The sequence below is a fragment of the Prosopis cineraria genome, unplaced genomic scaffold (genome assembly GCF_029017545.1).
Source record: "Prosopis cineraria cultivar Desert tree isolate PC_DT_omini unplaced genomic scaffold, ASM2901754v1 PC1, whole genome shotgun sequence".
Lineage (NCBI taxonomy): Eukaryota > Viridiplantae > Streptophyta > Magnoliopsida > Fabales > Fabaceae > Prosopis > Prosopis cineraria.
The window spans coordinates 55,740,466-55,809,096 of record NW_026555332.1 but is presented as its reverse complement, the minus strand read 5'-3'; the positions used below and the strand labels follow the sequence as shown (position 1 = coordinate 55,809,096).

At 35.3% G+C, this 68,631-nt stretch overlaps 6 protein-coding genes and 2 pseudogenes across 7 annotated transcripts; 5 read left to right on the top strand and 3 right to left on the bottom strand.

Moving 5' to 3' along the window:
• Positions 1–7,498: 7,498 nt before the first annotated feature.
• Positions 7,499–9,506, bottom strand: LOC129303264 (exopolygalacturonase clone GBGE184-like). The gene is made up of 3 exons (XM_054942464.1): positions 9,023–9,506; positions 8,589–8,909; positions 7,499–8,479 (listed from the first exon to the last, which is right to left on the bottom strand). The coding sequence occupies exons 1-3, from the start codon at positions 9,467–9,469 to the stop codon at positions 7,730–7,732; spliced, it is 1,518 nt and encodes a 505-aa protein (XP_054798439.1). The 5' UTR covers positions 9,470–9,506; the 3' UTR covers positions 7,499–7,729.
• Positions 9,507–26,592: 17,086 nt separating this feature from the next.
• LOC129314448 (sucrose synthase 2) lies at positions 26,593–32,641 on the top strand. The gene is made up of 15 exons (XM_054957887.1): positions 26,593–26,818; positions 27,349–27,481; positions 28,079–28,230; positions 28,345–28,537; positions 28,791–28,909; positions 29,026–29,242; positions 29,364–29,459; positions 29,553–29,726; positions 29,885–30,001; positions 30,112–30,278; positions 30,856–31,080; positions 31,212–31,533; positions 31,609–31,853; positions 31,928–32,066; positions 32,351–32,641. The coding sequence occupies exons 1-15, from the start codon at positions 26,721–26,723 to the stop codon at positions 32,387–32,389; spliced, it is 2,436 nt and encodes an 811-aa protein (XP_054813862.1). The 5' UTR covers positions 26,593–26,720; the 3' UTR covers positions 32,390–32,641.
• Positions 32,642–33,581: 940 nt separating this feature from the next.
• Positions 33,582–36,318, bottom strand: LOC129320500 (endoglucanase 17-like). Its single transcript, XM_054965996.1, has 8 exons — positions 35,978–36,318; positions 35,655–35,861; positions 35,366–35,566; positions 35,182–35,274; positions 34,918–35,079; positions 34,724–34,835; positions 34,412–34,575; positions 33,582–34,329 (listed from the first exon to the last, which is right to left on the bottom strand). The coding sequence occupies exons 1-8, from the start codon at positions 36,239–36,241 to the stop codon at positions 33,997–33,999; spliced, it is 1,536 nt and encodes a 511-aa protein (XP_054821971.1). The 5' UTR covers positions 36,242–36,318; the 3' UTR covers positions 33,582–33,996.
• Positions 36,319–40,852: 4,534 nt separating this feature from the next.
• Positions 40,853–46,724, bottom strand: LOC129321301 (pectinesterase-like). Its single transcript, XM_054967063.1, has 3 exons — positions 45,603–46,724; positions 45,351–45,511; positions 40,853–41,740 (listed from the first exon to the last, which is right to left on the bottom strand). Exons 1-3 carry the CDS (start codon positions 46,415–46,417, stop codon positions 41,046–41,048), a joined length of 1,671 nt encoding a protein of 556 aa, XP_054823038.1. The 5' UTR covers positions 46,418–46,724; the 3' UTR covers positions 40,853–41,045.
• Positions 46,725–47,552: 828 nt separating this feature from the next.
• LOC129296629 (U6 spliceosomal RNA) lies at positions 47,553–47,662 on the top strand (annotated as a pseudogene).
• Positions 47,663–49,297: 1,635 nt separating this feature from the next.
• Positions 49,298–51,040, top strand: LOC129302729 (probable pectinesterase/pectinesterase inhibitor 20; annotated as a pseudogene).
• A 6,154-nt stretch (positions 51,041–57,194) lies between these two features.
• On the top strand, positions 57,195–59,814 carry LOC129302092 (probable pectinesterase/pectinesterase inhibitor 20). Of its 2 annotated transcripts, XR_008591192.1 has the most exons (3): positions 57,195–58,706; positions 58,792–59,555; positions 59,638–59,814. XR_008591192.1 is itself a non-coding variant. In XM_054940799.1 (2 exons), exons 1-2 carry the CDS (start codon positions 57,698–57,700, stop codon positions 59,487–59,489), a joined length of 1,707 nt encoding a protein of 568 aa, XP_054796774.1. In that variant the 5' UTR covers positions 57,195–57,697; the 3' UTR covers positions 59,490–59,814. The 2 variants fall into 2 exon arrangements, 1 of the variants encoding a protein (XP_054796774.1); XM_054940799.1 differs by having other exon boundaries at positions 58,792–59,814.
• A 5,279-nt stretch (positions 59,815–65,093) lies between these two features.
• Positions 65,094–67,168, top strand: LOC129322405 (probable pectinesterase/pectinesterase inhibitor 7). The gene is made up of 2 exons (XM_054968737.1): positions 65,094–66,129; positions 66,231–67,168. Exons 1-2 carry the CDS (start codon positions 65,127–65,129, stop codon positions 66,923–66,925), a joined length of 1,698 nt encoding a protein of 565 aa, XP_054824712.1. The 5' UTR covers positions 65,094–65,126; the 3' UTR covers positions 66,926–67,168.
• Positions 67,169–68,631: the final 1,463 nt, after the last annotated feature.

Here is a 68,631-nt window from a genome sequence, read left to right as displayed (position 1 = left end):
CATGGCCATGTATTTAATGTTAATATATCTTTCAACAAAGATGCAAATATTATTTCAACATGTTGTAAAAACTCCCTTTTACTAGATTCAATTTACATTATTTGTTTCATTCAAAGTATATAATTTGGCTGAGACAATATTTCAATGACCAGTAGCATAAATCTATAATAGATGGGTTTGTTTAGATATCAACACACAAAATTAATTATATAAAAAATTGATTGATATGATTGATTTTTATTTTTTAATATAATTGATTATATCATGTGTTATAATTGATTAATAAATTTGACTTTAAGCAAAATTTAAAAGTAGAATTAAAAAGTGGAATTGAAAATTAGATAAAATCATGGGCTTGCAGAAATATATCCAAACATCGCATTATATATTAAAATCAATTATAAACTCAACATCTTGATTTTAACAAAATCATGATTTTGAACTTCTAATTAATTTTGATATTGGTTTTGTCATATAATGTGAGTATTTAGATTTTTTAGAAAGTTGGATTTTGGCATTTAAAATTGATTATATTTTGTATCCAAACATGGAGGACACACTAGTATAACATTAGACATTTACATGACACTTTTTACATCAGTTGGTAGGTGAATGATATAACAAGTAAGGGCAGGTAGCATTTTTATAATTATTGTCAACTTTTTGCATTAGTTGTCCTCGAAACTGATATATGTTACCCAATGTAGAAAGCATTATATAAAAAAATAAAAAAAAAATACCTTTCTTACATTGATTGTATGTGACACTCGATGTAAAATATGTTTTAAAACCACCTGTTCTTCCTTTAGCACAAACCTCGGGTGCCACTTTATCCTCTCCCCCGCCTCCCTCGCCTTCTTCCTCACCATGCCTCCTCCCCTTCCTTATCATCGTTGCACCTTTTCCCCCCTCCCTCCTCGCCGCACCTCCTCCCCCCTTCCTTCCTTCTTACTTGTCTTGTCCACAGTTCTTCTCTCCAATCAATAAATCTTGGTACTGTGTTGAAATAACTTTCACTCACAAATACAAATAAATCCATAATCAATGGTAATTAAGGAATTAACCCATAAAGAGATTACCAAGTTTGAAATTTTAGAAAAAATGGGATCTCAAATTTTTATAATTTAAAATAACTCAAAAACATATATTTGACCTTTTATCAGAGTAAAATTATGTTACGGAAGCATGGAATATTTCAGAGAAGTAAAAGGAGTTGAAAATAGTTGAAAAATCTCATAATATTGAAAACAAAACAACGCACCACATCTTACGTACTCTGCACCACAACTCACAACTCTTTGTCCAATGCACCACGGCATGTTACACACATATGACATCAATTGATAGCAGAATTCAGGCAACTTTTGATGCATTCCATTTCTCCGTCCGACGTTCAAATGAGATGATTTAAGTATCTACGAAAAGCTCATTTCATAAACTAGCTAATAGCATAATTTTTACTTTCAAATTAAGTCACATTAGTAAGTTGAACAGCCAAACCAATTTTTATTACTTTTCTCAACTTTTACAATAAAAAGGGTATCAAAAACCAGTAATTTAAAAACTGGACCAGACTGGATGGTCGAACCGATCGAACCATCAAGCTAAGGTTCGGTCAACCAAAAAAACCATTTGGGGAGTTAGGTCGCTTTGAACCAGCAGTTGAACCAGAAATTGAAATCAAGCCAGGGATCGGTTCCGATTTTCAAAAATCAGACTATTCAAAAAATGCCTCTTCTTTTATTTCTGTGTCAAATTTTTTTTTTGACAATGACCAAATTTTTTAATCATTTGATGTTATATTGTATTATGTATTAAGTCATGATAAATTTAAAATATTTAATTTTATTTTTTAAGTTAAGTAGCAATTTTATATTTATTTTTTATATTTAAATTATATATATATATATTTTAATTTAATTATTACATCACCGGTTTGACCATTGGTCTAACCCAATTGAACCATGCAAACTATGAATCGCTAACCTTTATGATTCAATATTTAGTCTGATTCTTAAAACATTATCCAAAACCTTATACAAGTGCCAAAAGCCTTTTTCTAACACTTAAATCATATTCGTTAAATCTATAACTACCTGTATAACACACCACGCATACAAATTCACCACTATATTGAAGTTTCACTCTCCAACACCTTTAATATCAAAAATAGAAGGGAGAAGTTTTAGCATTGCTTTTCAAAATAACATTCATTGACATAATCAAATAAATATTCATGAATTTGTATTAATATTTTGGCCCTGTTAACATATACAACTTATTATAAGCAACAACTCAAGGCCCAAAATACAAGCCGGATATTGTAGATAGCTTTATAGTGCAAATGTAAATAAAATGCATCCTAAATTGGTAATATTAGTCTACTACACAAAATAAATAAATAAAAACATGGAGACATCACATTAGCCATATTCCTAAGCCTTCGAAGCTTTCTTCTTTTCTATACTATAGCTAGAGTCAGTAAAATTTTAAAGAAGAGAAGTGAGTCTAGCTACTTAGTAATCAAGGTAAGTCTACTCTATACAGTATATATCAATTGAAACAAACACAGAAGTTTGGAATAGATTTTCTCAAAACACACATTAACATATGAATCACAATTTCTCGTTTCTCAATTAGCTCATTTCAATTTTAATAATAAAGATATAGCCATAAGACACTCAAACATGCGACTATGACACGTTATATTAACACAACTTGCCATAACTTAATCATGTAACACGTCATATAAACACATATATGCATGATCATACCATTCTTATACTCTTCTTTTTTTTTTGACTGAAACTATGGGTTATAACATTGAATAAGGCTTTGTTTGTGTGATTAGATTACCTAAGCTCATCAATTGTAAGGTGTGACCTGGTTAAATATCATATTACTCACTCTTGAATAAGGGTTTCTCCCACTCTCGAATCTCTAGAGTGTCATCTGTCCTAAGCTACTCTTTTTGATAAACTGGTGGAGATAGCTAAGTTCTAGTCCATCGACAAATTATGGGATGAGGCTATACCCTTGTGTATTGGAAGGCAACCAAAAATATCATATGGATTTTTAACTACTCCTCTCCTTAAACGAACTCTCGCCAACTAATCATACATTGTATGATGCCAACTCTTTCACATAAATTTTCATTTTCAACATCAACATGTTAAGTTCACGATCATGTACTACCCAAGTGAGCATCAATCAGTGTTTTACCACATTATACTTTCTCAAACTCTAATTCACTCATTCCTTGTCCCACATGTGACCATCACATCACAAGTCATCACAATTCTCAATCCAAAATGTGAATATAATTATAGTTTTGAAAATCCATTTGAATTTAACTCGTCAATTTAAGTCACAACACAAAATCATGTATGTTCACGATTTGTTCAGTCAACAAAGTCTAGAGCATGTTTTCATGTTTAACGTGATAATCATACATGTAATTAACACATTTTCATAAATAAACTCAATTAATAAATAACTACTCAAAATATGGTTCTCTCAATTATCTTAAATCTTTGAGAGGTTAAAGATTTTTTTATCAATATTAAGCTTTCAAGCTAGCTTTCCAAGCTAAATATGATATCCAAATGCTTATCCACAATTAATCAATTCCAAACTTCATCAACAATGTCAATCTCACATGTTCAACTCTCACAGTTACACTTCCACAACACCCAATACCCTTACTTTTTACCATTAGGCTTACCTATTATATTTATTAATTATATTTAACTCTCAATATCATTAATGAGTCATTTAACCTCCATTGATGACATTGCAACTCCTCTAACAACATCATTAATACCATTTTTGGATATTTATGGTGCTTATCAAGTAACAACCTTTAAAATCATTAATACTTGGATTAAATACTCTATACAACTTACATTAATTCAATTTGAGTTAATAGTTTTGAACCCATAACTTATATAGATCGAAAACCATCTCTTATTATCAAACTTTAACAAAAAAACTTTAAGAAAATGGAAGAGAGAGGGAGATTAGGACTTGAGAAACTTACATTAGGTGGCTTGAAACTTTAAACTCACTCAAATTAGTCCCAATATCGTGCCCTAGCAAAGTCCTCTTCGTTCTCTTTATCTCTCCCCCCATCCCTCTTTCTCTTCTCTGTTTTTCACATCAGAATCATGACTTAAAATTGCATGGCATAGAGAGGTCCTTCTATCCTTTTATCATCTGTGATTGTGGCGGACGTGTTGCATGTCGCGACATGTGACACAGAGACATTTCCTTCATGTTTTCTCCTTCTTTCGATACCCGAGTAGCCCAATTTTACTTCAAACCCTTAATTGAGGCTAAAATTATGATTGATTACATATATGAGACCTCTAGAGCCATACACCACGTCAAAACACTCAATTTTCATAATTAAATTTGATTAATTTCTTAATAATTTAAAGATTAAAATTTGAAATATTATACATGTCGTCTTTCTTGTCAAAGAATCAAGATAACAGTGGTTGATTTTCAACTGTGACTTTTCTTACTACCTCTCTTCATACTCTCACAAACATTATCAAAATCAATAATTTTTTATAATTTATATTTTTATAATTTTTTAAAGTGTTGTTTATTAGAGGTTGTACATGAAGGCATTATGGAAAGTGGCAGTAGACTATCAAGGTTCATAGGATAACATATGCCATGACATCAGCCATGTTATTCTCTTGACAAACTTTTGTTTTAACTTTTATTGTCATCAGCCTCTTGATTTCAGCCATGTAAACTAATAGACGGCTATTAACGAATGATCAATTTATTAATGGTTGAAAACGAAAGAATTATTAATGGCTTCTTGAAGAGACTTTGCAGCATCAATCAAGCTCGTCGCAGATTTAATTAAGATTAGTTCATCACCAAAAAAAAAAGGCTATCAAAAATTAAGTTATACATAGTTTCGTGCTTTAAAACGCATCGAATGCATGGCAAAAGGAGATATCCGCATATAGTGATGGTATTAATTTCTGAGGAAGTCTCTGTTGCCAGCTCAGTCAAAAACAAGCCACGCATCAACTTGGCAACTTGTATGACCTTTGCTTAATTAAGTAGAGGACAACAACTATATAACATATTTATAAAGGTTCAAATATCAAACAAAGTCAGCAGATCTAGATTGTGGAAAATTGGATTAGCTAGAATGAGCAATGCAAATCAAGGGCGCAACTAAAGTCTAACTTATATAATATATATATATTTCAAAAGAGATTAAATTTTACTTGCACTCACATTCTGATTAAATCTTGTTTTAGCATCTGATTAAACAAATGATTCTAATAATTAGTCCATAAAGTAACAGGCTACTGTGGGGGTTGTTGACGTGCTCGTCCCGGTCAGGAAACCATGCACGAAGCACATCGTATGGGGAATTTAGTGGCCGAGATCTTTAATCCAAGTTGGGTTCTACAACTATAGATTAGCGTCTAACCACTTTCAAAGGATCATATAAAAAGAATTTCATTTTTTATTTTTAAAATTTATTCTAAAAATCCTTTACAAAAATTTGAAGGATAAAATCTCCAAAGTAAGCTAGACTTTGAGCAAATACTTATAATCTGATTTGTTTAAAAAATTTACAAAATGAATTAGACTCTTAGCAAGTACTTACAGTTTAACTTATTTAAGCTCTAGCATGATTTATTTAATAAAAATTTATAGAATAAGTTAGATTGTAAGTAAATACTTATGGTCTGATTTATTCAAATTCTGACTTTATTTATTTAATAAAAATTTATTTAAAAATTTTACAAATTTTTTAAGAATAAATTTTGAAAATAAAAGAATAAAATAAAATTATTTTTATATGAGATAATATAATAAAATATGAGATATTAAATATTTATTGAAGGGGTGAGATTTTAAAACGTTGAGGGAGGCTGAGGGGGGCGCTTTTGACAGGATCTGGATCCCACTTTCAACCAAGACTGGCTGCTTGCTTTTAGCCTATCATAGCCATAACACAGGACTTCTTGCCTTTTTTTCCCCCATCCCCATGACAGGACTTCTTGCCTTTGCCTGTGGCAATTTAGTTATATTATATTCATCAGCAGTGCATTTATTCCATTACAACAATGCCGTTAAAAAGGGCAAAAAGAGAGGGGAAAACGACAAGAAAATGTAATGCATGTCCGTCGAAGGCTTCATTGGAAGGGAGCTAAGCAGCTTAATTTTTGAAACATTATAGCCCCTTTTCATACTCTACATTTTTGACCAGTCCTTTCTTTCTTCACCAAAGCGACGTTTCGTTTCCAATTATGTGCGCTCAATTTTTTTAATGCTGCACACCGGAACAATATAACCATGGCTGTATAAAGAGAGCGGTGGGTATGCCACTCACTTAAATATTAGTATTTGTGATGCCACATTTTGATAATTTCCCCCCTGATGCCAAATTATTTATCGAGATGAATCCCAACATCACTCCCTCAATTCTAAGCCCATTATTATTTTTGTCTTTTTCTTCAATAAATAGTAGGATAAGACTATACGAAATCATATTTTCTGAGTACTATAAAAAGATCATTTTATTAACTAGATGTATTTTCACACGCACGCAACGCGCGTCGTAGATAATAATTTAAAACTTTCAATAAAATTGCGCGTTTTTTAACATCTAGACTAATTCTCGTTGAAGGGGGAGAGCCTCACCACCACCGCCTATCCATCAGTGCTCTAAAGTTTTATACTGCAGGACAGTTACATCGTAAAAAATAAAAAGATGATAGGTGTAAGATTTTTTAAAGAAATTATATTGATAATTTTTTACCATTAATAAAAGAAAATGAAGTCGAACATTTCACTTTTTGTATTGAAAAATTAATAATAGATGCTTTTATACATTATAGACATCTGACCATCTTTCGTTTCCATTCTTATACAGGTGTTATCAAACGAAACACAAACGAATTAGAATGGAATGTCTCTTCTTTTTCGCTCACAGCAAAAGCACGGAGTGAGCGACTATTATAGTTGATGGGCTCATGAGTATCTATTGGGTCCCAGTCTTTAGTAAGGCCCAATACTTAGATTAGTTCGGCTTAATCAGGTGCCTTTTGAGACCAGAAAAATAGCCCCCCCCCCAAAAAAAAAAACGTCAAAACAGCAAAAAACAGGTTGAAGGGAAGGGAAGCGGGGTTCACTTCACAGTTCACACACATGAAGCGTCTGTTTGCAAGAGAAAATGACTGTTCATTCATCTTCAGGAACTCATTTTTTTATTTTTCATGAAACTTAATCCTCAAACCAAATGGGGCCTGAAGTGGCAAGGCCTAGTATTTTCCTTTCATCCTTGTATTTCAGTTGCTCGTGCGTGTGTGTGCGTGCGTGTGTGTGTGTTGCATACGTCCACGTAATCAGAGTTCGAGTGTTTATGTTCGTCTTGTTCTGGTGCGTATTTCTGATGTTTGTAAGCAATGTATTTGCCTTTCCGTTTGCAAAAAAAAAAAAGGCCGTCTATACTGTATAACATAAAGAAGAGGTTTCATAAAAAATGGAGAAACTTATCGTTATTCACATGAGGCTCCATGGAGGATGGCCAGACCAAGACTAATATATCTTAGCCTACGCATCTATTTAGCAAAATAAATAAAAATTCTGCGTCCAGGACCGATCTAAATGTATCGGAAAATTAAATATAGAGATACATGGATGAAAGCCCTCAGCTGCGTACGCACGCCCCAAAAAAAAAAAAGACTCACGCGGCACAGGCCGGCGGGTTCAGGGTGCCCGTAAAGGTAGCTTTAGCATTGGCACACGTGGAAAAGAACGTTGTGTTGCGGCGCGTCGGGATGAAAGTCAGATCAACGTCCGCCACTTCGACACCTTCGCAAGGATTCTTGATGCTGCAATCCAAGGACACCGCGGCGTTACTGGGCGTGCTTCCCTTTATGTTCTTGAAATGGACGTCGCTGATCTTCCACAAGGAATTTGACTGGAACCTCACTTTGGCAGTGCCGTAGCTCTGATCGATCACCACCGGGTTGCTCACGTTTTCCATCACAAGGTCCTGATACAAGATCGACTTGGCCTCCCCCGGCTTGCTCCCCACCATGGTCTTGATTCTCGCACCGTTGGTCGTGCCTTTGAATGTGCAGTTCGTGACGGAAACCCCGTTCACGCTTTTATCGTCCGGCCTCTTCCCCAGGCTTCCCACGCTGATTCCGTGGCCTGGTCCGCAAGTGATGTTGAAGATGGTCACATTGTTCGACCCTTCTCCGATGGAGATGCAGTCGTCGCCCGTTCCGATAACGCTATGCGACACAGTCACCGAAGTGGTGGACCCAATGTGCATTCCGTCAGTATTCGGACTGTTCCCGGGGGCTGTAATCGTCAGATAGCTGGCCGAGAAATTACTGCTTTCGTGGAGATGGAAGTGGAATTGTTTGGGATTCACGGAACTAATGCCATTCACGATCACATTACTCACTGCATTGAATTTCAAGGACTGCGAGAGTGCAAGTGCGAGGTAATTATAACATCAACAGTTAGATAAAAATTGTCATGTAACCTTCACCAGATAATCTAATCAGGTTCGACTTTATTTAGTTTTGTACCGAAGGGAGGGAGGCGCACTGGGTGGATTTTCCGTGGCAATCGTTGAAGGGCCATAAAGCGGCACCCTGGCCATCGAAAGTTCCGTTGCCGGTAACCACGAGTCCGTCAACGCGTTCAAAGGTGAACCATTCGGGAGACACGTATTCCGATGGGTCTGTGGTGGCCACTATGTTCCCGAGCACTTCAACCGTTACGGGCTTTGGGCTAGTGCATGGGCCTGCGAACACTGTTGGGCCTGCTACGAATGCTCCAGCTGGAATCAATACCTTGGAGGGTGTGGTGCTGTTCTTGCATGCCGCGATCCACGCGTGCATGAATGCCTGCAAGCGCAAACAAGTTCAGGTGTCCTATTTACACTGTCCATTCCTTGCTTCCCATCAGAATTGCCCGCGCGCGCGATCACTAATGCACGAAATAATGCCGGTGTCCTTACCATGACATTGTCCGTCTTGTTATCGGCCTTTGCACCGAAGGTTGTGACGTCGAAAACTGTTAGACCAGAAGCGTCGGGAGCGGCACGAGCAAAAGCAGCACCTGCGGGAGCGGCAGGAGCAGCACCGGCGGTGGTGTTGACAGGTGCAGTCCCCGCAGGAGCATCACCGGCGGTAGTATTTGCAGGTGTAGCCCCCGCTGGAGGAATTGCAGGAGCAGCTCCGGCAGTGGTGATGGCAGGTGCGGCCCCGGCCGGGGGAATGGCAGGAGAGACAGAATTTGTTGGAGCTGCTTCGGCGATAGGAGAGGCAGGAGCAGCCCCGGCGGAGGGAGTGGCAGGAGCAGCAGCTTGAAGGAGGCTACGGGAAGGGCCAGGGCTGCGGGATGCAGCTGCAATGCTGCAAGAAAGAAGAGCAAGGAAGAAACGAAGAAAAGCCTTGGCCGCCATAGCCTTTATTAGTGATCTAGGCTCTGAACGGCTTTGAAAGCTTATTGTTGCTGAAATGATGAGAGAAAGGCATGAGATATATATACTGGTAGTTTGAAGGAAAGTCTTTAATTAGAATAGATTGATTGATGTAAGGTGGCTTGTGTTCCTAGCATATCAGCATGACTATGTTTGGGTGTTTGTTATTGTCTAAATCGGGATATTTGTGGTTCAATTTTTAGCCTGTCCTTTTCAAGGCTTCCGTTGTCTGAAGTTTCAATTACATGCATTGACCCCTCTCATTAATTGTAGTAGTTGACACCCAAAAAAAAAAAAAAACGAGAAACGAAACCCTCTATCGAAATAGGCTTTAACAAAATTATAGAACTGATACATTCATTTAAAAATTTGGCATCATTTCCTTGGCTGAGGTCATCACTTTGTCACATGCAATGGAGGCTTCTTTGAGGATGGTATAGAATCTAGAATCTCCTCCCATGCATGCTGAATTCTAGAAACTGTATACGTATCAGGCTACCTTATTGTTAAAATGAAAAGAATATATAAGAAATAAAGAAACAATTTAAATATGAATTTTTAATCCATCATATAGTGAAGTACTCATCAAGCAAAAAAATTAAGTGTAAATATGATATCGTCTCTTTATTATTATTTTTTTATAATTTTTTTGAATTGATTATCTAAATATATTATGGATAGTGCAGATGTAACGTTAAAAATATAAACGAAATTAATATTAAATTTGAATAACTCACATTAAATAAACTATCCAGATTACTTACCATGTTTAACAATTTTTTATTTTAATAAATATAAAATTAAAAAATTTAATCTTAACTGTGCATATTTAATAAGAGGAGGGTGAGAGGAGGGAAGGATGCAGAGGAGGAGGGAAGCTAACTACCAAATCCAATGCAAAAGATTGAGGAGCATTACTTAATTAATTAATGAATCAACAAATAATTAAGATTGGCTTGTTTCTGATGGGGAAGGGAAACCAATGCGGGTGCTGGCTCGATACACGATGTTTTTTTTTTTTTTTAACCAACACAATGTTTTTTGGTTAGAGAAACGCAAGTGCTTGTGGCTTTTTCGGGTCATTTTGTTTTCACAATTAGGGACAGCTTGATGAGATGATAACTAATGAAAAGAGAAAACACTGGCTTTTAGTGACATGGGCTGTCAGGCCTGGGATCATGGCAGTCAGATATGGGTCTGGCGAAGGTGAAAGGGCGATGGGACGCAATTTCTGAGTCAAGTTGGGCTTGTTGATGGGCCTTGTGGGAGATCTCAAGGCCCAATTCTACAACTTTCAATCTTTATCGTAGAAGGCAGTGATTCTTCTGGTGGCGGACCCCCATATACTATGATCGCCACTCAGTGTGCACTGTGTTAATATCCAATGCATCTACAAGACAATGAACCACGTAAGTCACCTTACAATTTCGTGCCGACTTTTCCAGTCTGGTGGCACGGGTTCTAAACGAGTAAATTGTGCCTTGTAATGCTTTGACGCGTCCAATGAACACCCGCGTCATTCTGATATAATCTAAGCAATCTGTCATTTAATTTTTTTTCCTGTGAAATAACACTAAAGTTTTCCACAATTCAATTATGCAGGTTTTCTCTGTTGTCATGAATACGGAAATGTCATCGGTTCTAGCGAGATTTTCATTTTTAAAAAAAGGTACATATCAGAAGATATTTCGGCAAAAAAAAAAAATAAAAACCGGAAGATGGAAATTTTTCGGCGTTGGAGGTGGAAATTGTTTATTCGGAAGGTGACAATTAATGTATCAGTGTCAGCTCTATCACTTTAGTTTTGTGTGAAGATGAAGCAATTGGAGTTAGAGAGAATAATTAATGAGTACAAAATTATTGGCCCACCAAATGTCTGGAGAGGGAGGAAAAAATTTGTGTGGAAACTATTCCACTGATAGCTCTTTTTACCTTAAATTTACATATGATTTTCTTTTTGTAGGTACAAGTAATAATAGGGACAACATCTAGACAAAAATCTAGAGATGGTGCGTCCCGAAAAAGATAAAAATTTTCCTTTAGCTCTTGGGAAGAAATAGAATACATACTGCAAAACTAAGAGAACAAAGGGGATTAACAATGTCAAGCTCATGTCCAATTGGTTGCAATGAAGAGACAGACATGCATGTAGTTTGTGATTGTAAAATCGCACGAGATGCTTGGAGACAGATCATCAAACCAGAATACTGGAGCACCTTCATGCAACTACAGGGCCTCAACTGGATCAAATGGAACTCCAAAAATGATCAGGGCAGCGAAACTTCTAAGAAGGTACCTTGGCATATGACATTCGCCTACTTATGTTGGGAACTCTGGATCACTAGATGCACAAACCTATTTGGAGAGGAGGAACATATTGTGAGAGTTGATGCAAATAAATGTATTTAGAAAGCTTTATCTAACACTAGAGTCGATAACTTAAGCCAAACCTGATAAGCCAGCTCAAATTCGCTCGAAAAAATAATAATTTTTTAATGTTTGAGTATATTTGGGTCAACCCAAATAGGATCGAGAAAATTCAAACCTAGTCTGATCAGGTTAAGGCTTGGCCCAAATATCCGAATAAAAAACTAACATTTTAAAAAAGATATAAAATATAATAAATATTAATTTATTCTTTAAGTTTTATGTTATTTTATACTAAAATATCATATATTTGAGTGCATTACTATACTTATTTCTAATAAAAATTTAAAATATTTATCTTTTAATATTTTTATTATTTCTAATTAATAAAATATCTCAAAATAATGTTTAAAATATATTTAAATATCAATTTTTATATTTTAAGACCCAATTGTTTTTAAAAAAATTGAGTTGTATATGTAACATCCTGATTTTTATATAATAAAAAAATTGTGAAATTTAGGTTTTGAGGAAAAAAAATGATAATAATAGGAATTTATATTATTTGAGGTTATTTAAAAATGATATTATGGTTAGGTATTTAATTATAAATTTAAAAATTTAAATTTAAAATCACATAAGCAATATTTAGTTAAGATATAATACATAAATAATTTTTTATTGTGTGTTAAAAAAAAGAGAAGGTAGAAGGAACAAAAAAAGGGGGGGTGGAAGGTTGTTGTTTCTAAGTCCCACATTGATTAGATGAGGGAAGAGAAGAGGTGCCTTCATGTATAAAAAGGAGGGGGTGTGTGCATTAGGAAGCATGAGAGGTTAAGATGCAATTTAGAGAAAATTGTAACTTTTGGCCCAAAAGTTTGAATAATTAAATTTGAACCTATAGTTTTTTTTAATATAATTTTGGGACCACAATCTCATTTTTATATTATTTTTCTCTCTTTCTCTCACGTTGCTCGGCGTTTTTCTCGCAAGGGGGGATTATTTTCTTTTTCTTCAGGTATGTTCTAACTTTCCTGTTTAGATTAATATTTAAAAATTTATTTAATTTTAAAATTAATTTTATAGTTATTTTTTAAATAATATTAGCTTTCTAGTGATATGATTATTTTATAGGATAGAGTAAATATTCTGATTAGAATTTTTTTTTCTATAGGATAGTTAATCTGATGATATGATGGATTAAAAATATAGGTTAAAACTCTTAGGGATATAATAAATATTATAGAATACTTTCTTGAGGTTGAAACTCATGTTTAAGAATTTTTGAGTTAAAATCTAGATCTATATGGTCGAATTTATGTGGAATCTGAGATGTAGGGATGAACCTCTAATTATTAAATATTTATTTAAGTATGAATAGGTATTTTTGAGGTTATAGAAAGGTGATTTGAGGCTTCAGGATAATTTTAAAATTTTTAATTTATTTTTGGATGAATTTTTAGAATATAGAAGGATGAAATTGTGATACTAGAAGTGATTTGAGGATAAAAAAAAGTTTATTAGGGTACGAGAATTTAAAAAAAAGAATTTAAAAAGTTAAATGAGGCATAAATCTTAAATTAGTGTTAATATGAATTATAGATCTAAGACTTTCTAACTCTTAAAATTAGAGTTATTTATTTTAATGTAAAATTAATATATAGTATTATGAAATAACTATGTAGATTGTGTTCACAAAGATAGTGGTGAAAGAGGAGTTGTGAAGGGGAACTTGTTATTCAAGACACAAGGTAACCATTATTAATGTGTTGTGATGAGTGTGTTTGTGAATGGTTATGTGTTGTTTTGTTGTTTGGAAAAATTATGAATTATTGAAAATAAATACTGTATATACTTGTTTAAAATTATTGCCAAGTGGGTTAAAAATTTATTTTTGTTTATCATGATGAGATATTATTGTTCGGATATATTTCTGTTTGGATATTTGAATGATGCATGACTTGTCAGGGTATTTTAATGTATGGTGTTAATGAAAATTTCTGTTTGGTTAATTATTACCACGTGGTAAGCCCTCATTGGACCCAATGAGTGGCGTGTCGCTTGGTCCAACTCACCTTTGGCCGGGTGATTTGGCGTCCGAGCATGGTGAAAGGAGGATATAAGGTGCAGTCATGCAATTAAATACTTGTTCGGTTTGTTTGAAAATATTGTTCGGTTAAATGTTTTGTGTGCCCACTTAGCAATCACATGATTAGTTACATCCGCATGCATCATTACATATTAATTTTTAGTTACTGGGACTTTTAAGTCTCATTCTCCGTGGTTAATATTTTTACAGGAGCGAGTCCGGCCGAGAAAGCACCAGAGGTGTAACTATGGTGTATGAGACACCATCTTTTATGTTGCCTCTTATTTTAGATTATACAATGTATCTTGTGCCAACTTAGGACATATTTTTTTGTGAAGCATGTAAACTCTAATCCTTTTTATTAAAAGTATTTATATGACCAAGAGGATTATGTCTGTCCCTCTTGATTTATGATCTGATTTGAATATCATGACATGAGGATCCTGTCTGTCCCTCATGGTTCTAATTGCTTTTTGAGATATTTTAAGACCTGTGATATATTGTCTTGGATGTATCATGATAGAAATTTTTCTACCATGATAAGGGTATGATAAGGATTCAATGAAAAAAAAATAATTTGTTGAATTAATAATTTGCAAAAAATCGGTTTGTAAATTTGAGGGTGTTACAGTATACATCATTTGCGTATCCAAAAATATATTTATATTTGTTTAAAAATAAGATAATTAATTTTAAGGTAAAAATAATTTTTAAAATAAAATTAAAAAACGTACAAATTTTTAATCCTACAACTAGATAAACATAACAAATAAAACAATATTCTTGAATAATTACTTAGTTATCAATGACACCAGACTTAGTTAAAAATTAAGAATAAATTATAATAAATACTTCTTGTATGTAAGGGTGAAACAATATAAAAAATTAAATAAAAAATAGTTTACTCATAATTAAATAATTTTTTATATAATATAATAATGAATATTTTTTATATTCTTAAAAAAAGTGTAGTTTACATAAAAGTTATTAAAACTTTGAACTAATTGCCAATTGAGCTAATAATTTTAAATTAGTGTTCTAATCATGATTGAATTGAGATGAACTTGATCATAAATAAAATAATATAATTTAATTAAAATATATAAAATATTTATATATAATCATGATAAGAGCAATATTTAAATAATCAAGATATTAATTTACAAGTAAATGAAACATTTATAAATAAATTATATATATAATACTATAAAATAATAACAGACATACTTAAGTATAAAGTTGATAAGTTATTATTTTTTATTTTATTTTTTAAAATAATATTTTATGCTTAATAAAATTATTTAAAAATTAAAATTGATTCAAAAAATTAAAAAATATATTTAAAAAATTTTAAGTATTCGAATCAGCCTAAAATGTGATCGGTAAGGGAAAATCTTTTGGGAAAGCAAAGAAGAAATTGAGGGAGGAGGTTTAGGACTATAAGGATCGTAAAACTGAAGAATTTTGTACTTTCTCGACTTGGCCTTTAGATCTCTGGGTACAACATCAGACTAGAATGCATGAGAATTCCCAAGCTCACACGTACTAAGCAAAGTGTGGCGACAAGGAAGTAATATGGAAATAACACCTCGTGTTTTTGTTCGTTCAAGAATGAGACCGATGGAATCAAAATGCCCACATCAGAATATTGTATGATTTTGAATGAGGCAAAACTCTATACCTATGAGCATCTTTGAAGACATCAAAAGCAGATCACATACAATTCCTGTGAGCCATGAGAATTTCAAGGATGCAAGTCAGGCATTTGAGGGCTTTATCAGGCAGACCAACTTCACCATATAAGAGACCGAGTGGGGAGAAGAGAAAGTAAGCACAAATAGATCTACATGGTAAGCTTTAATGGATGGTCGACAACTTCTTGTGGAGCATGAGTTGGAGCAAACTATCGGGCTTTCGCGAGGTGTGGACGTGATCTAAGCAAATCTGGAATAACGGTGATCTTGTGAAGCGAACACGGGGTGACAGCAACAATGATAAAGTTGTAGGACTCCGTCCTTTATTGATGGAGGTGCAGGATTCAGCCTCTTTAATTTCTTCTTTTGCCATCCCGAAAGATTTTCCCTTTCTAATCGCATTTCCAAGCCACCTCAGCTTCCTAGTTAGAGAGACTCATCCAACTAAGATTTATGTGGCTGCCACCTTGTAAAGATCCAAGTGGAAGCCACTTGGCATTTTTTAAAAAATCCACCCTTCTCCATCTAATCGGAGTCTAATATCTAGACAAACCAATGAAGACCTAAGCGAGGAAGAAGAACGACTAAAGCTTTAAGAAGAACTGTTAGAGGAACCAAACCCTCGGCTAAATGATTTCTTTTGGCCTAATGTTCAGCTCTGAACAAAGCAGTCTCTGTATTCCCCTAACAAACAACTTTCAAGAGACCCATAAAGTCTCTAGTTGATTAATGTTTATTAGACTTTCGAAAATCAAAGAAACAAATTTTAAAAATCTAGACTCTCATAAGCAAGGATCATATAAATAACAATAAATTTTTATCAACAACCAAAACAAAATAACAAAAAAAAAAATCAAAGCAAAATTTTCTTTTTCTAAGAACATGCAGACCATTCCATCAAACCAGAAAGCTTATGGATTTAGAGCAATTGTGAAGGAAAAAAGTCAAAGAAATGAATTAGGTGTAAAAGGCAAAAAGAGGAAAACAGAAAGGATAGGAGAGAGAGACTCAGATTTAATTAATACATATAATAAGAAGCAACTCAAAACTAAAGAAGATCTGCAAGAAACAACCCAAAAAGATGAACAGATCTAATCTCTTTCACATATCAGCTAATTACTTTGGCCTAGGTTATAAATCTACTGATCCTCTTGTTGATTATTGTGATTATTTTGGCCTGTGTTGCTCTCCTTTTCAAAAAGTTCTCCTACGTTGACATGACCTCTAGCAACACCACAGAAGCGTTATCAACGCCGTTAATGATGGAGCTTTTGAGTTTTCATTGCTTCCATCTTCTTCATTGATCAATAGGGTTTGTTCACATCAGAAATTATTGCTCTTTGCTAGGGTACATTTATCAAGGAGAGACGCTCGAATCACTTGCCGATATGGTTCATCGCAAAGAAGTAGAAGTATGAAGAAGAGAAAGGGAAGGGGAAAGGTTCTGGAACAAGAAAATGGATTTGTACAAAGAGAGGGAAGGGGAAAGCTTCATCACTAAAAGGAGAGAGGGCAAGGTTTTGCCACATGCTAGTCCACTCACCAAGTATCAATTGCCACATCTAATTCTCTTGATCAATAATACTATTTGAGTTGAAGTGTAAATATACCCTCGATGTTTTCAAAAAAATGCAATTTGTATCCTAATGTTTTAAAAGGCGAAATGTCAGCCCAACATTTTTAAAAGTGATACAATTTTACCTTAGACTAAGAAATTTAGATTTTGATTATTATTGACTGTCAATTGCCCTACTGTTCAACCACTTGGCATATACTTCTTCTTTTTTCCATGTCGCCCTGGCTATGGTTTATCATCATCTTCTTCATCTTTGTCCTTCATTCTTCATCCTTCATCCACATCACCTCCTTCATCACCCTAGATATCATTGTTCGTTCTTTATTAGCACTCTTTATGACAATCACAACATTACCATAATCTTCAAAAAGTAGGGGAAATTTTGCTTTCACTATAAGAAATGAAGAAGACATCGCAGGACTAGAAAATGCATACTCCTTCCAGAGGAGAAGCAACCAATCAAAATGAAAATAAATCACAAGGGACAATAATGGCTGAGATAGGAAAAACATCCAGCAAGCATAATAAATCACAAGGGATGTTCTTATCCATAAAAAAAACACCAAGAAACCTAGAAATCCTATATTAAAAACTTTTGTGCATGATCTAAGCTAAACAATAACCTTAACAAATTCAGAAATCTCATCTAAAAAATCTTTAAAAAAAACTTGTGTTTGATCGACAAAGAACATTGCTTGAATGAGAAATGACAATTCAATCCCCTTCTCTTTCAACTTGGCATTCAATGGGCCGATATCCTAAAGTTTGAGATTGTACTAGGATTCTCCTTGTCCACCTCTTCCACTTTAACTTTAAAACTTATTTTGTTAAAAATCCAGAAATCTCATCTAAAAAATCTAAAAAATCTTAAATCTTAAAAATCTCATATTTTTGAATGCTAATCCATGAATCATAATAGATCCTTGCCGGGATTTTTGATGAAATTTAATTTAATTAGCCACCAATTTATAGAGCAAACTAAAAATTTAAAGGAGGATGAGGAACAAGCTCACATATTCAAAAATTAATCTAGAATTCAAAATTTTAGTACAATGGAATTTGCTAGCATACTTCCTGTCCTATGCCCTCATCTTCATCACAATGGAATTTGAAGTTTAGTATGCTAAAGAAACTTTCTAGTTTTCCCTCTTTCCACTCTATTGTCGCTATCCAGCAAAAGGTGGATTCCTGGAATGTTCTTCTTGTCCCATGCCCTCTTCTTCATCATCGTCTTGATTCTCAGACTAGTGAAACTGCAACAGTGGAGGTGTATTGTCCTTCTCTAGCCTTATACATCAGATTCAAAGAGATTGAGGTCTGATGAAAGCATACAAGTGAGGATTGAGGGGAGATTAAGGAAGATGAAAAAGATAGCGTACATGGCAAATGGTCAAAATTTCCCTTGCATGCCTGGCATTAGCATGTAAGGCCCATGTGACTAAATTAACCTGCTTAGTCCTCTTGTTAGTCTAGCGGTGACAATGACCTATTTTTAAAAAAGTTAAGGTGACATTACAATTTTTAAAATGTTAAGATAGTAATTGGGCTTTTTTGAAAACGTCAGGGGCATATTTAAACTTTATCCCATACTATCTTAACAGTCAATGTTTTGTAGATTTAACAGTAAAGTAAAATTATTCCCTTTCTAAAAATTTTAGGGTAAAATTATTTGAAACAAAAGTTTAAGATACTTATACATCTTTTGAGAAAAAAATTCAGGACATTTTTGGTTTTTAACTTTTTCTGTTTTTTTTTTTGAAAGAAAAGGACGAGGGAGAATAATATTTATAGGGAAGGCTTGACACATATTACTCACGAGCAACTTTTTATCGGTTGGGGATTGTTCCTAATTTGCTCAGCCTAAAACCGCCCCTAGCTGCTTACATTGGCTTCAACTAGTTGTCTTGACGTGTCGTTCTTAGTTAAATTAGTTCACTGAGAAATTTAATGTTGGACCATGTCCAATTTATTGTCTGGATATTTTTTTAAAAAAAATCACACTCACAATGTCATCCAGAATTCCGTTAGGCAGCAGTAACTATCAACTGAGACTTGAAAGGGACAGTCTATCACGACGAGGACGCGAGGTTGCACTTGAAATTAAACTTCAAAATTGAAAATCGCTTCCACTTTTTCACCCACAAACACAACGCCGACCTAAACTCCGGAACCACGCTAATCATGAAAGCATTAGCTTCTTTAAACATAAATCGTTGCGCCACTTGCTATTTTTTAATCAAAATAAACCAACCAAACACGACAAATGAAGTGATGCACGCATGAGGACAAGGTTAAAAATAAACGAGAAGAAAGAACATGGGTCGCAAGTGATGTGGGGTACGAACGAATATGCTCTTTTCGAAATTGCATTATATTATGCATCATGTTAATTTGACCGGAACGCAACATATAGTTAAAATGTGGAGATTATTGATGCATCTTAGACTTAAACCCAAACAAAGTGAAAAAGAAGGGATCATGGACAAAAAACAAATAATTACGGAAGAGCGACGAGTAATGATAATGGGGCAACAATCTTGCAATTAATACTTGACAGTATTTTGAGTAGGATGATTGTTTTTGATAAAAAGACAGATGGAGAGCAGGGTGAGAAGAAGTGAATTGGAAGATGGTGGATTTTCATGGAAAGGTGGAAGGTGAGAAAACAGGGGTGGCACATAGGATGGATGGGGACGCAGAAAGCGGAGACACCCCCTGGAAAGAATACTATTAGCATTTGGCGAGCTTCGATTTATTTAACTGACAACAGAAATCAAAGAGATAAGGATGCAGAGGATTGGATATTTTTTTATTTAGAGTGTGGGCCCTGGGACAGGATATCGATTGAAAATGTGGTATTCTCAAAAGCATAACGCATTCCTATTGGTCATTATTAATCAACGACAACGACAGGGCGCAGTGGACGAGTGAAGTTCGGATAAGTTAACGTAATCACGTCCTCTGCATCGTTCTTTTCTTCCCCAACTTGTCCTCCCAATCATTCCTCAAGCACCGGCGGCGCCACTTGAGCCATGATTCTCCAGGACACTCCTTCATTACATGCTCCTCCAACCTAACATATAAATCATTTTTTTAAAATATAATTTAATTTATTTTATAAATTATTTATTAATAAAATTGTTTTATCTTAAATTAAAATTTTTAAATTATTCTTAAAAAATAAAAGAGAGAAAGATAGTAAAAATGATATTATATAATTAACTTATTTTTTATTTTTTATTTGAGAATTATATTTAAAATTTTATTTATTTTTATTTTTTATAATTTTATTGTATTGATAATAATAAAATTGATAAAAATAATTTAAAAATAAAATTAGAGGGAATATTCTTCATTTTAAGGGTGAATTACTTCATGACATCTCATTCACATATTCTCAGTTCATTAAATTGAACCGTGGTCATCATGATGCTACATGGGACATTTATTAAAGGGATATGCTTGAATTACGCACCAGATCCAAATCCGTCCTCAAGTCCGCCTTCCACTATTTTGATCTTAAGTGTCCGACACTTGAAAAGTCTAATTAAACAATTCTGACTCCTCACTACACCTAAAGTCCTAAACAGACTTCTCAAATTGAAGTGCTTTTGCATAATGACACCTTTATATAACAATATATCGTCAGCAGGTTGGTGGAAATAATTAATTCTCCCTACACCTTATTTATAAAATAAGTTACTTTCAATATATTTTATTAAAATAAAAAAATTAAATTTTATTAACTTTATTACAAGGTTTAATAAATTTTAACATTTCTTCTTAATAAATATTATTAAATTTTATTATTAATATTTTTATTTAAAATATTTAATAAAAGGTAAAAATATAAAAATGAACCTTAGGAATTGAAAAAGTGCCATATAAATTGAGTCAAATTTTTTATCTTCTCTCAACTCTATAAATAAGATAAAAAGAATAATTTGATAACCTAAAATTTAAATTCTGAGGTGTAAATAAAACCGAATTTTGAAATTCAATTTATCACTAGCATATGAAACTCAAACGTCTGCTTCCTTCTTCTTCCTCTTTTTGTTTTGATAAAAAAAAAAAAAAAAAAACAGGCAGCCCACAAAATACTATCCCAACTGAATAGCCTCTAGACCAATCCTGCTGGATTAAACGAGAGAGCTCAGGAGGTGCTTTGAAAAACCGGTAGAAACCAGGGGACGCTGAAATTGCGCACTTGGCAAGCAAATCCACCGCTTGATTTCATTCTCGGCTTCTCGAATAGCATGTTGGACCCTCACCTGGCAAGCAAATCTAACTAAACACTTCAGTCTGACCAATGCAAGCGTTCGTATGAATTTGTTGATGACAAATGCTAATGTCTGACTTAGTTCTGATGCGCTTTCATTGGCATCTTTGGATTCCCTATTATTTACCAATTTCATCCGCGGCAGCCGGTAGCGTCCCAACGTCAAAGCCGCGTTCATCTCTCATCTTGAATAAATAACAAATTTATCAATTAAAAACTATACTTTCTCTGTTCTTATTTATAACACAAATAGAGAATAATTTTCTTGGTCATATTTATAAATCACTCTATTAATTTTTTTACCACAAGTTTTTCATTCTATCTATAATTAAATATTGATGAGCGAAATTATATTATTAAAGGATATATATTTAATAAAAAAGAGTTGAAAATTTGTTAGATTTTTGAACAGGATTAATGAAATTTAAAATCTTACTTAATTTGATAAAATATATTGTAAGCAATTTATAAATAAGACATAACGGGTAATTACCAAAACCAAAGTTTATGTAATATTTTCTCCACTCTCAATTATAAGCAGAAAAGCACACAATTTTTTTTTTATCACAAAAGCTGCTGAAGTAAAAAAAAAAAAAAAGATAGAATCTCAACAGCTCGTTTTTAAAACTTGTGAAACATTCTTTTTGTTTGTATCAATATGTGTGAAGGTGGAGGGAGATTAAGGGGCTATTTGATTTTTATTTTTAAAAAATAAAAAATAAAACATCATTTAGGTAAATGCCTTAAATTTAATTTTTAAAATTTTTCTTACTTCTAAAAATAAAACATTTTGAGCTGCTTTTATTTTTTTTTTAAATTTAAAACTATTGTATATTAGTTGTAACCATTTTCAACTACTATAACAGGCTTTTACCATCACCAGTCAACGAATGCAACTATCAGCGTTTTTTAATTTTGAAATAATTTTTAAACTATGCTACAATATACTTTTAGTTATTTGATTTCGCACAATGTTTTATTTTGATACTTTTATTTTATAAAATATTTTTTAATCTTAATATTATTAGTTTCGTCATTAATTTTTTATATTGTATTTTTAAATATCAACAAAACATGATCAAATGTTAACATATTAAGTTTAATATTTTTAAAATGACAGTGATTGACATAAAAAAAATAAGAATCATTTGAAATTAATAGTGTTAGGGTTAGATAATTGAAAAGGTACTTTATAAAATTAAAGAATTAAATTGAGATCTTATATAATGTTAGAGCACCAAATCATACTATAGTCTTTAAATTAGCATTTCTCTTGTCTCAAATTATAAGATAATTTGAGACAAAGCTATGCATACCAATAAATTTTAACAATAAGTTAATGATACTTTACAAGGTCATCTTTTTAAAATAAAATTATAAACTTTTAAAAATATCTTCATACGCTTAATCATATTTTTATCAAATTGCCTTAAATTTTAAAATAGTGAAATACCTCAAAAGTTTTCTTGTAATATGGGATGGAGGAACGGGCGACGATAAGCCAGTCTCCTATTAAGGAGGCTACACCTTTATTTTAAGCCCAATCTAATCTATTTATTCAACATACTTGGACCAAGTTTAGACCTTGAGCAGGCTTATTTAGTTAAATACACCAAATTTATTTTTATAATATTTAACTTTCAAGCCTCACAAGTCGACCTATTTACATATATATTATTATGCAATATATTACACATACGTCAATTTCATAATTTGCTTTTTATTCAATCTATTTTCTTATTTTTATTTATGTTTTCAATCATAATGGACTTATATATTAATTTTAATGTTATCATTTTATTGTTATATTGTAGTTGGTGAGTTATCTTAATCATTATATGTTAAAATTGATAAATCACGTTATATAAATATAGACTTTAATAGTCTCAAAGCATGTTTAAAATATTTAAAACTAACACGTAAGCTTATTTAAAAGATTTATTTTTGAGTTAAGCTTCCAGACTAAGTCAAACTTTGGTTGAGCTTGAGCTATATAAAAAAATATATATACAAGTTTCAGGCCATAAGCTTAGGTTTATTTAATCAAAATCCAAAGAGTTAATGAGTATCATAAACCCTGAATTATTGTGCAACCAACATTTTAAACCTTAAACTACTAAAATATGCAAAAACTTCCTTCAACTTTAAAATTGAGAACAAATTAGCCCCCACTGTTACCTTATAGATAAACCATGGTTAACTATTGACTTTGTAAGGTATGATAAAATATTAATGTGATAGTCATCCTCTTTACCCTTGCTAATGTGTCCTCCCTCCTCACACGTTAACAATGAATGCCACGCATGAGAATTTCCCACATTACCACGTGTCTTCATTATTTTTCCTCCTATGCTCCTTCTTCTTCCAGGTTACTCATCGAACCTAACTCGCATGCACCTTTCTCTCTAAGTTCTCTTATCATGTTTTGGCAATCGTTCCATTGAAGCCATGCGAAGAGAATGAGAATGATGTTCTATTAAGATATGAGCTAAAGCAGGCTTGTGAGTTTTGTTTGAGTAGCGATGTTGATATGAGCATTATGTTAGTGATGGTTAGCAGAGAGAATCAAGAAGAAAGACATCAATTTGTGTCTTAGTGATGAGTAGCAATGCCAATTTAAGAAGTAGCAATGTCAATCTTTTTGTTTCCCATTGGGTTGCTCGCTTCAATCTTGAAAAAGTACTTGCTTCTTCCTTGATTGATACCTGAAAAATCAAGCGTTGAGTGATCTTCAAGTACCATTGAACCCAAATCAAGCGATGACACGCACTTCATTGTTTGGACTCTTGGTTTTGAAAAACCCTATGTAATTTTTGTTATTTTTTGCAAAAATTTTCTTAAATTCTCTTTATTGTTCGAAGTCAATGGTGATGACTAATTGGGTATTGATATGATTCTTGATAAATTCCCCCTCACGTCTCATAACCTCATCCATAATGAGCCTGAATTATTCTTCTTTGGCTTTTCTAGCTTTGTATTATGGGTTGTATTCTTCTCTGGCTTTTCTGGTTGATATGGGTTATTGATTTTTCATTTAAGATGATTTGGTTCTTTCTTTCATGCATGGCATGCCAGCCTAACAATTCTTGATCTATATAACAATTAATGTTTCATAAATAAATCATGAAGGCTATGAATTTCAAAGTTTAGTCAAAGCCGTTGTTTGTGAATTTTTTTAAAAGAAGGATGGAATGGCAAGGAATGGCCTCTAAAGCTCTCCTTTGTCATCCATAACTCAATATTTTTTATCTCCCTAAACTGAGGTTTAAGGATGGAGTAGCATAATATAATTATTTCATTTACAAAATTACTCTCAGCCTTTTATCCTAATAAAAAATCTTATTTGTTGTTTTCATTATCCAACCATCTCTCTCATCTTTTGCTAGGGTTACACATGGGCAAGGTTAGCTCCAGCATCACCCCAGCTCGATGCTCAGCCCAATGTGCACTTGGGCACCAAGCTAGTTTGGTTGACTCAGAGATAATTTGACAAGTATTTTTTGAAAAGTATATGAAAAAGTTTTCCTTAAAAATTATTATTATCATCATTATTTAAAATATATTCTTCATAAAATTAATAATTTTATAAGTAACTTTTCAAAAGTTCAAATGAAAAACAATTGGCAATTATTTTTACATAATAATAAGTTAAAAATAAAATTTAAATTTTGAAAGAGATTTAAAAAAATAAAATAATAAGAATTTTTTAAAATATCATAAAAATAATATAATCTATGATAATTTTCAATAAAAAATAATGCCACAAGATAAATGTTATTCACAAAAAGTAAAAAAAAAAAAACTTTCACATGTTTGGGTAATGCAAAATTTGACCCCTGTCGATGCTTGGCCCCATGTGTCCAAATGATTTGTGTAAGGTTCGGTTAATTGGGCATTCAATCATAGTGCATAATCATACCTCCAGCCATATGCATCTTGTTGTTGCCTTCTCTCTCTATTGTGCCTTTCAACACTACAATTCTGTCGTGCTTTCCTCTTGTGCAATAGGAATGCTTGCATAATAGTCCTATTACTTGCTTTCACTCTTTATTCTTAATTATTGAATATCTTATTTAATCATTAGTTTTAATTATTATTATTTTTTATTGCATAAATATTATAATTATTTAACAGGCATTATTATTTTATTTAAATTTAGTCATATGGGTAATGTTGGAAGAAAAAAATTTTAAACCATTATGTTTCATTCATTTTATAATTTTCAAATAATAATAATGTAAAATTATTCCTTCACATTATAAAACATTCAAACAATAAAAAATTTTATTTTATTCTACTTCACTCCACTTTATTTTATTAATGATCATTTCTTTTCATTCAATTATAAACTTTTAAATGTACTCTATATCCTTAACCTATTCTGTAGTTGGAGGTAGCATGATAAAGTAAATTTTTAATTTTAATTTTTATCTCTTTAACAAAAAGGTTAAAATACATAAAACTTTTTTGAATTTTAAAATAATTGCATATAACTCTTCTTAATTTTAAAAATTTAAAATTAACCCCTTAATCTTTAATTTTATTTTTTAAAACCCCTATTATTAATTATGTTATTTTTTATGAGGGTTAAAATATCATTCAACTAAAAAATATTATTAAATAAAATCAAAACTCTTGTTATTAATTATGTTATCTTTTAATACTAGAAAACTATGCATTATTGATAATAAAAAAAATGAAAAAAAAATAACACAAAGGTAAATATTTAAAATTTTATATGATGATAATAACATTTATTTTAGTTATTATCAATGTTTCAACTATTCAAAAAATAAATTTTTTTATTATAAATAGTTATATAATGTAATATTTTTTAGTTAAATAATATTTTAACCTTCATAAAAAATAACATAATTGACAGTGAAATATTTTAAAAAATAAAATTAAAAAATTAAGGATTTAATTTTAAAATTTTAAAGATATGAGGTTATATAACTGTGTCAAAGTTTATGACAGTGTTATACATTTTAATCTGATGAAAATAATCACCGTCCGCCACGTCGCGATCACCTTCCTCCCTCGCTCTTGTTTCTCTTTCCAGGCGGCTTCTCTAAATTCGCCTCTTCTGGCACTAACACGTAGCATTTCCCACTTCGACGAAAAATCTGCTTAGCTTTTCTCACTTTATATCTTTCTTCTTTCTTGATCGCTCAACTCACAGCGACGCACTTCCTCAGAGTTGTCGGTCCTGCAAGGAGATACCGATCATGTCTCAGCGCAAGCTTAGTCGAGTTCCCAGTATCAGAGACCGAGTAGAGGATACTCTCTCTGCGCATCGCAACGAACTTGTCGCTCTCCTCTCCAGGTTCCAATCACCCTCTCCTCCTCCATCAACCTCCCCCACTCCCCAAGTGCTTTTACCAACTTTTTCAATGTGCCATCCATCTTTTGCATTTACTTTTCAACATTTTTTTTCTAAACTATTCATCATGGTTCTTTTCCTACTAGTTCAATCCTGTATCTTCAAATAGTTTTGAGAAAACCTGAGAAACTAGAAGCGTTCTTTTTCTTCTACCGATGCGATCTTCAAGTCGTTGTCCAATGAGAGAGTTTGTATCTTCCGTGTCTAACTTTTGAGTACTTTACAATTTTGCCCGAGGGTGACAGATTTTGGTGCTGAAATTTGCAAAGTTGTGTGTTAAAATTTCTTAATTTGTGTAACTATGTTAGTGAGATGAAAGAAAACACGAAGTCTTGCGGTCTTATGATGGGTTTGGTATTTCAGGCGTGTCTCTGTTTTGAGTTTTCCTTTTCCCTCTTTCTTTCATCTTGGTGAGAAAAAAAGATAATACTTGTGGATTTCGGTTTATTGATAGTTGCATTTTGCGTTTGAAGGTATGTGGCTCAGGGAAAACGGATTTTGCAACCCCATAATTTGATTGATGAGCTCGAAAGCATCCTCGGCGAGGATGAAGCATCACAGGATCTTAAAAATGGTCCCTTCGGCGAAATCCTCAAGTCCGCACAGGTTACTTGAACTACTATACTTTGGTTTTAAATTGTATTAGTCACCCCAGATGTCATATGACTCTCGGCAGACTTACTTTGGTCCCCATACATGTACTTAAAGTTATGCCAGGTTTATGCGATGTTTCCGACAAAACATTATTTATTTGTAGAATCTGTCTGAGTCAGACCGCATACCATTAATTACGATTAGAATGCTATATGTAGTTGCTGAAAGTGTGGCATCTTAGTGAAATTCCGCTTAATAACTGCCAGGAAATCCAGACCTAAACCCCGGAAAAGTACCCTATTTGATGAACCTTCAGCTTAAATTTCACTAATTAAACTGTAAGTATGAACTTATGGTTGACAAGTGAACTTCAAATGCATTCCCATCTGACCTAAGTGAGTTCTTTTGTCATATTTTCTACAATGACAAGTTAGCTGGTTCCCATTTTATACATGCTTCACGATGAAGTTTGTCCCTAATGTGACTCTGAGTATCATTAATCACAACCTATAAATTAATGGTTTCTAGCTTGTGGAACAGTCAATTTTCTAAAGGTCACTGCATTTGACTAAAATATGTTGCATTTCCTCTTTTCTTTTTTGCTGATAGGAAGCCATAGTTTTCCCTCCTTTTGTGGCAATTGCAGTTCGTCCAAGACCTGGTGTTTGGGAATATGTCCGTGTTAATGTTTATGAACTCAGTGTGGAGCAATTGAGTATCCCTGAATATCTTCACTTCAAAGAGGAACTTGTAGATGGAACGTAAGAAATCTATTACTTCACTTTTTCTGAGGTTGCATATTTTTTGAAGTTCTGATCTGGGGTTGTGATCTCTTAACATATTGATTTTTCTTTTCTAATTTTATATATTGTTAGGACTCATGGCACTTTTGTATTGGAGCTTGATTTTGAACCATTCAATGCTTCATTTCCTCGTCCATCTCGATCATCGTCCATTGGCAATGGTGTTCAATTTCTCAACCGTCACCTTTCGTCAATTATGTTTCGGAACAAGGATTCTTTGGAGCCATTACTTGATTTCCTCAGACTTCACACATACAAAGGGCATGTAAGTTTTTTAGTTTTCTGTGCTTAGCAGTTCCTTTTTGCACTATAGTGATTGTGCTGAAGGGTAATTTTTCTATCTTTAAATATAATTTGGTGTAAGTTTTATGTTGATATAATTTGATTTGATGATGCATGATTTTTTTTTTTATATCCACTCTGCAGCACCGTGCTTAATGATCATTTTTTTTCTCTCCATATTTTCTGTAATCTTCTTACATATCTGATTTTTCTTTCCCTTGATGATCTTGGCACAGACACTGATGTTAAATGATCGTATCCAGAGCATCTCCAAACTACAGTCAGCTTTGGTCAAGGCTGAGGATTATCTCTCTAAGCTTAAACCTGATGCAGGCTATTCTGAGTTTGAATATGTGTAAGCTTATCCTACATTTTACATGTCTTCACTATGCCGCTTGAATGAGGATGTGAGGATTTCACCACAACATTGTAGTTTAATAATTTCGTCTTTGATTTCTTTTCTGACTTCAGATTACAAGGAATGGGTTTTGAGAGAGGTTGGGGTGATACTGCTGAAAGGGTGATGGAGATGATGCATCTTCTCTCTGACATTCTACAGGCTCCTGATCCTTCTACATTAGAGACTTTTCTTGGAAGAGTTCCTATGGTGTTTAATGTTGTTATATTATCTCCTCATGGCTACTTTGGTCAAGCCAATGTCTTGGGTTTGCCTGACACTGGTGGGCAGGTAAATCTCATGAAGCATAATACTAGTTCTATTTTCTCTAGTCACTTCTGACATTTTGGCTCGTGCATTCATTGGAAACAATGTCTTAGCATCTTCCTAAAAAAAAGCTTTCTATCTGAAGGTTGTTTATATATTGGATCAAGTGCGTGCCCTTGAGAACGAGATGCTTCTTAGAATCCAGAAGCAAGGACTAGATTTCACTCCAAGAATTCTAATTGTAAGAGTGTTATCCTGGGTCATTTTCTTTGATTTGGAATAGCATTTATAGATGATTTTTGTTTAGTTATATAATTATTTTTACTGTCTCAAGGTTACCAGGTTGATACCTGATGCAAAGGGGACAACCTGCAATCAGCGGCTAGAAAGAGTTAGTGGTACTGAACACACTCATATCTTGCGAGTTCCTTTCAGATCACATACAGGAATTCTTCGTAAATGGATCTCAAGGTTTGATGTGTGGCCTTATCTGGAGACTTATGCAGAGGTTGGTCTTTGACCGTGGATAACTTAAAATTGACCCCAACTTTGAACTGTTTTAGAGTTTTGTGCTTTCTTAGCTTACTTTAGGATTCTGATATTTAAAGATAATATACAAAATTTGCTAGCCTTACCAATCCAATACTTTTGGTCGCACTTACACAGGATGTTGCTAGTGAAATTGCTGCTGAGTTACAGGGTTATCCTGATTTCATTATTGGAAATTACAGTGATGGAAACCTTGTTGCGACTTTATTAGCTTCTAAGATGGGAGTGACACAGGTTCTTATCTTTCTTTATTTTCCTCTTACTAAGCTATACAAAATCAGAGAGCTCAAATTATTGTCTTATGAGATCGCCATTTACTAGATGCAAATGTTCATATTTTGCAGTGCACAATTGCGCATGCACTAGAGAAAACAAAATATCCAGATTCAGATATATATTGGAAAAAATTTGAGGAGAAGTATCATTTTTCATGCCAATTCACTGCTGACCTAATAGCAATGAACAATGCTGACTTTATCATCACTAGTACATATCAAGAGATTGCAGGAACGTAAGTCTATTCTACTCGAGGATCTGCGATGGTTCACTTTATGATTTTACCCCCATTATTGTGCTCAATTATATTATATTTACGTAATTTCTCAATCCTGTCAGTTTTATATGAGCTAATGGTTATCAACATGAAAGTAGTAGCACAGATTATTTAACAATGTATTTGTGGAGTACGGCATACCCTATTTTAATTACTTGTGGAGGGATGTGCAGCTTGTCCAAGAAACAAATTTCTGGCTTCTGGGTTTGTTGTAGAGTACTTTGGCGTCTTAAGTTTCCTGAACAATTTATGGTGACTCTATTTTGTTGCTCATGGAAACCCATGCCAATGATAGATTTAGTTTCTGATTCTGTCTGGGCTCTTCACCCTCTCACATATCCACCTCTCAAAATCTTACCAAGCATCAAGTTTACCAGTTCATATCACATGCCTATGACTGTTACTAGCTTTTTGTTCTTTCCATGTTTTCCTTTTCTTTTCTTCTACTTCTACTTCTTCTTCTTCGGGATTTTAAGATGCAAGTTCTCCTTCATGCTAACTAATGCTACTGATTACTGACAGTAACTTCTTTCAGGAAGAATACTGTTGGCCAATATGAGAGCCACAGTGCATTTACTCTTCCTGGGCTCTACAGGGTTGTTCATGGCATTGATGTTTTTGATCCTAAGTTCAATATTGTCTCTCCTGGGGCAGATATGAGCATCTACTTTCCCTACTCTGAAAAGCAGAAAAGATTGACTGCCCTGCATGGTTCAATTGAACAGCTGTTATATGATCCTGAGCAGACTGATGAGCACATGTGAGTACAACCAGACAGATTATTAATTGGGATTATTTCTAGATAAAAGTCCGGGGTTACAGAAGTAATTATGATGGGCCAGATTGCTGATAGCAGTGACTAAAGTTAATTTTTTGTTTCTGTTGTGGCAGTGGTACACTTAAAGATCGGTCAAAGCCCATAATATTTTCCATGGCAAGGTTAGACCGAGTGAAAAACATTTCTGGCTTGGTAGAAAGCTATGGTAAGAACAGCAAATTGAGGGAACTGGTCAACCTGGTTGTGGTGGCTGGCTATATTGATGTAAAGAAGTCCAGGGACAGAGAAGAAATTACAGAAATTGAGAAGATGCATGATCTCATGAAGAAATATAATTTAGATGGTGATTTTCGTTGGATAGCTGCCCAAACAAACAGGGCACGTAATGGTGAGCTTTATCGCTATATAGCAGACACCAGAGGTGCCTTCGTTCAGGTATTATAAAAGAAGTCTATGCTTTGGTGCCTGACCTCTCAGATATGATTCTTAACCTTAGCTCTCTTGTCACAGCCTGCTTTCTATGAAGCTTTTGGACTGACAGTTGTGGAGGCCATGACTTGTGGGCTGCCCACGTTTGCTACTTGCCATGGTGGTCCTGCTGAGATAATTGAGCATGGCGTATCGGGATTTCACATTGATCCTTATCACCCTGACCAAGCTTCTGAAGTATTGGTTGATTTCTTCCAACGGTGCAAGGAGGACCCAGGCCATTGGAATAAAATATCTGATGGTGGTCTTCAAAGAATTTATGAGAGGTAATTTTTCCCAAAAAAAGAAATAAGGAATCGCAATTTTTGTATGATGCAGTTGCTAAGCATGGCATATGCAGGTACACATGGAAGATATATTCCGAGAGGCTCATGACCTTGGCGGGAGTTTATAGTTTCTGGAAGCACGTGTCCAAACTTGAGAGGCGTGAAACTCGACGATATCTTGAGATGTTCTACATCCTTAAGTTCCGTGATTTGGTGAGTGTTATTTATACGGTCGTTCTCATCTCATTTTTGTTTCAGGGCTATGACCCTATGCTTCTTGAATCCATGTCATCTCTTGACTCTATGCTCTTCTTGAATCCATACCATCTGTGTGTGGTCTGTTAAAGCATTTAACTGTTCATCCCACTTGGCCGGCCAAAATAGTGTTGCCAAGCCACTTCTGTAACCAAGTGCCTTGGGTTCGTGTGTGTGGTTGTGATGGAACAAAATTAATGTCGGCATGTTAATATTAATTTCGTGATCCGCGTGTTGCACAGGCAAATTCTTTTCCTCCAGCAAAGGACGATGCAAATTAACCCATCGGCGGTGCCTAGGCAATTTGCAGCCAATGTAATTCTGAAATGAGTGGATGAAGACACTCTGAGAATATGTAGTGTCTGAATAAAGTTCTGCTACTGTGTGCGTTACAATGACATTGTTCTCTGGTCATGCTGGGGCTTCCACGTCTCGTTTGTTTTTCTAATATTTGTAATGTATTGAAAAGAGAATCAAGGAAGCGGAATTCCTCTATTTCCCGCCATAAATTCATCACTCGCATTTTAACCCGATGGGAACTGTGGAAAGAAATGGAATGAGCATTGTGTTTGGTTTAATATAGTGAAGGTTGACCAAATTGGAGCGAAAACAAGCAGGGTTGGTCGAGTATTTTATTATTCAACAATTATTTTTGAAGGTTATTTGTTCTTAAAAATTAAACATGATTTACATCGAAGTTACATTTTTTAATTATCAAAGAGTTAATAACAAATATTTTAATATATTTTTATATTAGAAGTATTATCATCCAGCCAAGCTTAAATATTTATTCTTTTTATATGATATTAAGCATGATTATCTTATTTTATCAAATCATATTTTCATTTCTGTACGATGTCCATGCTTCTAAATAAAATACTGCAACCACCAAACAAATTTTTATAGGATTTTTTCTTCCAAAAATGGATAAATTTATGGTTCCTAAGGATATTATCGATTCCAAGATTGTTTAAAAAAAAAAATTGAAAATCTGGGAAATCAGGTTGTTGAGGGATATTTAATGGGACTCGTGGCGGAAGAGAATGGGCGTGCATGTCATGCTAAGTGCCCCCGGCCTCTTTAACCATCAACAAAATGGAGGCCCATTCAAGGGTTCATCCATTGGAAATGTGGAAATGCTTCAAGCAACGTCTTTTTCTTGGTTGTTAAATTGAAGAGAATTGGGCCCACATCACCAGAATGTCTTTGGCCCAACTCTCTAATTATTAGTATTTTAGCATCTTCCCTTCCCTTTCAACGGTCAAAATTTTCGCTATCCACTTTCAGGGCCGTCTTCCCACCACTTTATATTCCCGTCAGCGTACTCGTATTTTCTTACTAGACACGGGTTCTATTTCCATATTTTCTTGCAAGGAGATACAAAGCCTACGGTTGGAGATAAGCTGTTTCCAAGTTTCTGTGAAAAGTTATATCGTAAAAGTCATTGTTTAGTTCAGCAATGCCTCCCAAAAATAAGATAACCTGGATTTGATTCGGGACTTTCAAGTGCTCACAAAATAAGCATCTCACGATTTCCATATTACTATATCACAGCCTTACACACGGCCGGCTATTTCTGGAGTCAAAACATAAAAACATACCCACGACACCCAAGGTAAACCGCTAAACTCAAATAGTCAAGGCCCAAGTCCAATGAACTATTTAACACCGTAAAGCTATAAAAGAAAGCTATCCTACCTATAACTTGGCACTACAATGTGCTTCGAGGTTTGGGGCTGGCTCCCACAGCTGTCTAGCCTCTGCCCTCTAACCACCTCGTGCGCTTCCGAGGAACACGACTACCCAAAATCACCTCACAAAAGTAATCATATAACAACACGGAGAAACGGCTCCAGAGTTGGGAATCGCGTGCTTCTAGTTTCTGAGTCTAGAGCTGGCCAAATGAGTGAGCAAGATAAGCCAGTGCTCCCACCAGTGGGGCGTTGATGTATGTGGCTGGCTCTGATTGCTCATAATCTGACCGCTCGTCTGGGAACCTGTCATGGAGGTCGGGCCCACCCACGACGGCTCCCACCAGGATGTTTGGATTTGGGGATTGCGACTTCATCACACTGAACCCTGCCGAGCATTGGATTTTCCCCGGATGTACAGCAATTGACGGTAGAGACGATCCCCTGTGGTGAATCCTTCTTGGGTACCTTGGACCATATCCTACCATGTATGACATCTTCAACGGGTTGTCTCCCAGCAAGTAATCCACCTGCACAAACCATACTCATTAAGTAACTTGATTACCACACAGTGAAAATACAAATCACTCTCATGGTGTACTGAGATGGAACCTGTTTCTTGGCAATTGATCGGAGCCTCTTGGGGGTCATGGCGGCTCCGCCACAGTTAACGACCATGTGGGATGAGGTCAAGTATTTGGCATAGGTTAAGAGTAAGAAAGAAGAGGATGTCACATACTGCATGTTGCTATCACTCATCTTGAACAGAAGTCCACCTGCGCAAACAGTACCCCAGCAGCAACGAGGAAAAAGTGACCGTTACAAATTAATGAAACTGGACAAGACAGTGAAAAACAATGATGTTTCTATATTTATATATATATATATATATTTTTTTTTTTTTTTGGGGGTGGGGGACCTTACCAGGAGTGTATTGGGTTGAAGAGAAAGAAGCTCCGGGAATGAGAGAGCAGATGAAATTGTCCGCATGACCCTTGTATTCATGGAGGGATTGCACCCTTTCAAGAAGAAATTCCTGAATTCAAGAAACCCCAGTTTAATACCGTCACTATGCAAGTGGGGCCATGGTTAGAATGGGAAGTTGATGAAAATGGGACCTTAGTTAGAAGTATCCTGGCTCCGGCATGCTTGTTATCCCACCCAAAGGTATTGTCGAACTCTGCGGCCCCAAGGGTTTGTCCATTAACTTGTATGTAATGCAGGTACATTGGGTTCTTCGTCGCCTTGTGCAGCCAAGCAGCGCCCCACAATAGCTCATCCTACAATGTTTTCAGGGACATCAAACAAAGACTTGGGCTCTGCATCCCTCTTGATACGGAAAACAAACTTCCTGCACAACTCAATAGAGATTAACACTTAACCTGATAGCCAGAATAAGAACAGTAGAACGGGCACACGATGGGCTTCAAGCCGTTGCTGTAGGATCCCCTGTATCTATCAGCGAACTGGAACACCTGTGCCCAGAAAATAACCAAAACCCGAGATTTTATGCATATTAAGGCTTCTATTAGACCATGAATGGGTTGTCTGGAATCAATGGCTCACCCTAATAGCTCTTCTGATTAAAGTTTTAGAGTACATGGGGTCGCTTCTTCTGAAAACCAGAGAAGCAGCCGCAAGAGCAGCGGCAGTTTCAGCGGCCACTTCTGAACCTGGGGTGTTCCTGTCAATCTTGTACACATTTCTTGGGGTATCCATATCTTCAGGTCTCTCCCAACAGGCATGGTCCTTCTTCGCATCTCCCACCTGCGAGGCCAAAACGATGTCAATATTCTAAAATGATGCTTAAAATGAAGTCACAAGAAAGGTGAGAGTAACCGTAGACGGAAACGACCTGAACATAGATGGTGTCTGGATGTGCAGTGGCTTTGAGAAGATAATCGGTAGCCCAGCGAATGGCCTCTCTGGCATTCTGCAATTCAGCTTTCATGAGACCACCGAACTCAATCACGCTCCAGGAAAGCATGGTAGTGGTGAATGCCATGGGAAGACCGAACTTGACATTGTCCCCAGCATCATAGTACCCTCCAACCAAATCAACCTACATTGCATTGTTAGTTACACAGATGTAAGCAACCCCCGCCTTCATTTCCCACAAGAATACAAAGAGAAGACTGGAAATGCTAAAGAATAAGAGTAACAAGATTTAGAAAGTACATGAAGGGCAGAGCCATCTGAGAGAGCAGAGTCTCTCCTCCAGGTCATCCTCTGGTTGGGAGGGAGCCTCCCTGATCTCTGACCTTCAAAAAAGAGAATGGATTTGGAGAGAGCATCTCTGTAGTTGTGAGTGGCAAGATGAGGGTGGTGGAGGTGGCGAGGAGGGTGATTGTGGCGGAGAGGGACGGCACGGCAGGGAAGCAGAGTGGCGGAGAAGAGGGTAAGAAGGAGCAGAAGAGCAGGGGAGGGAAGGAAGAGAGGCATAGTGACAGTGAAGTGCCCAAAAGTAATAATGTCGACCCAACCAACCAGCAACAAACCTGCCACCTGCTTCCAGCCGCAATGCCTCTCGGCTCAAAGCCATGTATTTATAAAGCAAAAACGGACTCTGCACTCTGCAACGTCCTGCTTCTCGGGTACAACAATAATTGGCTCCACATGCTCCTACTCGTCTTTTTGGCTTTAATCAATTAATTAATCCATTCTTATTCAATAACACTTGGGAATTTCGGAGAGATGTCTGGGTCGCCGTGCAGAACACTGCAGTTGCAGCTGCAGGCTAATAAGCCAATCAAGGGAATTAATTAGGATGTCTTTCATTTTCTCCCGTCTTGCCATTAATCGTCAGGTTATAGAGACGTAAGCACGAGATATGATTAAAGGGAGCCATTCAGCCAAAAGTACCTTATTCAACCAGTGTCATAGTTCATCTATTACGTAAATCCGGTCGAACTAGACTATTAAACTATTTTTTTAATTAATTTAATAAAATTTTTAATTTATCATCAATTCAACTATAATTTTAATCATTAATCTTTAAAATAGTCTTATTTTTAATATTTTATTTGTAAGTCAAAAGACAAGTTGGTCAAAATTAAGGCTCTTCATCCTTTTGCTTTTACAAAAGCAAATATAAAAATATAGTTAAAAGGAGATCAAACTTAAAAGAAGCTTGTAAGTAAAATTTCACTCTCTGGTATTTAAAATATATGACATTTTTTATGTGTTAGTGTTAATTCAAAATGTATGATATTTTCTTTAAAAAAAATTCATAGCATTAAATTTTTTTACAAATGTAATTTTATTCCTTTCTCTATTCTTCTATATAAAGTTTCTTTTTGAAAAATTTTGTTTATTTTTTTATATCATAAATTTCATAATAATTTTAAATAATTAAATAATTTTATCCTTATTTTCTTAAAAAAGAAAAGAGATATTAACTGTGAGTTTTACTTGCTATCATGATGTTAATTGTGAAATTATTATAGGTAAAATGGAAAAGAAAAAAACTTATATATACTTATCCTTATATGCTTAAGACATTTATTTTTAATTAAATTAAAACATACATATATCTTTTATATATTATTTATTCTGTCACAAATTCTTATTATTAGTATTGTTAATACATTAAAGTTCACGTGTTGATTTGATTAGACTAAAATATATTGAGTATATGAAGCTAAATAGATAAGTTTTGTCCAACTGAAAATCATCATGGTATTATATTATCTCAACCAAAAACAAATTTTTATTGATACAAGTAATTTAGTTAAAAATACTTTATGCACAGTAAGGGAGGAGTGATTAAAAATGTTCTATAGGTTTTATTGTTTTAAACTGGATGGATGGCGTAGGTACCAAAATACATTCTCTACACTGTGGCTATACTCTCTGATACTCTCCTCTCTTGATGAAAACACGCATAAATGAAGAAAATCAAAATCACAACCATTCATGCTTTCATCACGGACGAAGAACGAATCCTCCGGATTCCGGTATGCTCAGCGGGCAAATAATTATTTAAAGAAAAAACAACGATTTATTAAAGTGTTGTGGTCCTTAGTTGTAACTTTTAGAATAGAACAACAATGTGTAACAGAGGGTAAATGCCTCTTTGGGGGCATTATTTATTACTCTGAAGGGAGACACGTCAAGTGTTTGGTGAAAGAAGGAAGGAGGTCCAAGGTGCGTGGAAGCAGAGCAGAGAAGATGCCCATGCCATAGCCGAGAGCAGAGAGCGGTCAGTGATGAACGATTAAAGAACTCAGAAAAGGCGAAGCAGACTAACACTCACTCAATCTTTGTGCTGTCTCGACTACACATTTTCATCCCAAAGCGATGAAAGGGTCCGTGTTGGCCCATTCACAGCATCGGATAAGCTTTTCTTTTCAGTGACCCCTTCTGACCTTTTGGTCACATCTCTCCCCACCCTTACTTCTGACAATGCTTCTACACTTTGTAAGCTTCCCTTCCCTACTTATTTTATTCACTCGAGTTCAATCATGTTCTTGTAGCTGCTGCGTTTTCATCAAATCAAGTTGCGGTCATTTGCTCGACACGCATTTCCCTTCTACATGTCATCAGAATATAAGACTGAAATATCTTAAAACTGGCTCGGGGAAAATACATACAGATATATAGCATGTGAAGAACTGTTTGGACTAAATATGAAACGTCACTCAAATAGATCACGAGGTTAGTTGGGTTGAGTAATTGAAACGTCAAGCCTAATATAAATAAAAAAGGCAGGCTTTGAAGCTCAATAAAGTTCACAATAAATAAACATGTCGAAATTCCATCAATTTCAAATATTAGACCGTTAAGACGAAAACACGATCATAGGTAATGCCAAAATCTACTCCCAAATAGTTTAGTGAAACAGGTTATTTATTAAAATGAAGAGACCGTGCTATAAGTTTCGCGGGATATCTGATTTTTCAGTAGAATATGCTAAGTCTCAAAGAAAAGGTTTTTCTTATTAGAAACTATAAATAGAAAGAAGAAAAACAGAGAAATTCAGTCAACACTCGATTAAGACTCGTATAATTTACATTTACTAACCCTTTTCAATTCTTAATTTTTAGTCTGTAATTTTTAAACACTTCAATTAAATTATACATTTGTTTTACTAAAGTCTACTATCTTTTTACATTCAAACGAAATGTAATAAAGAAACTTGAGATTCATTTCATTATCTATTGAGATTTAGCATATTTAACACACTGGTATTTGTTTTTCAACTACAAACAAAAACAATAACTTTGCACCACGATTCTCCGTGGATGATTGGAGTGCTTATCCAATGCAGAATTATTTGGTGGGGCCTGGTCACTAATGAATATCTGAAATTACCATACTGCTCAATTATTAAAAGAGTGAGTAACTAGATAGAATTGAGTGAATAAATTGAAATATTTATGCCTTTGCGGAATGAAATCAGACAAGGGGAAGAAAATCGAGACGGCTGGCAGAAAAGGAAGAAGAACGGGCTCAACCGTGCAAAACAAGGTTGAAAGGGGGCATATGAAATGGAAAGGAGGGAAGCAAGAAATGGAGTCAGAAAAGTATGGAAGAGCAAAAAAATATAAACACGAATTTGATTCTTTTATTGGGGGGGTGAAAGGAGCAAACTTAATGATGAAAGGGAATGCAGAGAGGGGCAACACATGCACGTGGTTCCCAAAATTCTTCGCATCCTCTGGCAATACAAAAAGTCGATACATCACTCGTTATTGGCCTCATGGATGATTCACAAAGCTGACACCACGTTCCTCTCCCTTGCCCTCCATAGCTTGCTTGTGGGTCTGGACAATATATATCCTCCCTCTTTTCTTCTCCAAATATTAATTTTCCAGCTTCCCTTGCAGATAAGATGCTCATTCTGTAGGCCCAGGGTTCATAAGAATTGCATGAGCTGCTCCTCGTGGTCTTTATTATCTCTACTGATCTTCAAACAACTACACTTCATTTATTAGTTTTCAAGACTTTTGTGACCCTTCGTATCATCTTTCCAGCTCGACATTCAAGGTGGCGGTCTCTCCGTCTGATTGACGACGAAGCTAACCGTAGCCGTTATAAATTGACAAAACTATGCCTTCCACGGGGACTTTTGTATTTTTTCCGTTAAAAAACCGTCACACGGAATTCATACTCTCCGTATGCAGACAGAATCTCAGAATCGAAGATTATCAACTCAAATAGAGCAGAAAACTCACAGTAAACTAAAATCTCACTTTTTTTCCCTGAGGGACTGATTTGCTGTGCCGATAATATGCAACAGAATTCAATCGCATATTATTAAATGTTAAATATTAAACCAGGGCCGTGCAAACAGCAGGGCGGATGAGATAATTGTCTTAGGACCCCTGTAAAATTTCCTACATGCCGTAGCTATTATATACATGTGTGTACATTTGTACTGTTATTTATTTAATTGCATATAATTAAAGAGAATAAAAAAATATTTCTTCATGTTGAAAAACTCTCATAATTTACAATATAACATTACTTATTGTGTTGAGCTTGTTAATTATTTATTTAAAATAAATAACGAGATCTATGATATACTAATTTACACTGCATCATCTTGTTCTAAACTCCCTTTCAATCTAGTCATCCCATTTTTTTATTCTAAAGCATTACCAAAGATGAGTATCAAGGTGTTCATGACTTTATGCCATTAAGGTGGGAACTTTAAACCCCGTTAAAATTTTGTTTATGATTTATAAAAAGTAAAAGCACACGCCAAGTTTTGCTCATGATTTTGTTTTAGATCTCAAAATTTCTTTCCGCGGCCTGATTAAGTTAAGCCATGATCGTTTTTTTTAAACGTGGTTTATTATTATTTTGCCTCTTGGTCATCCATATTCCATAACATAATTGGTCAAGCATCAGAGAGCGGGCCCGCCCATGTCTGACGTCTCAGTGTGAACTCTGACCGGCTTCGTTGAGTCCTCTGTGAACGTTCGTACATCGCCTCATCATGTACTTTCCCGCTCTTTTTTTTTTTTTTTTGATACAACTTTCCCACTCTTTTAATTACTCCACCACCTTTCATTTCCTACAATTAAAAACATTCCTTTCGGATGCGGATTGGATAACAAGTTTGGGCCTGTAACCAATTGGGCCTAGGATCCATCCATAAGCACTTAAAATACAACTAATTTAATGTCTTGGACTATCAATTCCAACCGAAACCGATCGGACTGCGTTAGTTTTGCGGTTAAAGAATTTGTACTCGGAGCTGGAGAATAGGAGACACTCAATTGACAACGAAGAAGAAAGTTCAGCTGAGGTCAAGGTAAAAGGGAATGGCGGTGGAATTCAACCAGTCATTTCCCTGAATAAACCGGGCGGCCGTGAACTGAGAAGCCTCGGCGGAGGAGTTGATGACCCTAAAACCGGACCATCCGACTCTGGCCCGCGTATCAGAGCCAGGACCCCTGTTCATGAACTCCCTATAGTACAGCGTGTCCAGACCCAGGGTCCCGTTCCATTCCAACCACCCGGCGGGCTGAATCAGATCCTCTATGTAAGATTTCAGATAAACCGTCCTGGAATAGGGCTTCCAGGGGCGTCCCAAGTAGGTCTTGAACGAGGACTTGACGGGGATCAAATCCTCGGCGGCGGCGACCTTGCAGTTGAGGATGGAGATGCCGGTGCTCTGGTTAGGGTCGTCTCTGCCCTGAGCGGTGAACATGTTCTTCTGGTTGAGGAGAGGCCTGCGTGCGTACAAGTTGCAGTTCTGGAACAAAGCGGCGGCGTTGCCGAAGATGAAGTCGACGGTACCGTAGACGTCGCAGTCTCGATAGAACTGTCTGAGGGAATGGACGTAGAGGGTGTCTTGATATCCGATAAAGCTGCATTTGTAGAATGCGGATAGGTCTGCGCTGTTTCTCAGGGCCACGGCTTGGTGCTTGCTCGCTCCCGCTGAGTTCTCGAACGTTACATCCTTCGCTATGAATCCCGTTCCAGCCACAGCTGAAATATTTATATTTATATTTATATTTATTTTGACAAAAAAAAATCTAATTGATGTAAATGAAATTATATAAACAACAACATTATCTTTTAAAATATTATAATTTAATAATTTTTTAATAAAAAGATCATTTTACAATCAATAAAAAATTATTTTTTTATTAAATTCTGATAAGTTTTTTTAAAATTTATAATTTATAAATAAAATTTATTATTTTAAAATTTATTTTCAATAATAAAAATTATATTTGATCAATTATAATTTTTATTTAATTTTTTATAATTCACATAATAAAATTTTTTATTTTTTAAATAAAATTTATAATTAAAATTTATTTTTTAATAATAAAAGTATGCTTAAAAAATTATAATTTATTGTTTAATTTTTATAATTTATAAAATAAAAATTATAATTTTTTAAATTAAAGTTGGAATTGAAATTTTTTATTTTTAATAACAAAAAAATAATTTTTTATTATAAAATTATAATATTTTGAAGTATTAAATTATTATTATTTTTTTATAATTTATCCCAGTAATTTTGGAATTTGTTTTTCTCCCACGTTCCTCTTAGTGGCTATGGTGAAGGAAGTTCCATCCGCGTGGAATTCTCCTCCAATTACACGTGGCCCAAATGGGTTGGTCCAACACAAATGCATAAATTATTAAGGCTCTCCTTTCCAAAAAAAAATGACGGCTCCTAATTCCAATATACTGTTGGCTGTCGTGTCGTTTTGTCCTCCCTAATCCTAGTGATGTGATATGGCGTCGGCAACTCAGAAGAATATTAAGTGTAGATTAGATTATGATTAAGTCGGTTGAAGGCATTTCTCCCTCCACTCCATTATTTCATTATCCATTCCATCCCTATTATTATAAAATTTTGTCATCAAATCAAGAATTAATTAAATGGTTAACTTTAAAAATAGATTAAAATCTTGAAGTTATGTTTATTTAAACATAAAATTTTCTTTCAAACTGTACATCATTCTCTTTTATCTTTCATGATATAGGGATAATATTTAAAAATTATAATTAATATTTTTATCAAATACCTTGTAAGAACCAAAGAATACTTGTAAAAGTGTGTTATAATTGAGATTAAAAGGGATATATTTTATATAAATTAAGAAAATTATTAGATTATTTTGGTTGACAAAGAATATGTTAATATTCTAGGATAAATTGGCCCCCTAATTGAAAAATTTTTGCACCCAAAAAATTTGTGCAAAAATTTTAAAAATTTAAAAATTTATAAGACCTTTATTATTAATATACAATGATATGTTATTGACAAATATAATAAACCTATCATAATATAAAATATAATAAATATTAAACCATTTGTTTGGTCTGATCCTATGACATGAGTTATATTTATAAAAATTCTTATTTTTAATTATGCTTTCATTGATATGATTAACAATTTTACCCAAACTTTTAATCATTCGAGGTAGGGGTGAACATTGATCGATTTGGTTCGGTTCAGTCTCAAAATATGCAGAACTGATTGATTGAATAACATTGAAAATAAAAACCAAATCGAACCAAACAAACCAATCAAACCGAAATTTGATAATTTGGTTCGGTCAGTTAATTTAATTTTTTTATTTTATATTGGGCTATTGAAATTAGGCACATTTTTTTAAATATTAAAACAAACAACACTACAAAATTGAGCCTTTTTTATTAATTTTTAACAATGTAAGCCTATTTTAATTATACCCATATGACATAAAGCCCAAATATTACAAAGTCATGAATAATTAAATAAACAACCACAAATAAACATCGATGATCAAATAATGGTCCCATAATTCAATCACAACACCATAATCTGGTCACAACATCTATTGATGAGAGTGATTGACCGAAATAGGGTTTAAACTTTCAAGTGATGTTATTATTTTTTATTCTTTATTAAAATAAAAAATAAAATAAAATAAAATAATTTATAAATTAAATATAATTTATAAATTAATAAATTATATGTAATTCGGTTGATTCGGTCTATTCGATTTTAAATTTTACTAACCAAATCGAACTAATCAACCAAAATATTTAAAATAAAAAAATCGAATCGAATCGAAAAATTAAATAGACCGAATCAAATAGACAAAATTCGATTCAGTTCGGTTTTGCTCACCCTTAATTCGAGGTATACTTGAAGGCAAGTGATTGGAAGTAAATAACTACATAATTATCGCAACTTGTCCAATAAAATAAAATGAAGTATAGTTAAATCAATCCCAAGTTATAAATACCCAATTTTGGAAATCTCTTGAAAACTAACTTCATTTTTTTTTTAAGAAACAGATATGACTACAGGTGCGATTGATCATGCCGTCAAGATTCAAGATTATGTAAAATCTTAATTTGGTAACACTGGAAAAAGCGCAGACAGGGACAAAAAATGTGTTACCAGTCTTTATTGATCACGGGCAATGCAATTTACTTCAGACTAATTCAAATCTCACTCAAGTGGGATCTTTTTTCGGAAGAGGTTTCACAGGTAAAAAGGAGGTCTTTTGAACCATACTAGTTTTTACAAATCCCAATACCCTGTGGGCTTTACCGTTTGATGGTAAAATTTGAATGTCTTGGGTCAGCAAACATATGTTTTTTTGTTTTTTTAAATTTCAAATGAATGTTAAATCTTAAAATATTAAATTAATGAAAATTAGATTTCAACAATTTTTTAAAAATGAATTAAAAATATTGACTTAAATAATTGTAAGTTCAAAAATTTTAATTACATATTAGACATCTACTATTTAACTATAATATTCAGATTGTAACTAATATTTTTGTTTAAGTCTGTAAGAATCGATGTTTAAAATTTAATTTTGAAAAAATTTATCAAGACTTAATCATCATTAATTTAATCTTTTGAAACATAATTATCAAATTTTCCTTTTATTTTTTTAATGACAAAAAAACTTAAACGTTAAAACTTACTAATGTTTTTTGAAATTATGAATCAATATCCACTTGACATTGTTTTGTCTTCTTTAGACTCAAGTTCGCCTTCGGCTGCAGATAATAAAGAAAGAATACGTGCATGCATGGACCCTACAATAAAGTCCAAATCATTTAGTAATTCAATCTATCGCCCTCCTCTTTCAGCATCCAACTAAGGCCAAGCGAATCGTCCAAAACAATAAAGCAGCCAGACCTTTTTCTTCTTTTAATATTTTCCCTATGCTTAAATCCATACCATCTGCCTACTATACGGAACTTACAATTAATTGCTAGATATTGCAGGGGTGCTGGAATATATGGACCTTGATAAACCCAAAATCTTTGTACCTATGATTCCATTGTCAAGTTCCTCTTTTGTTGTCTTTTCCACAATCTTCTGTTACTCTTTTATGTACTGATTTTTAAGAAGTGCACCGCATGCATACATACTGAATCTCACTCGTTATTACGCCAGCTGCCCGGTTTGTTCAGATATTTTAACTTCAATTCTTCTAAAACTAGAATTATTAAATGTGTAGATGGACAATTCATTGATTCATGATCTTAACCTACTACCAACAGGAGATAATTAATAACAGAGGACTAAACGAAGCAAAATGTGAAGAGGAAAAAAGTGTGTGAGACGCACCTACGGTGGCCGACTGAAAAGTTGTCCATCCGTCTAAGACATTCCTACTGGCTTTCACAACCGTCTTCCCAATTCCATCCCCGACGAACATTAAATTGGTCTTTTTCCTGATCACCTCCACATTCTCAAAGTACGCCCCGGCTTTTATGTGTATCACAATCCTGTCGTACAAAATCAAACACCTTTGCTAACAATCATTCGCTCAGCCCAAAAGAGAAATGTATACACGATAGAAAATAACAACGTGCTTGCCTGGTCATGCTGGAGTTCGGAGCTGCATTCACAGCCTCCCCAATAGTGGTGAAATTGCCCGTGCCATCTCTCGCCACCACAAGATCGAACCTCGTCTCATTCACATTTGCCTCCAGGAGCTTTCGTTCTCTAGAAGACAACCACGAAGGGAACCCATTTTTCACGTTTCCATACCCCGGGAAGATCTCGGTCTCGGAAGCTTTCTTCAGTCCGGGCACTTTCTTGAGCATGGCCAATGAATTGCTAACATGACGCCTGGTCTCGAATAACCTGTCCTGGATCCTGTCTCTGACATTCCCCCGGCTATGAGCAAATCCATCAAGACACGTGTACAGGTTAGTCATTGCCCCGCTTAGCAGTGTCTGCAAGTCACGGTAACGCTTGAAGCCTATTTTGGCGTTGGAGAGATCAGCCGTAGTGGTGCCGAGCTCGTAGACAGTGTCATCAAACAGCTGGAGACAATCGTCGAGGGCTCTCTGTTCGAGCGGCTCGAGATTCCTGAGGTTGTTTCGGAGGCCACTGCAGTCGTGGGAGGAGGATTTCACCTCGGACACCGCGTGATTGATGACAGAGGAAATGATTTGGGGGACAGATTTGGAGGCAAGATCGGGAAAGGAAGCAAGGGTTGAAACGCAGAGTCGTGGGTAGAGTGTTCCTCGGCATGTGGTTTGGGCGACTTGCAGGTGCTTTTGGAAATGGAGGTGTGTTTTGGGGTGGCTGGTGTGATGGGGAGGAAAAAGGTGAAGCACAAAGGCGAGGGAGAAAATGAGTACGAGAGCGAGCGAAAGGGCTGTCCTGCTGCTGAGGTTATACATGGTGAAATTTGGAAAGAGGGAGAAAGTGAGCGAGTGAGGAACAGAGAGTAGTGGGATTTTGCTATTCGGAGAATGAGAAGAGAGGCTGGATCAAAATAGGCGTGGTTAATTTGAGGTTTGCCCGTGATCTGATCACAGAGATGGTATGAAACTTTATGAAGGCTCTTTTTGGATGTACTCACCTCACATGCAATGAACCTCGACATTATTACCTGATAACTAAAGTGAAAGTGGTACCTCGAGGCTTCGACCGAGGACAGAATGTGTGACAGCTTCAATCATTTTGGCTCCAACATGGTGTACTGCCGCGGGGTTATAAAATGGGATAGTGGTCTGTGCTCCATTACTTGATCACGGGACAAAAGTAATTCGAAATGACAGCGTTTTGCATTTACTTTGACGCACTGAGTAGCCGTATGGGAAGACGTAACAGTTTGAATCTAAAATTTCTTTATCTGGTGGCTTCACCTGTGAAAGAAGCGAAGCAGGATAAATGCTCTCGGGGGTCCTACAGGTGGTGCGATGACGTGGCTGAAATGTGTATAACTTTTGCCACACGTTTCAGTTGGTTTGATTTAGAGGGAGACTCTTGATTAGTTGCGTCTCCCCGTTGGAGAGAGAGTAGAGCCTATTCCCTCCTGACAAGACGGGGAGGTGGCTAAGCAAAATGCAAATCTTAAACTACTGCTAACGAGTATATCCATGCAACACAAATTCTTGATTATGAAACGTTACTAATTCCTAACTTCAAACCGAGAGCGTCTTCCATGAAAAAGGAATAAATTGAGTTTACATGTCGCGGGCCGATACAGGTGGGCTTTTGTGGAGCCTGTGTTGTGAAGTTGATATCTCGATCGGGGAACCGACGCTTGTGCAATCTTTCACTGTTATTTTCCCCTTCTCTATTTTAGGCTGGGTAAAAAGGTAAACGCCGTTGACTTGTATGGATTACCAAGACGTAATTGCAGCCAATTGAGTTCAGAGGTGAAAACGATGCATCATGCATCAACATTTAACAATATCCAGAGAGTAAGAAATGCATGATGTGGTCGTAGCGAGCATGAAGAATCCTAGGAAATTAGAAGACACTTTGGGCTTTAGAGTTGAAACTGAATGGGATTGGTCTGATTGGACAGTCCCTTCTGAAACATCCGATGAATTTGAAATGATACACAGAAGATTAACGTGACCCTTACATAAGGATGACATGTACAAATAAAAAATGAGAGTGGACAAAAATGCCTTACTCCAATTGAACAACTCCAATAACACCGTCGAACAAGCTCAACTCGGAGTTGTCAAGCGACACTTTTTCAAACTAGAACAATGTTGGGTAAAAATGGAGGGGGAACCACGCATTGCATCATAATGGTCCGAACAAACAAAAACAGACAACTAGAATCACGGGATTATTTGAGACAGAATTAGATGCTTCATCTTCATGACCTTTGCTATTTTCATAACTTTTTTATCCATAAATTATAATAAGTATTTATAACTTTCATAAGCTCCTAAAAAATGCTTTTAAATACTTTTAAATCCCATAACTCTCTCCATTTAGAATTAAGTTGTTCCATAACTATACATTTGCATTAATTTTTTGCCTACTTAAAACTAGTATAAATAGCCCTCATTCAATTATATTTGGAATCGAGAAAGAATAATATAATTTTTTTTATCAAAGTGAGATTGTTTTCTTTTTCTCATTTGGCTCCTGACCCAGTTTGGTATCAGAGCAAGGTTACAAGTCTGATGGGAAGTGACTGAGAGACAAGGAGGTATGAGTTTGACCTGAAAAGGTGAGGTTATAGAGGTCAGTTTGCCATTGCCACTGTTGAACACCTGTTTTTGGTCAACTTCAAGTGAAGCATACATTACCATCGTGCTTAGAAGGTCCAAAAATCCAAGACTATAGATTGTCCACACATGTATGACAGATGTTGAAAATGATTGTGTCGACAACTTGTTAGCCTGAAATGTCTAGTCAGTGGCACTTTATATTTGTGAGAGTGTTCTCTCTTTTTCCCTTGGCTCAACTACTATTGCTCTTCAAAATATTTTCATTTAGGAATTAGTATTTTTCTTCTTAAATGCCCAATACGCTATAAATAATTCAAAACTAATTATGACAGAAAATTTTTCTCTAGCTCATAGAAAGGGAAGGACAACCTTGCAACATAGAGTGTCACACATTTTCCTATAATATCTTACAGTTGTCTTCTTATAGTAGGAAATCATGAGTGTGACTTCCGCATCAAATAGGGAGAGGAACCTTTCCATTTCTTTTATTCATTTCCCTCCACTTTTCCCATTTCAACATTCATCAATTCTATAATTTTAAAAAATTCATTTAATAAAATAACATGTGTGGTTAAAGATGGGAGAAATGGAGGAAAATGGAGAAAAAGAAGTGGAGAAACCTTTGATCTTACCAAATGCAATGTTGACAAAGTGACTATACTTGCTCACCCTCAGCCTACGTATCATCCTTAAACTGCAATACATACGTTCCCCGGCACGATTGAAATACATCTTCAGAATATTTTGTTAGTGACATAGCATTTCTTCTATCTACGCAGCCTCTTCATGGAAGCCACTTTGTTAATAGCAAGTTCACTTCGATGCAATGCTCACGGGTGGAGTTTGACTGAGTGCTCATATTCAAAAAGATACTTATATGCATTAAGCACCATTATAATATTAAAAGATATGTTAGACCCACACTTGGCTTAAGTCCTAGTCAATTTTTTTAATCACTTAGAATCCAGCACTGAGTTAACTTAATGAGTTAATCGCAGATCTCGGGCCTTTTCACCATAAATGGGATCTAAAAAAACCAGCAAACTCACTGCAAAAATTTTGTCATTTACCACCATAATAATGGCTTCTAAAGACTTCTTCCATGCCACATTGTCGACTTTCCTTCTTCTTTCCTTCTTCATAGTCCTAGTTGTTTTAGATGAATTCAAAATTAACCCTGTTCCTCTAGACACCATATGCAAGATCACCCCAAACCCATCTTACTACAGACCCTTACTTCCAAGGCAACCCGCTAAAATGCACGCTTTTGGCAGGTTCTCCATTCAAAAATTGTTATTTCAGGCCCGAAAGCTTTCCAACTCTGTCAAGTTTTATCTTCTTAATCACTCAACCTCATCACAAGGCACGATTCGTGCAATTCAAGACTGCATATTTTCTGTCTGAACTTAATGTGGAGTACTTATCCAAGTCCGGCGAAATGAGCACGACTTCCGATTTGAGCATTAAGAATGGGCCTTTTGGCCAACTCTCTGACGACACTAGGCTCCAGAGTTTGTCCCTGGCTCTGTTTGCGAAAGGGTGGGTGCGTGAGGAAAAGAGCAAGAGAAGCTGGGATTTCAAAGGGTGGCATCCAGGTTTACGAAATGATCGTTTACCTTTAAAGATTTCAAACCGAACAAGAGCCATCTACGACTCAATTAGAGGCAAAAGGAAGCATTTAGATGATGAAGATGAGAAAGAGAGTGTTTTGATTAATGACATAGTAGTTGAGTTAAGACGGGAGTGGAAATTTCTCCACTATCAACGACGTTGTCATTGCAGCTCTTGTTAACAATGAAGCAAGTGATGGTTATTTCTTGATTTATATCACAGAGGGCGTGTATGAAGAATACGTGTCCATCCCTGTCATGTCACAAGCTGTTTCTCATGATGGTCGGAGATGGAATTAAAAGCACAATCATCATAGGCAATCACAGGGTCGACGATGGCTGGACAACATTCAATTCACTGACATTTGGTAAGAAAATAATCATTTAGGTGTTACACAATGATACTGAAATCATATTGAGAGGCCAGAAATGAGATTTTGCATTGAATTGCAGTTGTGGTAGCACCGGGGTTTGTAGCAACACATATGACATTCAGAAACACGACAGGGCCAGGCAAGTTTCAAGCAATGGCAATGAGAAGCGGGGCAGACCAATCCACATTGTACAGGTGCAGCTTTGAGGGGTACCAAGACACTCTGTATCCACATTGACTGGGGCAGTTTTATAGAGAGGAATGCGATATTTACGGCACAATAGATTTCATACTTGGAAACTCAACTGTTGTTCTGCAAAGCTACAACATATACACTCGCCTTCCATCAAAGGGACAGTTGAATCCCATCACTGATTAGGGACGAGTAGACCCAAATCAGAACACATGCATTTCCATCAACAACTACACCATCAAAGCTGTAGACGACTTAGCTGCGAGTGGTGGCAATGTAAAGACTTATCTTGGAAGGCCATGATAAAAGTATTCGAGGATAATTGTGAAGCAATCATTAATGAATAGTCTGACTAACCCTGCAGAGTGGTCTACATGAAGTGGGGATTTTGCACTCGACATTGTGTATTACGCAGGGTTTAATAACCGGGGACCTGGAGCTTATAATAGTAGTAGAGTGACGTGGTGGGGTTATCATGTGATTAATGCTGGAAAAAGACCGATTTTCTATATATATCACCCTTCAATTTGAATTAGCAAAAGCAATGTCTCCTTGCAGCTAACTTCACAGTTTTAAACTTTCTGCAGAGTGATGATTGGTTTCCTCGGACTAGCGTTTCTTACCTTAGTGGGCTCTATATGAGCTAAAAATCTTCCATCCGGTGTTTCTGTTGCTTCATGTTTTCGTTTCTTTGTTTGTCTTCAGGTAAATAACTAGCGTAAGCAGGGACGAAGTGTGCCTCGTTTCACGGTGCTTACCGATCAATTTGATTTTGCTATATTTAATGAGTTAGCGTTTACTTCTCGTCAATTATATTGATCTACCTTAGTAGTGATTGCTATACAGTGTAATAATTGACCAATTCACGAGCCCAGGCTAAAAACCAACCTTTGAAAATTGAAATAGATAGACCCATAAAATGATCCCCGCTCGAATCGTTGATCACTTCCCTCTTCTCACCCACCAATGCCACTGCTACTCACTCTTCACTTCAAAGTTCGAACAAGCCCCTCAATTCCACAACTCTCCCAATCTGCCCCACCTCCGACATTGCTGCCGTTGCCGCCACCTACGTCGCTATGACCTTGGACCTCCCCTTCCTTTAAATTTCCATGGCCGCCATCTTCTCCATACTCCAACACTCCTCCTGTCTCGACAACATTGTCTTCAACTTCATCTCCGCCACCTCCAAACCTTCCTCCTCCTCCTCTATCCTCAACCACACACTCTCCACTTCTTCCCTTACCTCTGCTTCTAAATCTGTCCCTTCGAGGACTTAAGAGTGAAGTGATGATTTCGCTGATGGTCTGTTTAAAATATAAAAAGAACCCCCAAATTGCTAAATGAGAGAAAAGAAGGAATGAAGAAGACGAGTGAGCGAGAGTTTTAGTTTGCAATAAAAAAATATGAAAAAAAATATCCACGTGGAGTTGGGTTGGAAACCATAGAAGTAATGTTTTATCAGTATTGTTGATATTTTTTTTCCATGTAGGATGAGTTAGGGCTGAATTATGATGAGTTATAGGCGATAAGGACAAAATTATAAATAATAAAAAATTAAAAGATTGAGTTATATATAAATTAAAAGTTTAAGAATTGAATTAGATTAAATTATAATCGAAGCATCGAGTTATAAGTAAGTTAAAACTTTAAAAGTTAAAAAATTAATTTTTTTTATCTCCGTCTTAACTAGATTGGTCTACATATGTCACAAAACTTGAAAAAAAATATAAGTATTATTTATAATTTGTAAATAGGGCTATTTATCATATATTTTATTAATATTAATAAATATTATTTACTATCAATTAATTAAATCAGGAGGGTGTGAGAATAAGATAGCTACCAACTTCAACATTTTGACTCATTGCCCCCTTAGAAAATTTACCAATGATTGTAAACCCATCCACATATAGCAGTAACTTTTGTATAGGGGCGAAAAAATGATACAAATTATCCTTCTCTTCTGCCAATCAAAGGTACATATATATGCGTAATTGAATGGAGTTCCACTCAATTAAATAAGCAACACCAAATTATAAGAAATATTTTTTCTATTTCTTATACAAAGTCTAAAATAATATTCATATTGGCCCTTTGCCATTGCAAGTACATATCTGTCGTTCGTTGATGTTTTGAAATATCCTCAAGGGCGCTCGATCCTCATTGTTTAGCCTTGGCTTCCTTCTCATATACTCCTCCTCCTATGTACCCAAAAAAAAACTACTCACTTCATTTTCAAATTAATTTATATATTTAAAAAAAGTCAAATATAATAATTATGTTTGAAATAAAAAAGAATTAAATTATCCTTGTAATTAATGAAACACATTTATCTAATGAGAACAAAACATTAACTTTATGAAACAAGTGAGCACCCAGCCAGGTATTTATGATCGGAAGCTGCATTAATGTGAACAAACTACGTTGACTTCCCACTCGAGTTGGGACATTCCTCTAGCTTCCAAAATAATGTCGGCATCGGCATGGCTAGTAACATCTCCCTTCTTTAAAAGCTTCACAGCATCCCCAGCTACCTTTAGCCTAAGAAGACTTGCCTAAAGCTACCACCTTACTCTTGTATTCATTCTTACAACTCACTAATAACACAGCCTCATAATTTGCCATTTTTATCTTACCTGTACACCTTTCTGCCAACAAAAAAGCCTAACTTTTGTTGTTACATCCCTCTCATGACAAAGCAGAGGTTCGAAGAAAAGAAAAATACATGGCATGCAACGGCCGACCAAAACATACGAATTTGCAAGAGTTGTGTTAAAATTCTTCGTGATTACAAAATCACGTTTGACGACTAGTATTTCTTAACATTGGTATGACACCGGAGGCTAAGTTGGCTGTTGAATCAAAGCAACCGGGTGGCTTTTTAATTGAAAGATCTAGCGGATTAGCACAGATGGGTTTGCAAGTTAACTAGTCTCGGATTAAATTCTTGAAATGCACGACATCAACAAAAGCCGATCCAAGAGCCTTCTTCTTCAGTGCAGCCTTCACCATCGCCTTTCTTCTTTTCCGTAACAGCACTGGCACAAACCATAACACGTGCACTTCCATACAGGATATGCCACCATAGTACCGATAGGGTGATGCTTTGGCTTCCTCATACTGGCGTCCCGTGCTTGAATGGGCTTGTAGTTTTATTCTATTTGATGCTTAACTCGACATATTTTGTTTCACTTGGTCCTTTCATTTTCTTTTTGTGTCTCGAATAAAGTTGGGACAACCAGCTGCTTTGTTGTTACTATTCTTATCGATCCTCAACAAGTATAATCTTCATTCATTCTCTTGTGCCAGCCTACAGTGATCATCGCATGATGGTTCCCTTGAATTTCTAAGCAACAACAAAATGCCTCCCTGCATATTAAATCATGTTGATTTTATTTTTTAAATTTAAGTAATATTAAAATTTTTAGTCCTTTAAATTTATCTTATTTATTGATTTGGTTCATTAAGTTTAATTTTTATCAATTTATTCTCTTATATTTCTTAAATTATTATGTTAATCATTTAAGTTTTAAAACATAAATTGACTCTCAAATTAGTATAATACATAAAGCATATTAATGACTTAATATGTATATATATAGTTAAATCAGTAAAAATTAGCTATCAAATTAATTTAATTATATTTTTATCAATTTAATCTATTAGGCCTCATTTTGTTCTTTTATTTTTTTTAATTTTCATGTTTATTCTTTTTCTAACTAAAAAAGTATACTTCTTTTCATAAATTAATTAATATATATATATATATATGACTGTTATCAATATTTTATTATTTATGTCAATATATTTTAGTAGTACAGTGTTACTTCCTCTTTAAATAATTAACATTAAATCAATAATTAAAATAAATTTAATAAATTAAATCGATACAAATACAAACACGTGAGATTACATGCATATTGATTGCAGAGAGGCCTTAGCTTTGATCAAGTCTGCAGAATGAGTTTCATGCAGTGAGGGAGCTCTGGGGTGGATCTCGTGTTGATTGGTCGCGAGCTGAACAGAGAAGCGGATTACTTTGCGAAGAGAGCATTGTCTCTCTCCATGGGTCTTCATTTAGTAGCGGTTGAAGCCTTGCCTTCGATCATAGAGGACGTTTAGCTATTTCATTTTTTTTTCTTTTTAAGTTTTTGTTTTGTTTTTCGTTTTGTTCTGTGTGGCATCTAAAATAAATTTAAAAAATAAAATAATTAAATTGATAAAAATTAAATTTAAGATAACTTGTGTACCCAAATGTGGCAGCATAACATTAATTTAACAGAAATATTATGTAAATACTTGGCTTTTAAATACAATTTTCATTTTGTTGTTTCACTTGCACACATTTTCATATTGTTTACTTTATGAAATTTTTTTATTATGTTAAAAAAATGTAAAAACTCTAACCACTATTTGCAGGCACACTTCATTGCAATATTTTAAAAATTAAACCAAATAATGAATCAGAAATATCAGTGGATTATAGGTTTCATGATTCAACCGGTTAAATCGGTAGTTGAATTGATAATATAATAATTAAATAAAAAATAATATTTAAATACATATATATTGAAAAACAATTTAAAACGGTTCGACCACTCTGGGTTCCGAATTTTTGCTTCTTGTCTTCAAAAACCACCATGGGTCAAAGCGGGCCAACCTGGGTTAATTGCCAGAACAGGCCAAATGGTTGAATCAAACCATTTTTTTCTTTGAGTGACGGCTCAACCGGTCTGACCGTCCAGGTCAGTTTGAATTTTAAAACATTACTTCATTGAATTGTAGATTATGATCAATTGATTAAGATTTCAAACAAAGGTGTTTTCTTTTAAATTCTATGATTAAAGAGACAGATAGCAGAGGAAAAATAAAGAGAATTTGAGACATTCTTTAAAAAAAAAATTATAGGCATGTACATGCACTGTAAACCCATACAGATTATAGTTTTTTTTTTTTGAAATATCATTTATGTTTTTTAAATTAAAATCCTCCTAGGGTTGTACAAAAGAATAATAAGTTATGATTTTGGCTTAATTCAAAATTTAATTTTTTTTTAAAGACTGAATTAGGCAATTTATAGTCTAGTTCTATCAAGACATAACTTAAAGTTGAACAAAATTAAATTTGATCCATAAGATTGTGAGATTAATCCCGATCGTTCAGTACATCTCTTTGTTTTTTTCCTCTTTAAGAGACAACAATTCAATTTAATTTGATAAACTCAATTAAAATAATAAAAATATAATAAACATATAAAATTTATTACAAAAAAATAAAAAGTTGATCATAATAAATCTATTATAATCTCCAACAAAACAAAAGTATTTCAATTATAATCTATAACAACGATCAACAAACTGTAACATGTCTAAATTACATTAGATATCAAAAGAACATGAACAGATCAGAGCAAAGAAAAAGGTGAAGAACATAAGCAGCCCTCGAATCAAAGGACCCACAACAAGGCAACACGAGCACCACAGGAAAAGGTGAAGATCACGAGCCATCGAATCATATATCGGAAGAACGCGAGCATCACTCATAGGAGCAGCAAGGTAGATGGTGGCTGGCACTAGAGAGGTTAGGGCTGGAGGACTGTTGGTTCTTCCTTCCGTGTGGCGTAAAGACAAGGTGAAGAGTGGATTAAGAGAGGAGAGGTAGGAAATTAGGTAATGAAGCGAGATATTGCATTCAACATTCAGCTTTTCGACTTCACATTCGACTACATTAAACAATAAAAATAATTATAATTATACTTAAATAATTTTATAGGATTGGACCAGACCCAAGTAGTTTAAAGGCTCAATTCCTTGTCCGTTCTAAACTGAAAATGAAGTCTGCTCTTGTTGATCTTTTAATTAATCCTTTGGGTTAATTCTTTTATAAGACCAGACATGACTGGATTTTTTTCAAGTTGGATAGAATCGTCGGACTTTTACATAGACCTAAATTCACCCATGGTTCTTCAATCATTGGGCTTAGGCTCTTCCTTAATTTCATGTCAGACCAGGTGTTGGTTTGCTAATTTTTCTGATTAAACTACATAACAGATCCTATTAATCTAGTTTTAATTTCCATTGCATGTGGTAATCCAAGCATTTATAAGTTGAAATCATGACAAAGTGACAGGAATCAAACTCATTGTTTTTTGGTTAGTGTCGAATCATTTAAATTATGTATAACCTATATCTAAATGAATGACTGTCTGTCGTTTAACACTTAAACTATACAAGAGGTGACCGGAAGCAAAAGCCGCTCCAAAAGAGTCTGATTTGATTTGAAGTTGAACATTCTTGCCTGTGATTCGAGTCCTACGATTTCAAAACCTGCTCAAGGAAATTTCTTAGCTGGGGATTTTTTTCTTCTCAAATAATGCTGTCAAATAGTTAATAATGCAAACACGCTCGTCGGCAAAGGCAAAAATAGAATGCAAGTTAAGCCACCCTAACATGTGCATGACACCCAAAAAGAAAGCATAACGCACTAAAATGGGGCGCGGCAAGCGAGAGTAATTAATTACATTTCTTAAGGAGATTATATTGCCTGTTGATCAGCGTTATAATGAGCAAAGAAATATCCATTCTTCTGGGTATAATCCCTTGCTTTTTCGTCTTTTAAAAACACAAACTCACGCAAGGAATACGTTGAATCTGGTGGAACCCTACGATCTGATTTCTAGATGGCTGACTAAAACTGGTTCACATGGTCACTTATAAACAATAACATGATGTCTCCAACAAACAAGGCTGAAAGATGCCCACTACTTTTTCAAAATAACCAAGGAAGATGATGCATAACTTTGCCTGTCAACGTGTCAATCTCTCATGTACAGATTACAATGAAAACATTCATGCCGGTGTATAATTTAAACAAGGCGGCCTTCATTTTCATTTTCTGCAGCATTTCCGCAGCTGACAACCAATCTTGAAAAGCAACAAAAGGATTGTATCAACATTGTTATCCCGACGGAGATTTGGATACATGAACCACTGCATTATATACGCGACTTCTATATATGTTTATTTCTCCTGCATTACAAAATTAATAAATATAATAGAATGACTGTACTGTGTTCGTGTCCATCAACTTCGGCATGTGGACGTGCCCTGCTGTATGGAATCCCTTCATACCTAAAACAACAGGCTTGACTACTTTCGCTCAAACTCGCTTAAAATACAATTTACTGGGACACTCATTTCTCAATGTTACACGAATCAAGAGCCCCGCTCTATAATAAGGAACGCAAATCTCCATACCCTCCCATCTAACAGAATATCTTATCCTTTATTCCAAACCCAGCAATGGCTTTCAAGCTCTTGCCCTTTCTTGCACTCTCATCTTTTTATTACCTATTTCTTTCCTCGTTTCTGTTGTTATCTACAGCAGTACCCCATCAGCATGGAAGAGCTCAAGTTCCTCCAGAAACCGTCTGCGACACCACACAACACCCTTCTTATTGCAAACATGCTCTCGCTCATCACCACGGCAACAACGTCTATGACTATGGACGTATCTCTTTTCGAAAATCCTTATCTCACTCTCACAAGTTTCTCAACCTAGTGGACTCCTATCTTCAATATCCCTCCTCTCTGTCTCAGTCCACTATCCGAGCTCTTCAAGATTGTCAATTCCTCTCTCAACTAAACTATGAATACTTATCAACCTCCTATTCCACTGTCAATCGATCTAGCTATGTTCTTCCCTACTCCAAAGCCGAAGATATTCAAACCATGCTCAGTGCCATTCTCACGAACCAACAGACTTGTTTGGACGGCCTTCAGACAACGGCTTCAGATCCGAGACTGAAGGACCGTCTTTCCGGTTCACTCCTAAACGACACTAACCTTCACAGCGTCTCACTTGCTCTGTTCGTGAGGGGCTGGGTTCCTGAAAGGAAAAACAAACCGTCATTTTCGCGCAATTTAGGTTTCCAGAATGGACGTTTGCCGTTGGAGATGTCAAAGCCAGCACGTGACATTTATGAGTATGCCAGAAGAAACGGGAGAAAACTGCTCCAAACTGTGACCGACGTTGCAAGCGTCGTGATAAGGGACATCGTGATCGTTAGTCAGGACGGAAGCGGAAACTATTCCACCATTAACGACGCCATAGCAGCTGCCCCCAATAACACCGCATCTGCGGAAGGCTATTTCTTGGTTTATATCACGGAGGGTGTGTATCAGGAATACGTAAACATAGCGAAAAACAAAAAGAACTTGATGTTACTGGGAGATGGAATTAATCGAACAGTCATCACGGGCAATCGCAGTGTTGTGGATGGGTGGACAACATTCAATTCAGCAACATTTAGTAAGACAGCGAACAATACAGATATTAGATTTTGAAAACCATTCTATACATAAAACTAACCAGCAAGCCACATTTGGATTTGCAGTTGTGGTAGGACAAGGGTTTGTGGCAGTGAACATAACATTCAGAAACACGGCAGGTCCAATCAAAAGACAAGCAGTGGCATTAAGAAGTGGAGCGGACATGTCAACTTTCTACAGTTGCAGTTTCGAAGGCTACCAGGACACCCTATATACGCATTCTATGAGGCAACTTTACAGAGAGTGCGACATATATGGAACTGTGGACTTCATATTTGGCAACGCGGCTGTTGTATTACAGAACTGCAACATATACCCACGCTTGCCCATGAGTGGACAATTCAACGCAATCACAGCACAGGGTCGAACCGACCCAAACCAGAACACGGGCATTTCCATACAGAATGCCACTATAAAGGCTTCCGACGGTCTTATTGATGCTTCCCAGAATGGGACGGTGAAGACGTACCTCGGGAGGCCATGGAAGGAGTACTCGAGGACGATTTACATGCAGAGTTTCATGGACGATTTGATAGAAGCTTCGGGTTGGCGGGAGTGGAATGGGAATTTTGGTTTGGACACGCTGTACTACGCAGAATATGACAACAGGGGACGTGGTTCGGCCACCGGGAACAGGGTGACGTGGCCCGGTTACCATTTGATTAATGCCTCCGATGCCGTTAATTTCACGGCGGCTAACTTCCTGCAAGCTGATGCTTGGCTGCCGCGCACCGGCGTCCCCTTCTTCGCTGGTTTGATTTAGATCCATTCTTACAACCACGCTGCTCTGTTTTCCCATTGGAATGAGTAGCCACGCTCCACTTTACAAGTCTCTGAGCATTGTTGATCATGGTTATTAACATTACAGATGTTTGCTCCTCCTCTTTCTGACAATACCTTATTTTTTTCAGTATTCGGATTCTCAGATGATTAGCATGCTGGACCTTTTATATTTATTTCCTGTGGGCGATGGCATGTATGCATAAATGTATTTTGCATTGACAAAGCAAGACCGTGATGGCTGTTGATGATGTTGCGGTGATTGTCCGCTAAAAGAAAAGAACACGACTGTATATTCATGGTGCCGAACTATTGTATTGTGTTCATTGGGTCTTGAGCCCTGTTTGACACTGGGCAAATGTCAATGGGAAACATATGTATTCAAAATTCTTTAGATAAAAAAAAAAGGCCCTGCTAATAGCATTCAATCAATACAATCCGTGGAGGATAGGGCAGAGGAACGCTGGTCATCAGTATTATCAATGTATGGGAATAGTGCATTAAAGATTAAGAAGTTTTTATTTAATAATGTAAACCGTTGTTATACCCTGATTTCACCATCGATTGATATTCTTTTTTTTTTTTTTGTAGGTGAAAAATGATGAGTGAACTGGAGAGACGATAAAATAAGAATTTAATTGTAGTTAGTTGAGAATCGAGATACATATACCTGTTAACAGAGAGCATAGCTTGGGGAAAAAAAAAAGAAGAAATTTGACTTGGCCTTAGATTTCTGAAGCTACAGAATTTTGAAACAAGACAAAAAATCTAAAACATTAATGGTTTTAGAGTGGAAGAAGTACGTAACAAATTAGACTGAGGCCTGACGGTGACAAAGTATTCCATTTTTAGTTATGCGTGACATTCGCTGTTGACTTCTTGGTAAAATTTTCATGGAGTCATGGACGGTGTTGCCGGTTAGAAAACATCAATCGTGATCATTCTTTTTTATGATATATATTTAAAAATTGAAAAGAATAAGCATCGAAAGTAAAAATAAATTATTTCGTGTCATTTTTTAAAGTATGCATAGCTTAACATTTTTAATTTAAAAAATGAGAGGGCAGACAGGTCAGCTGGCTTGATCATTTTGAGGAAGGATCGCATTATATGGAAGGGCTAATACAAATCTGGAGGGAGGGTCAACATGATTTTGGTCAGAGACGTCCTGAGAGGGAAGTTCAAAACACACTTGATCAGAGTTTGGCATCTTTAAACTCAATATTTATAATTAGGAGGAACCAACCAATGCACTCGTCTTTGGAGAGTTTGTTTTTCTGTTCATTTTAATGACAACGCTGTTGACATTTGATGGAGAGAGCCGTTTCCCTTGCATATATAACAATATGAAACAAATCAACAACCAAAGAATCCCTTGTAAAAGCAACTTGACGCGCTAAAATAGTCAACTTCAATTTATATACGTATAGATATACATTGAAGTCGTTGCACGCAAATTCATAAACGGAACAAGGGCTCGGGGCAGAAGCAAAACCGCCGCAGAAATTCAAGTTCTGTGTGAAAGGAACTAGAGGAGTTCATGAGTTGAATGGGGTTGAGGTGGTAGGCAGATTTGAGGTTGCCTGAATTAGACACGAAGACCACGGGTCGTGGGTTAGGGTATACGTCTCTCTGTCCCGATTGGAGGCCAAGTTCCCGAATTCGGAGACCCTGATAAATATCTAATCTTAAATATCTAATCCGAAATTGATTGATTACTATAGTCTGGCCAAACCTTTAACTGCCCCCAATCAGCAGTCAATGTAGAATGGAACCTGCAGCTATGACTTGGATCCTCAACTGTGCTCCTCTCCGCATTCGAAGTTCAAGTGCACTCTCCAATCAATTAACAAGTCGTCTTTTTCTTCATATTGATGCGGACCTACCAGAATTTATGAATTTAATTAATCCAGGGGTTTACTATACGTGATCAATTGATGGATGACAGTGTTGTGGAGATGGCCGCGCCATTTGCAGTTTTAAAACAGTCAAAATCTAACACCCATCATGTGTGGATACCAGTGATTTTAAAGCCGAATTGAACTGAACAGTCAGATTGGTCCGACCGTTGATAGGTTCAAATTTCAGTTTGATTAATATATGAAAATTATTTTGAAGGTTAAGTCAAGGTTGGGCCGTTTAAACTGGTGTTTGGATCGGGAATCAGAATCAAATCGAGAATTATATTCGATTTTCAAAAACTGAACTGTTCAATAAAAAAAACTTTTTTATTGAATTTTTTTAGAAAATGACTAATTTTTTTAATCATTTGATTTGATATTATACTGTATCATGCGGCTTGTTAAGTCACGATAAATTTAAAATATTTAATTTTATTTAAATTAAGTAACAATTTCATATTTATTTCTTATATTTAGATTATTATATATATATATATATATAATTTTTTTAATTTAATTATTACGTCATTAGTTTGACTAATAGTCCAATTTGATAGAATCATGTAAACTATAAACTATTAACTTTTTCAATTTAATATGCCGTCTGATTTTAAAAACATTGATGCGGCCGCGAAGCTTCCCTCCTCCCATCTCACAACTTGAGTTTCCGCGTTGCACAGAATTACAAGGCGATCTAGGGGGAGTCTCTTCTCATATACTTATCCTCTTTGGAAAGCTGTACGAGCAGTCTTCTCGATTTTTTCTGAAGCCAGCTTGCAAATTTTGTCACTTACTGAAAATCTACGTTCTCAGAGTTGGTTCTATGTCAAAAAAAGAGACCCCAAATTGCCATATAGAATCGCAAACAGTTCACGCGTTTGCTGTCTAGTTTGCCCGATTAGAGTGATCGAGTCAAAAGTGAGCCAGACATTTTTCCCCCCTTAAATCAACTAAATAGGTGAAGTGCGTAATTTTCTGAAGTAAAAAAACAAGATGAAATGACTACAATCAATTCTGGCCAATCTTCGTGAGGAAATCCCCCGGTCTTGAGTCAATTTGCTATGTGTGGAGCGTAAAAACTACTCATCAAGTACGCATTTTCTGCCCCTGCTATGCTCATAGCCTTTACCCATTAACATACCTGAACATTCATATTAATGTGTCTGTCAGATAACAATTATATTCATATTGAGCATATACTATCATTCATATCCATTATTTGATATTTGATCATCTGAAACAACGCCCCCGTTCATATGTATCGTGTTTCAATTTGACAAAGGCTCATCATTCTAGTATTTAAAACGCCTGGGATCTTCGGTTCTCATCAATTAATTGCCAGTTCTCATACACGCATGTGTTTGTCAAGCCTTGCAAATCTTGCATATCTCAAATAAATTTTCCTAATCTTATCAGTGTTTAAACTATTAAGGGTGTGGAATACATGTCTGCCCACCATGACGTTTGGGTATATTGACGGCGTCCGTTGTTCCAAACCAAATGCATTGCTACCAAAAGGCTGGCACGATCATACCAAACAAGAATTTTCTTTTCAATCCTGATTATGCTGCCCCTTTTGCTTTTCATTATCCACCGTCTTTGTACCCTTTTTAATCTGTTATCGTGAAAATTAAATGCAAAATGATAATATTGATTAAATTGAGAAGTTGATTATTGCTATATAATTGTTCGACTTTGACTGGGGGGAAGGAGCAGGGCTACCCAGGCACAATTAATATTATATGCGTGTATAAGTTAATGAAGCATATATAATTTACAAATACATACACTTATCATTAAAAATTACTTCATTTCCTCTAGTTTCAACGTCACTAAAGTAAAGAAACAAAAATTTACGCGAACGATTTTTTTTTTAATTACAAAAAGTGCTTAGAAAGCGCGAAACTAACAGAAATTGATGGCATCACTGCTAGATTTTAATTTTAATAATTAAAACTAATTATCTCTTACCCGGAGACATTAGAAGGCAGATCTTTTTTTTTTTATTGGGACCTTGAAAGAATGTAGATCTCATCAACTAACAGAATTTTGTCATTTTGCAAACTATTGCAATGTTTATCAGGTTTAATTATATTTATGCCGAAATCCACCCCACCTAAGGGGTGAAAATAAAAATAATAATAATTCATTCTCCGCGCAGTACGGGAGTAAAAGTTTTCAAATATTGGGTACCGTCTCCAATTACTTTAATTCCCACCAACTCCATATTTGACATTAAATTAGTCTATAAATTTTAGTGGAGTATTGAGTCACCCTGTTTCAAGTTTCAGTGTCTAATAATACCAAGCAGCATGCAAATTATCATCCATATAAAATATAAACTAAATCTTTAGCATCGGTATAATCCACAATCATAAAAAATTATGGCTTAGCTTGATTGTCATACATGACAAAATGTGTACTTCTTCTCATTCTAAATATTACCTCTAAATCACAATATAAGACGTTTTTAAAAATCTTATTGGGTCCAAAAGATATAGCATTAGAAAATTTTTATAATTATTTTATCAATTATACTACTCCTACTTCATTTATTAATTTTCTTGAAAAAATGATGTTTTGAAATTTTAATTATCATTATCAAAGAATTTATATAAGATATTTAATAAAGGTAAAATTAAAAAGATATAATTTTTTAACAAATTAAGGCTTCAACAAATAACATTTTTTAGTAAACTGTGAATTAGCTACCTATATCCTATTTTTTGGTCCAGAGAAGGTATAAAAAAAAAAAACCAACTCACACAGTTTTAAAAAGTTAGTTAAGTATAATAATTACATCTAAAAATTTTAAAACTATAAAAAATTATCCCCATAATTTGTCTAGTGAAAATAAACATTGATTTTATGATGGACAATTTGAGAAAAATTGTAATAAATGCTTTTTAAAATTTTTAATTTTGCTAATAAATAAAAACATGGTAGTTTTTCCCAAAATTGGAGTAGTATCATTTTAATTAAAACTAGATGAAATTTTTTTCCCATCCAACAAGTTGTTGAATGTCATAACGCAAACTCATGTGAGCAAAAGGTTATATCCGTTTTTCCGCCAGATAGAAAAGCTTTCCAATTTTCATAGGGCTGATAATTGATATCCCCCTAAAAAAAAACTTTTTAATAAGTGGATTATAAACTTTTTTTTTACTATTACATGCCCAAGATTATTTAAAAAAAAAAGCCTCAACAGAAAAAGAAATACTGTGTTGATTGTTGTGAGAATGAACTATGTGTATCAAAATCATTGTATGACTGAGTGGCACTTGATTCAACTGATTAAGTTAAATCAATTTATTTCGGAGCTAAATCAACATGCACGGGCTTGATTTATCTCCACATAACGATAATTTGAATTACTTTAAGCGAGAATTGATAATAGTTTCAATTTTTTCAAAATAATGGAATCACAAAAAGAGATGGCTGTCTTTTTGGGTGACGAATTAAATTGGTAAACAGCCATGGCCTTGGTGTATAGGAGACCCACGCGCATTAGACAGGTCCACATTGTTGACTCCGCAGAACGTAACCTTCACAATGTATACATTATTACATTATATTTCCAATCTTCATTTCATTTTTTTAAAAAAAAAATAATACTAAAAGTCCACCCTTTCTCCTATAAATTGAAGCTGAAACCCATTGGAGCACTCACTCGTCTTGCAACGAAGCATTCATCAGTTTCCAAATTCAAGAATACCAACATGGCAGTCAAGCTACGTTCTCTCTCAACAATGTCATTTCTTCTTCTCCTTCCCCTGCTCACCTCCTTGGCCTTTGCAGACACTTCTCCTTCGACTCCTGTCACCCCGGGAACCGCATGTAGTTCCACCCCTGACCCTTCTTACTGCAAGTCCGTTCTCCCTCCCCAGAAAGGCAATGTCTACGACTATGGCCGCTTGTCCGTCAGTAAATCCTTATCACAGTCTCTTAAATTCTTGAGCCTCGTCGATAAATATCTCCGTCGACGATCTACTCTATCCGCGGCCGCTGTTCGTGCACTCGAAGATTGCCGGACGCTCGGCGGGCTCAACTATGATTTCCTTTCCAATTCCCTTCAAACTGTGAACAAGACGACTAAGTTTCTTCCCAGCTTGCAAGCTGACGATATCCAAACCCTCCTCAGTGCTATCTTAACTAACCAGCAGACCTGCCTGGATGGCCTCAAAGACACGGCTTCAGCTTGGAGCGTCAGGAACGGACTCTCCGTCCCACTATCTAACGATACCAAGCTATACAGTATGTCACTAGCTCTGTTCACCAAAGGCTGGGTTCCCGATACCAAGACCAAAACGACTGCGTTCCAGCCTACCAGGAAACAACTTGCCTTCGGAAATGGCCGTTTGCCGCTGAAAATGTCAGGCAGAACTCTTGCCATCTACCAGTCTGTGAGTCAGAGAAAAATGCTTCAGACAGCCACCGTGGGCGGTGACGTGGTTGTTGTGAACGACATCGTGACGGTGAGGCAAGACGGGACTGGAAACTTCACCACCATCAATGACGCCATTGCTGCTGCTCCAAACAAGTCTTCCTCCACGAGCGGCTACTTCCTCATCTACGTCAGCGCAGGTGTCTACGAAGAATACGTCACCATCGATAAGAAAAAGACGTACTTGATGATGGTCGGAGACGGTATCAACAAGACCATCATTACCGGCAACCGAAGTGTCGTTGACGGGTGGACCACCTTCAACTCCGCAACTTTCGGTAATTAACTGAAGAATGTCTCTGCAAAATTCGACATTTTTTTTAAATTTTTTTTTGAAGGTGGAGAATTAACGCTTACTTTGTGAATGGTGCATATGCAGCTGTGGCAGGAAAAGGATTCGTGGGAGTGAATATGACGATTCGCAACACCGCGGGGCCGGAAAAGCACCAGGCCGTCGCAGTTCGAAACGGAGCAGATTTATCCACGTTTTACAGTTGCAGCTTCGAGGCGTATCAGGACACGTTATACGTGCATTCCCTGAGACAGTTTTACAGAGAATGCGATGTATACGGAACCGTTGATTTCATATTCGGAAACGCCGCCGTCGTGCTCCAAAACTGCAACCTGTATCCGCGTTTACCAATGAGCGGGCAATTCAATGCCATCACAGCACAGGGGCGGACCGACCCAAATCAAAACACGGGTATTTCTATCCACAACTGCAGCATCAGAGCGACCGACGATCTGGCGGCGAGCAACGGTTCGGTGAGCACTTATCTTGGGAGGCCGTGGAAGGCGTATTCGAGGACGGTTTATATGGAGAGCTTCATGGATAGCGTGATACAGAGCGCGGGTTGGCAGAAATGGGACGGTGATTTTGCATTAAGCACTCTGTATTATGCGGAGTTCAATAACAGTGGGCCTGGGTCGAGCACCGCCGACAGAGTGACGTGGCCGGGCTACCATGTTATTAACGCCACCGACGCTGCTAATTTCACGGTGTCCAACTTCTTGCTCGGAGATGACTGGCTGCCTCACACTGGAGTCGCGTACACCAGCACCTTGATCAATTGATATGGGCATATTCTAATTGATTTATTATTATCCATTTTTTTAATTTCCTAGAATAAACGGGGTTATGCCAAAAGCAAAGACGGGGCTTAACATGGTCCATTCGTGAGTCGTGACACCCTAGTAGCCCCCCAAATTAAATATGTTCAGTTTCAAAATTTTTTTACTGATTATATATGCCTTTGTTGAAATTCAGTATAATTATTTTGATACACTAATCCAAAATTATATGTTGATTTTGACTTCCGTTCCCGTTGTTTCTTTTGCTTTTACTTTTTGTACTTCTGTTACCCTATTGCCTCTTTTATTTAGTAGCTTCCGTGTCGTTTAATTCCTTTCCAAATCAAAAATCGTAAGCCGAATTTGAGAGAAACGGAAGTGAAAGTGATCTAAGCTTTTCTAAGAAAATATAATGAGACTAGGCAGCTAAGTATATATGAAGGCCTTGCACGAAAGAGCACCCAAAGTGTACGTAGCAGTGATATATTTGGCATACTCATCACTATTAAAAAATTCAAATTTAACACAATTCTCACTAAATATCATTTTTTTAATTAAATTATATTTTAATAAAAAATTTTATCTCTTGCTAAATTTATAATTAAAAAAGAACTCACTAACTTTAGCAAGGAATTATGTTTTTCTCGTTAATTAGTGAAGGATTTAGTGAATCCCTCACTAATTTTAGCAAAGTACTGAATCCCTCATTAAATTTCTCACTAATATTATTTTAAATTTGATAATTTAGCGAGGGATTAATTTCTCACTAAATATACCTTTATTTAAAAATAACGATCCCTTCAAGCCTTATGCTCTCCTTTTCTGTCAATTGAATTGAAAGGCACTTGTAGCTATTATATAAAAAATTAAATATATATTATTTAACTGCATAAATATATTAAATAATATATTATAAAAATACACACATATATACATATTAAATTTTCTTTTCAATTATTAATATATTAAAAATATTTATATTTTATTTAAATCATTCTTTACATTATATTTTTAATAAAATATTATTCTATTAATGAAAATAAACTTAAAATAAAGAATATAGTAAATATTAAATAATTTTATTATAAATATTTTAGTTAAATTTTAAATTTAATTTTTATTCTTAAATAAAAATAATTAAACTTATAATTAAAAGTCATTCCCAAAAGTTAGTTTTTTTGTAGTAATTAGCTAGGAATAAAATCTCTCACTAATTATTTTATTTTAGAGAGGGATTGATAATCTCTTGTTATTTTTCTCGCTAATTTTTTTATTTTAGAGAAGGATTAGTAGTCCCTCACTATTTTCCTCGTTAATTGTTTTATTTTAAAAAGGGATTGATAGTCCATCATTATTTTTTTTGCTAATTCTCTTATTTTAGAGAGGGATTGACAGTCCCTCACTATTTTTCTCACTAATATTAAGTCAAGTTATGAAATTAACATCTCTCGCTAATTTGATATTTTAGAGAGGAATAAAAGATCCTTTATTAAATTCTCTCGTTAATTTGTATTTTTCTGGTAGTAATTACTTATCAAGTTATTAGTTGGTATAATGATATCTGATTACCTCATCAACGAGTTCTTTTGTTTTAGCTTACTTATAGACAGCTAATTCAAGAAATGACTCGGCACGTGACACGGACGGCAATCATTTGCACAAGACCCTGCTTTTGACAAGGCAACGGGATTAAAGCATCCAGTTAGTTG

Coding starts and splice junctions, on each gene's coding strand:
- LOC129303264 (XM_054942464.1), bottom strand. CDS start 9,469: ATGGCGGCCAAGGCTTTTCTTCGTTTCTTCCTTGCTCTTCTTTCTTGC. Junction 8,910..9,022: donor ACAAGACGGACAATGTCATG/GTAAGGACACCG, acceptor TTGCGCTTGCAG/GCATTCATGCACGCGTGGAT. Junction 8,480..8,588: donor AGTGCGCCTCCCTCCCTTCG/GTACAAAACTAA, acceptor GCACTCTCGCAG/TCCTTGAAATTCAATGCAGT.
- LOC129314448 (XM_054957887.1), top strand. CDS start 26,721: ATGTCTCAGCGCAAGCTTAGTCGAGTTCCCAGTATCAGAGACCGAGTA. Junction 26,819..27,348: donor CTTGTCGCTCTCCTCTCCAG/GTTCCAATCACC, acceptor TTGCGTTTGAAG/GTATGTGGCTCAGGGAAAAC. Junction 31,534..31,608: donor CCAGAGGTGCCTTCGTTCAG/GTATTATAAAAG, acceptor CTCTTGTCACAG/CCTGCTTTCTATGAAGCTTT.
- LOC129320500 (XM_054965996.1), bottom strand. CDS start 36,241: ATGCCTCTCTTCCTTCCCTCCCCTGCTCTTCTGCTCCTTCTTACCCTC. Junction 34,576..34,723: donor TTCAACCCAATACACTCCTG/GTAAGGTCCCCC, acceptor CTGTTTGCGCAG/GTGGACTTCTGTTCAAGATG. Junction 34,330..34,411: donor GATCAATTGCCAAGAAACAG/GTTCCATCTCAG, acceptor TGGTTTGTGCAG/GTGGATTACTTGCTGGGAGA.
- LOC129321301 (XM_054967063.1), bottom strand. CDS start 46,417: ATGTATAACCTCAGCAGCAGGACAGCCCTTTCGCTCGCTCTCGTACTC. Junction 45,512..45,602: donor CCGAACTCCAGCATGACCAG/GCAAGCACGTTG, acceptor TTTGTACGACAG/GATTGTGATACACATAAAAG. Junction 41,741..45,350: donor TTTTCAGTCGGCCACCGTAG/GTGCGTCTCACA, acceptor TAAATATTTCAG/CTGTGGCTGGAACGGGATTC.
- LOC129302092 (XM_054940799.1), top strand. CDS start 57,698: ATGGCTTTCAAGCTCTTGCCCTTTCTTGCACTCTCATCTTTTTATTAC. Junction 58,707..58,791: donor ATTCAATTCAGCAACATTTA/GTAAGACAGCGA, acceptor TTGGATTTGCAG/TTGTGGTAGGACAAGGGTTT.
- LOC129322405 (XM_054968737.1), top strand. CDS start 65,127: ATGGCAGTCAAGCTACGTTCTCTCTCAACAATGTCATTTCTTCTTCTC. Junction 66,130..66,230: donor CTTCAACTCCGCAACTTTCG/GTAATTAACTGA, acceptor GTGCATATGCAG/CTGTGGCAGGAAAAGGATTC.